The sequence below is a fragment of the Spinacia oleracea genome, chromosome 2 (assembly GCF_020520425.1).
Source record: "Spinacia oleracea cultivar Varoflay chromosome 2, BTI_SOV_V1, whole genome shotgun sequence".
NCBI classification, from domain to species: Eukaryota; Viridiplantae; Streptophyta; class Magnoliopsida; order Caryophyllales; family Amaranthaceae; genus Spinacia; species Spinacia oleracea.
The window spans coordinates 36,280,622-36,352,710 of NC_079488.1; the positions used below are offsets into that span (position 1 = coordinate 36,280,622).

The following is a 72,089-nucleotide window of genomic DNA, read 5'->3' on the forward strand; positions in this document are numbered from 1 at the left end:
ACATTTGAGTCTATATATGGCCCTAACCATTTTAGGGAATCTAGGTTTCGTCATAGCTTTCTTAGAAGTCACAAACTCATTAACCTACATGATAATAGTTTGACTGCAAGTTGTAGGTTTCTTCACTATCTAATAGAAGAATCTCATAGCTTCAGTGACCTGAACTCTATGCCTACATGGGTATATATAGCACATCAAACAATAGAATATCAATAGACACTTTGAAAGTCCTTTGAATATTCTATTCACCTTGAAGCACTTGTAAAGTCTTCTAAGAGATGTCTATTATTTAAAGCCCCTTCTAAAGTCCTTGAAGAATTTTCTCTGGACTTTGAAAGTCCTTTAACGGACATTCCACTTGTTCACCTCGAAGACCTTTCGAGGTATTTTTTCTCCCACTTGTAATTTTGGAAACGAAAAGGACATTATTTCGAGCAAACAAACATTATGTTCTCAAAATTCGTGGTAGAAAGATTACCCTTTTGTCTCATTTGAATAAATCACAATGAAACATATATCTATACCTGGGCCTTAGTTTGTTGGATAACAAACATTCAGCTCCCACTGAGTTTAGCAACTCTTAAGATATATATATATGATTGAAAAGATATTCTGAAATTATTTTTCAATAGCTTTGACGAATTTGGTTTAGTTTGGTGGTAGTTGAGCATTTTGTTTTAGAAATTATAGGAAAATTCTTTATGATTCACCATTGATCGAATCAAGTACCAATTGACTTTGATCATTCCAACTTAGACATGCCATATCTTATGGAGCTAGATCGTGAAATTACAACACACAATCATTGATGGTCATTTTTTGTCTAAGTAATCATTAACATGATCTAACCTAGATCTTTAAGATTTCTTGCCAAGTGGACGTTTTTATACTTTGAACTCTATTGTCTAGGTGTTCTAACAATAGTTCATATCTTTTGTTACTTTCAACAAGTAAGACTATCTTATCTTGAATTGATCTAGAAATCAATTTACTTTCAAAAGTCCTTCAAAATAGAGCTTTAGCACGTTAACTTGTGAATAAGGTCTAAGTAACAATGTCAAAGATTTGTGGAACTCAAATCAAGAGATTGATTTTGAACCTAGTAAAGTTCTTTATTGTTAAAAGAGTTGTTTGTTTTAATCAAGCATACCGACTCAACCCGTAAATGACCATTTCATTCAAATAAACAAACAAACATTGTTTTTGTTTTTCTTGAATGTGAGTCTTTCTGTGTTTGAAAACAGAAATTTAGGTATGATGATTATGGAACAAAATAGCCATTAAGTTCCAGCCTTGAGAGGACTTAAAACAAACTAGATGACCCTACAACTAATGTAGCATGCATTGCCATGCTTTATTTCCCACTTGTAGGTCATTAGTGTAGCCTAGCTTCCATTGTTTGAGTTATTACTGAACAAAGGAAGTTTGATTGCTAGGTCAATTCTCTTTAAACATTAACTTTTAGGTAGAAATGGAATTGTAAATTCCTTTCACTTGTTCCTTGTTTTCCTATTTCTTGTACCCTTTCTTATAGTCTTAAGAATTGACTTCTCTAGTGTTGACTTTTATACTTTGTTAGACATGTCTAATGTCACTCCAACAAAGTTCTTACCATTTAATTTATGTTGAATATTTTGCTTCAACTAGATGATCTTACCAGAAGCTTCTAAAGTTCTCTAAGCATCGATCTATTCGAATGTGTAGGGACTAGACTCCATCGAGAATTAAATGGACAACGATATTAGGTTGTTAACCATTGGTAAAGGTGAGTGTTAAAATAAATGAGTTATGATTTCAAAACTACATTGTATTTTGAATTCACAAACACCAATCGGTTCGCCATTCGACTTTGATACTCTAAAACAACCATAAAAGTCGCTATAAGAAACTTTCATTTAAATTGCTCATTTTCTCTCATTTTCGTGAATCGTTCTTGGATTCACTACCAATCGAGGAAATTTACTGTTACCTTTCTAAAAGGGTTTACTGCAGTGCAAGATATTTAATTATAAAAAATAATTAAAACATACATTGAAGCATGCAAAAAGTCTGAACATTTATCATGATTAATAACTTGAAAATTAAAGCAATCATGCAATTTAAACAAGTCATTGGCATTTTATTCGAAATGTTTTGTTCCGGCAGGTGTGAATAAAATGAATCCAAGACCCCAAAATCATTGAAAAATTAAGCACGATTCGACTTAATTCTAAAATATTTTAGGTAAGCAAATTTGTTTCTAATAGTCTAATCATTGAAAAATTAAGCACGATTCGACTAATCTTGGTTGATAGGAACGTCTAAGAACTTATTAGGAAAACCTATCCAATTTACCATGACATAAAAGGACTCCTTACTTATATCGTTGAGTTCAACCAAAATCAACTTGTACTCACAACTAATTGTGTACTAGGATCAGAAGTGACACCTCGCTATGGCGGAAAACTATCACTAATTGATCGACACATGTACTCACAATATTGTGTACCTTACCCCTTTAGAATCAATAAGTAACACCTATCTATGGCGGAAAACTATTACTAGATTGATGGAAAGGTTATCCAAGTAAGTGTTATTTTGGAATGGCACCTTTTAACTCGATTTTAAAGTTTGGAACTTATGGCTCTTACTATGTTGGTTAGATTTTAAGTGAACTCAAATCCTTAATCATGCAACATAATAAAGCCACAATCTCATACATAATATCAAGACATATTTAAAGCAATAAATATCTTAAAGCATGCATAAGATTTAAATGTGATCTAGTATGGCCCGACTTCATCTTGAAGCTTTAACTTCAAACTCCGTCTTGAAAATGGATTGGAAACTCCGTCTTGAATTTCACCATGGGAGGCGCAATTTTCTTCAAATAGGATATGCTATAATCAAACTAATTACAACACTTTGATGGTACGCAGAACATATTTAAATAAAACTTTGGTGAATCAAACCAATTATATATTCAAATTAATGGTATGCAGACCATATTTACTATCCTATTTGGGCCATACTAGTCACTTTCCACAACCTGCAAAACAGTACATTTACAATATACCATTCATCCATTCATTTATCAATGAATGGCCCACATAGCAAGTTAGTAGAAAAATATGCATCACATAAACATTTGCAACAACTAATCAAAGGTTCCAATAATCTACCAATTATTCAACCTTATTAGTTCTAATCGGGTTGTTTTAACCTTAAAGGAATAAAGACATAATCAAGAGTTTAATGATTAAAGCTCTCACTAAAACCAAGAATTTACGTGCTTTACTAATTTTAAACATAAAATTGTATTTCCTATTCCAACCGAAAACTTATAAATTTAATTAAAATTTAAAGCTCACATAAAATTAATTTTAAATCCCTTTATCATTTTCCAGTTGATTAAATTAATTAATTATAATTTTACCAAGGTTTTAGTTTTATTAAAATAATTAGTATAACATAAATTATAATAATTAAATTAATCAAAATTAAATTCCGAGAAAAATTAAAATTACGAAATTAAATTTAATTAAAACCGTTGTTCAACCGAAAATAAAAAAAAAACGAAACAAGTCATTTGGGCCAAGGCAAAGCTCATGGGTGCAAGGCCCATGCCTCGCCAAGGTTGCAGCGTCGCAAGGAGCAGACCACACGCATGGCCGAAGCCATCGCACAGCCCACCCCTCGCCAACGCATGCTGCTCGTGCTCGTTGGGTATGCTCGCATGGCACGAGTGCATCTGTCGATGCCTTATCGCCATTGCTAGCTGGGCGCAACACAAGGCCAGCGTATGTGCATGGCACAAAGCTCATCGTTCACTAGTAGAAAAAACCCCTGTTGCAGCCCCCTTGTTGCAGCGTACATGTATTAATACGCTTCAACAACCAGTCGGTCAACGCGGGTCAAACCCTTTAAAGGGTTGTTGCAGCGTAATTATTAATTGCCCCCTGCAAAAAAGCGTTTTGCAGTGTACAAAATAAAAGCCCCCTGCAATAGCCCATTTTTATTGCAGCGTACATGTTAAAGCCCCCTGCAATTGCCCGGATAAAAAGTTTATTCGCTGCAATATTGATTGAATAACTAATTCGAACAAATTAATCATCTCATGAATTTCGCTCCCCGCGCTCACCTTCTTCTTCCCTTAAGCTTTCCCTGCCTCGTCCCCTCAAAACAAAAAACCTTTCTCTGCATCGCTCGTAAAGCTTTCCCTACGTCGTCAATCTAGCTTCCTCGTCGGTGGTTCTGGCTTCCTCGTCAGTCGTCGGTGGCTCTTTTCTCGCCTCCTCTCTAGTCGCTACCTTTTAGCTTGCTCGGCTGGTGGGTCCAAGAAAGAACTTAGTTTTCTCGCGTCGGTGGTTCCAAGAAAGAAAGTTTCTCGCGTTCTTTTCTCCGTCAATCTCCTCGCTATGGCTAGTAATCCTCTCTGTCCCCTCTTCTAGGTTTGTTCAATTCGTTTATCTGATTTTTGTTTTAAGAATTAGGGTTTGGTCAATTCGTTTTTCGGGTTCTGTGCGTTTGTTCAATTCGTTTTTAGGGTTTGTTTAATTCGTTTGTTCAAATCGTTTTTATGGTTAATTCGTTTGTTCATTTCGTTTTTAGGGTTTGTTCAATTCGTTTTTAGGGTTTGTTCATTGGCCCAACTTGTGTTATTGTGTATTCTTAACCATCTTTTATAGTTTGAAGATGAACGAGATGTTGAAGATGCTGTGCAAGGTCGAAATGGTTATGATTTTGATGGACATCGTTTGCGGGGAGGTATTCTTGGAACCCTGTTTCTGCTGCCTGTCTACATGTGCTTTTTTTATCTGATAACTCTTGCATCATTTACATTGGTGTTATATACTTACAGGTGGAATTCGCTCATGGTGGACGAGGATCATCATCATCAGACCATCACAGCAGTTATAGTGCTAGTAGTTATAGAGGTGGATCACCTAAGCACACTGACTACAGAGGGGTAGTCTTGCTTCTCTATTTTCATATTTTTGGTAATTTCACTGCTATATGAAATTCTTGTATTGGTGTTTCTGCAGTTATGGTCACTGGACTGCCATCATCTGCTTCTTGGCAAGACCTGAAGGTCAGTGATAACAGTTTTTTAATCTAGAGAAAATTTGGGGATCATTGTGTTGTGCAGTTTGTGTCTCGCACGAGTTGGATGTTCCTATTCACATTATATGTCTTCTATCTATTATTGTGTTGTTCTTATTTGTATATGTATCAATATCAGGATCACATGCGACGAGCCGGAGAAGTTTGTTTCTCAGATGTATTCAAGGATCGTCGTTATGGTGGTTAGTTGGTGCTTTTGATGATCCTTGAGTTGCAGCTTTCCTAGTGTTTCTTGTATTAGTGGCACTCATCTGGAGCATATGAAAAGTTCTGTCAATTTTTATTCCCAAAAATTATCTGATGTTTCCTAGATCTTTCATGTGAAAACTTGTTGACAGGAACTGTTTGACCTCTTTTTATTAAGTCTTCATTGTTGCCTTCTATGAGTAGGTAATCTACATACACCAACACTGTCACAAATTTTCCATTGCAGCAATTGCCAATAAGGACCTTACAGTTGTCATTTTTGCCACTGGTGCAAATGTTGCCTGGTAGTCTATTCCAAACCTTTGTTTACGCCCTAGAATCACCAATCTAGCTGTGTGCCTTTCTATTGACCCATTAGGAATTTATGATTGTATTGTCTCATAGAGCCACGTGCAGCCTATTGCCCTTTTTCCTTAAGGCAGGTCAGCCAAGGTCCAACTATTGTTGCTTTCCAAGGCCTTCAATTCTTCATTCATGGCCTCAATCCAACATTCATGTTGAATTGCTTCACTGAAACTAGCTGGGTCTTGTACTTGGGTCATATTACTCGGAAATGCTGCAAAATTCTTCCTGTATTTCTGAGTAGAGGTTCTATGAGTAACCTCTGCATTGTGTTAAAATTCAGCAAGCCAACCAGGTGGTCGATGTGATCTGTTGATTGTTCTGAGAATTTGACCAACATGAACTGACTGTCTTTGGTGACTGCATTGTTTCTTCAGTATTGTCAGCATTATATCATCTGAGTCATTTTCTTGGTATATGACTTCAGAATCTAGCACTGGTGCAGGCATATCTATAGGCATAGGTGCCTTACTGTTAACAAATGCATTATGATTTATGAGTACATTGAGCTTAGTTTCAAGTCCATAACTTTTTTATTGGTAATTGTTTTGGACAGCTGTTGGAGTAATCCTGATAAGATAGACAATGTCGAGCATCTACAACAGATGGAAAACTCCTTGAAGGAATCACTTAACCAGATTCGCTTACACAAGGTATAAATATGTTGCCCCTGAATTTGCTGTCGAGTTACTTTACCTCATCATTTCTGAATCTACTACTTCTGTCTTAGAGCTAATTTTACATTTCTCTAGAGCATGGAGAATAAGGAGGGAGAAGAAGTAGAGAGAGAAAATTAGGGTGGGTGTGAGTTCCAACTTCCAAATTAAGAGATATAGTAGAGAGAACAAAGTGCCAAAAGTGGTATGTTAACTTAACAACGATGCATCCCAAACTGGTAAAGTGGTAACCTAACTCTAAGGCAAAGGTAGCATTATAATTGCTTTACATTTTTAATTGTTGGTGGAAGGTGGAGTGAAGTTATGATTGAAGGTATCCTATTCTTAGTATACATGGACACTGTGCTAGAAAATAGTTGCAGAACTCCCTTCTTACTGGTGGTAAAGAGATGATTAGAATGTTAAAAAGGAAAGGACCTAAATATGTTTTAAGATACCGACTTACTGCTAATTTCTTGGATTAGGCATAACAAATCCTATAACCTGACTGATGATATTCATTAGTAACTAATGCCTGGTATTCACCTAACATGATAATATCGGAAAACACCAAATTCTGTCTCTAGACTGCAGTAACCAGGTACATATACACGTTAGATGAGAATCACTCTTTTCCTTGCTGGCATACTTTCTTTTAAATTGAATGATTATATAACCAGTGCTCATAATCCAGTTCCAGAATGGGATGCATATGCCGTTAATGATGGGTGGTATACAAGAATGTCAGCAATTATCATGGCTTTCGAGTAATGAGAATCAACAAATGTTGTCGTCTGAAGAGCCAAACTTTTTGTCTCACAGGTAAAAACATCCTATTTCCCCAGTGCCTTGATATTATTATTATGCAAAACTATGTTGTAAAATAAATAACATGATTTATTCTTTTAACAGCAGCAGTATTCTCTTCTGCCTTTTTCTTTCAATAAACTCACGTCTGTGCTAATTTATTGATGTTTATTTAGAGACATGAAGTAGACAAATGGAAATTAAATCAATAAGGGTGTATTTGGTTCAGCATATTTTGGAATTAGTATGTGTTTAAAATTATCCAACCCCAGGCTAAATTGACATTTTCGCTCCCAACTTTGAACTTAAGAACATAATAACTCATTTTAAACTTATTATATGATAAATATGCTTAGTTTTAAGTTTCTAAGACTTATTCTAATCTATTTATGCACATTTAATGGTTGTTTTATCGTTATAGGTCATATTTAGGATAAAATAAGGCATTTTCGCTCCCAACTTTAAAATAAAGAACCTAAGGACTTATTTTAAACTTATTACATGTTTAATATGCTTAGTTTTAAGTTTCTAAGACTTATTCTAACTACTTATACACATTTAAGGCTTGTTTGGTCGTTATAGGACATATTTAGGCTAAAATGACATTTTCGCTCCCAACTATGAACCAAAGAACCTAAGGACTCATTTTAAACTTACTAAATGTTTTATATGCTTATTTTTAACTTTCTAGGACTCATTCCAATCCATTTATGCACATTTAAGGCTCATTGTGGCGTTATAGGTCATATTTAGGCTAAAATGACATTTTCGCTCCCAACTTTGAACTTAAGAACCTAATGACTCATTTTAAACTTATTATATGATAAATATGCTTAGTTTTAAGTTTCTAAGACTTATTCTAATCTATTTATGCACATTTAATGTTTGTTTTATCGGTATAGGTCTTTAGGCTAAAATGAGGCATTTGCGCTCCTAACTTTGAACTAAAGAACCTAAGGACTCATTTTAAACTTATTACATGATTAATATGCTTAGTTTTAAGTTTCTAAGACTTATTCTAACTACTTATACACATTTAAGGCTTGTTTGGTCGTTATAGGGCATATTTAGGCTAAAATGACATTTTCGCTCCAAACTATGAACTAAAGAACCTAAGGACTCATTTTAAACTTACTAAATGTTTTATATGCTTAGTTTTAACTTTCTAGAACTCATTCCAATCCATTTATGCATATTTAAGGCTCATTGTGTCGTTATAGGTCATATTTAAGCTAAAGTGCCATTTTCGCTCCCAACTTTGAACTTAAGAACCTAATGACTCATTTTAAACTTATTATATAATTAATATGCTTAGTTTTAAGTTTCTAAGAATTATTCTAATCTATTTATGCACATTTAATGCTTGTTTGATAGTTATAGGTCATATTTAGGCTAAAATGAGGCATTTTCGCTCCTAACTTTAAAATAAAGAACCTAAGCACTCATTTTAAACTTAATACATGTTTAATATACATAATTTTAACTTTATAAGACTCGTTCCAATCTATTTATGCACCTTTAAGGCTCATTGGGTCGTTGTAGGTCATATTTAGGCTAAAATGACATTTTCGCTCCCAACTATGAACTAAAGAACCTAAGGACTCATTTTAAACCTACTAAATGTTTTATATTCTAGTTTTAACTTTCTAGGACTCATTCCAATCCATTTATGCCCATTTAAGGCTCATTGTGTCGTTTTAGGTCATATTTAGGCTAAAATGACATTTTCGCCCCCAACTTTGAACTTAAGAACCTAAGGACTCATTTTTAAATTATTATATGATTAATATGCTTAGTTTTGAGTTTCTAGGACTTATTCTAATCTACTTATACCCATTTAATGCTTGTTTGATCGTTATAGGTCATATCTAGGCTAAAATAAGGCATTTTCGCTCCCAACTTTAAAATAAAGAACCTAAGGACTCATTTAAAACTTATTACATGTTTAATATGCATAATTTTAACGATCTAAGACTCGTTCCAATCTATTTATGCACCTTTAGGCTCATTGGGTCGTTATAGGTCATATTTAGGCTAAAATGACATTTTCGCTCCCAACTTTGAACTAAAGAACCTAAGGACTCATTTTAGACTATTAGGACATTGTCATTAGTTTCTTGAATGTTAAAATGTGATATTTAATTTGTATTTAATCTGATGTTTAATTTAAATTTCTGTTTTTGTAAAGGTCTACACTCCGAGGATTGCGCCTTATGCGAGGAATTTGATGTGGTTCGTGAGCAATGGGCTAAGTTTTTTACCAGCAAGTATTTATTATTGGCTTTAGCGCGCTTGATCGAGTTGGTTTAGTTGTTATAGAATAAATTTTATATTAAAATGTATGTTTATGTTGAAATTGGAACATATATTTAAATGTAATATGTGCACTTTGGTTTTGGGATATATAGTATACAAAACACTAGTTATTGATTTTATATTTGTTATACAGGTTGCGATATCCTATTATTGTTGTGACAGGTTTTTATATTTTGTGCAAGGCACTCTAGGTATCCCTAAACAAAAATAAAATTTTCCCGCCAAAAATGCTTTGTTGCAGCGTACATATATATGTGTACGCTGCAACAAATGTCAAAAATTTGGCCAAAATCTTGACTTGTTGCAGCGTACAAATAGATGTTCCCTGCAAAAGGTGGGGTCTTTTGCAGCGTACACGAATTTGTACGCTGCAACAAGTCAAGATTTTGTCCAAATTTTTGACACTTGTTGCAGCGTACATACATATGTACGCTGCAACAAGTTCATACTTGTTGCAGGCCCCCCAGTTGCAGCATACGTTGTACGCTGCAACAGGGGTCTAAAAGCCCGCTGCAATAAGGGTTTTTTCTACTAGTGGTTGCTGCCCCGTGTGTGCGTCCCACCCTTCGCCTTGCTCGTTCACTCGCACATGCACACACCGCAGAGGCCCATGCCCGCGCGCGCTTGCTCGCTGCCTGGTACCGCATGGGCGACGAGCTCCCTTGCTCGTCGTCGTATGCCCGCACTATGCAACACCCCTTAAGGGTAACACTTAGCTTCCATTGCTTTGTGCGTGCAAGATTGTGAACGATTCATAAAAATATAAAACTTTTATATTTAAATTTAACGACAAATTAATAACCAATATTAATTTCTTTAGGCGAAAAATCGAAAATTTATTAGTAAAATTAATTTCCGATTACATGATTTCTTAGGGATTAAAATCTAGGTCATAAAATTATAAAAAATTTCAACTTTAACAAATTTTATGGTGGTTTTTAATCATATGATCCTAATTAAATTATCAATTAATTATGAAAATCAAAACAAATTCTAAATTATTTGAAATTCAACAAATTAATTATAATTACAAATTAGGTTGTGTAATTAACAAAATTATACCTTAAAATTGTTAAACATATATTGTAGGTCAATCATAAATTCAAGATTTACATACAAGATTCGCAAATATTTAATTTAACATCATAAAAATTACTCCCTCCGTCCCAGATTAGTTGTTACACTTTCCTTTTTCGGCCGTCCCAGATTAGTTGTTACACTTCTAAATTAGGAATGATCCCACAATTATTATATTGTCTCTCTCTTTCCACTAAATTCTTTTTTTGTCCCCACACCCTATCTCATTCAATTAAAAAAAATACCCCACTAATTCCTATCATCTACTTTCAATAAAATAACAATTGATAACCAAATAACCACTTATCACCTAAAACTTTGTGCAAAGGTAAGTGTAACAACTAATCTAGGACGGAGGGAGTACAAATTTTGCATTCGAAAAACTAAAACCTCCGAAAAGTCATAGTTAAGCTTCGAATTTGGGAATTCTGGGTTAGGCATCAAATCTTTGATTTTTATCAAAATTTTAAAACGTTGTTTACATGCGAAATTCACTATAAAAACATAAGATTTCAACCATTATTGACAAAACTGCCGAAAATCCTGCGAACATATAATCAAATAATCACCCCTTTAATTCATTGCAAATTTATAAAATTTAATCCATGTTAACTATAATTGATTATGGAATTAATTAGAGGCTCGTGATACCACTGTAGGGTTATGAATAATACAAAGAATATAATTCATGCGGAAAAACCATAAAGCCAGGAATCCAAAGTAATTGCCACATAGTCAATTAGCATAATTTAGGTTACATGCAATGTGATGCGTGCCTTCCCTAGGTGCTCCCGAACCGAACAAGAACAAGTCTTTAGAGCTCCAAGTGTCGCCCCTCCGTAGAAAGTCGACAGCACGTTCGGATCCGCCTTAGGTTCAACCAACTAGGATATTACTTAAGGTTTTATGCACTCGGGTTAGGCTATAAACTATGCTCTCCCTTGAACACAATATATGTAAAGAATATGTTTTGATGTATGTAAATTATGAGGGCTAACCTCATATTTATAGGGTAGGAAATAAGGAATTTGAGTCTTACTAGAAAACAATTACCAATCCCATTGGGATTTAAATTCTTAACCAATTATAATTGTAGCAATAATTAAACACTTAATTAATTCAATTCTAGTAGGACTATGAAAACTAACACTTAAGGCCAAAGTTACTTCGTGAATAAGTAAACGGACTTTGCTTGAAGCTCAAGATGAAGCAACCAACGCAGCCACAAGGGCCACGCTGGCGTGCGTGCCAGGCTAGGCGCAAACACAGGCGTTGCTGGCCCAAGGCCCAACGCGCTGCAGTTTGGCCTTGGCGGGCTGCTTGCCTTGGCGTGCTTGCGGCCAACAGCGCTCCAGGCCCATCGCCTATGGCTGGGCGCTGGCGCTGGGCTTCGTGCTCAGTGGTGTGCGCTCGGCCTCGTGCTTGTCGAGCCATGGGCCGGCTCGCTTGGCGGCTTGTGCGCGCGCGGGCATGGGCCTAGAATTTATGATCGGCCTCGTGCTTGCCGGAAAACAATCTGAAGCGCGACGAGCGACAAGCCGGCAAGCGAGCCGACCCATCACTGGACGAGCAAAGGCCGCACGCACATCACCATTCACAAGGCCCAGCGCCAACGCCGAGCAAGAGGCCCAGCGCCCAACAATGGTTGCTAGCCTTTGTGCGATGGGCCTGCAGCGCGTAAGGCCTTGGGCCGAGCACAACATGCGCGCAGCGTGGCCTGCAAGGCTGCGTTGACGGCAAGCTGGCTTGTGCGCCAAGCCTTGTGTTTCTTAGGCCTTAAGAAATCGGTTTTCCTATTGCTACTAGGTTTAGACTTTTGGGATAGTTTGAAACATTTAGTGTTTGATTAATCCTAGAATTCTAATGATTTTAATTAACTAGAGTCCTAATAAGATTAGTTAATTGAATCCTAGTAGAAAACTAATTCCTTATTTCCCACCCTATAAATACGTGGATCATAGTCACAATTTATACATCAAGTATTAATTACAATTTCCTATCACAAGTATTGTGAGTTTTCCCTAGTGCACATAAAACCTTACAGAATTTTCTAGTCGGTTGAATCTAAGGCGGGTCCGGACGTGCTGTGGACTATCTACGGAGGGACGACATTTGGAGTCTTGTACTTGTTCTTGTTCGGTTCGGGAGCAGCTAAATTATGCTAATTGACTATGTGGCCATTAATTTGGATTCTTGGCTTTATGGTTTTTCCGCATGAATTATATTGTTTATATTGTTCATAACCCTACATGTGGGAGGTCAGATAGTGAAGGAAGTGGTGGTTGTGAGATGGGCCGGGAGATGGGGTTGGGGCGACGTTGAAGGTGGTGAAGTTGAGGTGAATGGCGGAAGTCGATCAGGGTGGTGGAGAATGTATCGAGGAGAGAGAAAAAGAGGATTCAGGCGGCAAAAGCCATGGAAGCAGTTGTTGGATTTCTTGGACTTCCTCTCACCGCCAACCTTTAACCTTCGTCGGGGACAATGGTAGATTCGCCGGACTTCCCACCAACTGCACCACCAAATCATTGGACGAAGAGGCTTGTATTTCTGGGTAATTTAAGGTGAATCAATGGCTATTGATGAATTGGGGTGAGATCGAAGATGGTTAGAAACAACAGAGTAGATGAGAGGAGAGTGAAGAAATGAGATTTTTTTTTTAAAAGTTATACTGTAAAATATTGGGTGAATAAGGGCATAAACGTAATTTTATGCTAACGAAGCAATAACGGCCGTTAAATCTAAGGGTATTTGGTGCATAATAAGTTTAAGTAGGGGTATATTATGTGATTTGAAACATGCATGGGTATTTGGTGAATTTCGTGAAACCTCATGGGCATTTCATGAAAAAACCGTATATTTAATTATTGATAAATAAAAATTGTATAAAAAAATGATATTCGTAAAATATATATTAAGACGGATCTAACAAGATACCACATGAATATGTTTTTCCTTAACTGTAGATCATAAAAAATAAACAAAGTAGAATAGATGAATAATTAAAAAACCAAAGTGTTGCAACTATAAGGAAACGGATGAAGTACTTCACTGGGGACTTCACCAAGACTCCACGAGTAATTGCACCACCAAATCCCAATACTATCCATGTTTACGTTGACGTTGCCACCGCCACCACCACTGCCACTACAACCACTAACATTGCTAGCAAAAGCTGCCATGGTCGAGAAAAGCCATCAACGCCACAACTTTTCGTGGAGGCCGGTTTGATGCTTGGACCTCTTGTTCAAGATATGAATACTCAACCATTATGCTACAATTTTTTTATATGCAAATATTGAACAACATATCCTATAACTAAAACTGATAAAAATAATGAATAGAAAACAATGGGGTTGTACTTCGACCCGCCCTTTAAAAGATCTCTGATGCCGACAAATGTTCAAGTAATATATAATCAATTACTCTGTAATTTTTGTTTTCCCGAAAATGCGATACCATCCAAAATTTTCGACATTGCATGCCTAGAAAGAACAACGAAGTATTTAGATTTTCGGTTGTGTGAAGGCGCTACATCATTAAATCTTGTTTAATTCACCTTTAAAAAACTTAGTCACAATAGTTCTAAGAAGTACACAAAAGGGTTAATCAGTAAAATTAAAACTAAAATACAATTTAAATCAAAAATTATTTCAGGTTAGTAAAAATCATGGATAAGACACCCGAGATTGAAGACTATTCGGCCACACTTAGAGTCGGACACGCGTCAGGCCCGTGTTACTCGTGCCCCAACGTGTTGTGCCTGGAACGGGACAAGGAAGAGTTGTGACGTGCAAGACTCGTGCGTGCCTCTCATAAATGAGGCCTGTGTGTGGCCGACCCCTAGACCGAGCCGATCCGAGTTGTGTCGTGCAAGCGGATCCTTGCTAATTTTTTATTTTTGATGATTGATAAAAATAAGTGTGCGTACGTGCTGCCCAGCCGTCGTATCTGTGTGGAGCTCTTGTGAAATTCCTAAAATGATGTCATGATATGAGGCCCATTAACGTGTCACTTGTGCCCTGCCTGACTTATAGAGGGCTCGTTCCGTGATGGACCAATTTTGTACGGGCTTGTATTAGCCCGTTGCCTACCGGCCAGCCCGACCATTCACAGCTCTAGTCACCATAATAGCTAACTGATGTACCCGGGTACAGCCAGCTCTGGCTATACCCCCCAAAAATAACGCGCTCATATTGTTTGTTCATTCTTGTTGATTGTTTGTTCATTCTTGTCGATTGTTTGTTCTTTCTTGTTGTACTGTTTGTTCTTTCTTGTTGTACTATTTGTTCTTTCATGTTGTTTTTTAAATTCATCATCAAATTTTCATACTTGTTGTATTTTTTGTTCTTTCTTCTGAATTTTATGTTCTTTTTTATATTGTTTATTCTTTCTTGTGTATTTGTTTGTTTATAATAATCATATGGTTAATGGTCATAATTAAACTCTTCATTAATATTTTATTCTTTCTTTTTGTATTGTTTGTTCTTTCTTGTTGTTTTTAAATTCATTCATCAAACTTATTGTTGTATTGTTTGTTCTTTCATGTTGGCTTTAAAATTCATCATAAAATTGTTCATAATTGTTGTATTGTTTGTTCTTTTTTCTGGAATTTTATGTTTTTTTTATATTGTTTGTTCTTTTTTGTTGAATTATTTGTTCTTTCTTGTTTATTTGTTTGTTCATAATAATTATCTGCTTTATTGTTTGTTCTTTCTTGTTGTATTGTTTGTTCTTTCATGTTGGCTTTAAAATTCATCATAAAATTGTTCATAATTGTTGTATTGTTTGTTCTTTTTTCTGGAACTTTATCTTCTTTTTTATATTGTTTGTTCTTTTTTGTTGAATTATTTGTTCTTTCTTGTTTATTTGTTTTTTCACAATAAATACATGGTTAATGTTCATAATGAAATTGTTCACTTAATCGGTCTTTTATGTTTTTACAAGCGCCTATATTGTTTATTTTCAAATAAATAAATAAATGTTCATTTCCAAAATAGTAAATGTTCATTCCAAATAAATAAATAAATGTTCATTTCCGAAATAGTAAAGGTTCATTTTTGTAGTTTATTTTCAAATAAATAAATAAATGTTCATTTCCAAAATAGTAAATGTTCGTTCCAAATAAATAAATAAATGTTCATTTTCGAAATAGTAAATGTTCATTTTTGTAGTTTATTTCTAAATAAATAAATAAATGTTCATTTCCAAAATAGTAAATGTTCATTCCAAATAAATAAATAAATGTTCATTTCCGAAATAGTAAATGTTCATTTTTGTACCAGTATATTAATGTTCATTTTAAAAAACACAAACCAACATCGTTTTGGATGGGGGTAAAGCCAGCTTTGGCTGTACCCGGATATAGCCAAAAATTTGCGGTAGTCACCCCATACCTACTTATCTTTTTTGGGTAAATATAAAGATTAAAAAAAAACAACAAAAGAAGTTGACACGTGAGATATGTAGAGAGAGACACGTGTTCCTTGAACATTCAAAGAGTTCAACCTGTCAACCGCCTAAACCCCTGCTCACAAAGTCCCCAGCACAAGAACACAAATCAGAGGAAAGAAGAAATAGGAATTCAAAGAGATAACAAAAAAACCAAACAAGGGAATTGAATAACCAAGAATTGATTAAAAGGGAGGGGAAGATGCAAAGGAAAAGGCCTTTGAATCGTATTAACAAGAACAAGAATATTAGAAAGAAGAACAGAATTAGTAGCATTAATTTGCGCAAAATAATCCCAGATATTGTTGATTATCTCAAGTCTGATTCTTATTTTTACTCCCACATCATCTCTTCTTCTTCGCCGTCTCATCATTCAGCTCCATACGATGTTTTTCTCTCCTCTACAGGTAATTAATTTCATTTTTTTTATAAATTTTCTTGCCTTTTTTTTTTTAGGTAAATTATGTTTTAGTAATTGATTTGATGTACAATTTTGTTAATTTAATCCTCTATTCTTTAGTGATAATATATGTGTGCCTGTTAAGGATGATTGTAAATTTTGGAACTTTGGGGATACTTTTAGGGCAAGTTCGACTTATTTTGTCCGAACTTATTCCGTAAAGTGGAGGCAAAGGGTATAATAAATTGGTAATTTGGTATTTTGTTATTGCGAAATTCATATGAAGAAGTGGAGGCTAAGTATACAATAAATTGGTCTTTTGGAATTTTGTAATTTCAAAATTCTATCGTGGGTCACTGTAAATGGCAAAGGCTTTCTACAAGTAAATTGGGTTAAGAGTTTGATTGAGTTGATTCTTTCACATGTTACCTAGGTACAAGTAGTTATGGTAGTAGCTAGGCTAAGTCGTGTCTCAAATAATTGTGATAGATGGTTGCGGGCTTAGGCAATTCTCTAGGTACAATCGGTGCTACTCTCTCCGTCCTTAATTGTTTGCCCTATGCATCAATAGTGCTTTATTAAGAATTGGTTGTGTAGAATTGAAAAGAGACAAAAGCAGTGGGCCAAACGTATTTTGTGTGAGAGTTAAGTTGAGGTCCCATGAGCTATTGTAATGGAGCAATATCTAAGGACCGTCTAAAATGGCAAATGAAGCGAACAAAAAGTGACAGAGGGAGTATGACACTACTTTTTTTTGCTCCATATGGCGCTTCCAAATGAGCAAATCTTAAAAAATAAGTCTTTTCACGGTCTAACCGGTTGTATGGTAAAGACTCTTCGAGAATAGGATTGTAGGATCGGAGTTGGGATGCGGAAGATACAAAGTTGTCAAACAATGCAATCCCTAGTAGAAAAACTTAGATGTGGTACGTTGTTACATGGTATTTTGGATGTATAGGTGTGGAATCTCATTGTTCTAATATGGACCTTTTACACCTTTTGGTGATACATAGTTGTGGTGGTATACTAGTATGTCTTACTCCGTATGATGTTACTTCAAATGACGTGTGGTTGTCTATGACATTATTGTGATGCGCAGAATTGGGTACCCCTCGAAAAGTAATTTGTCATTACTGGAAAGAACCTGTGGTTGTTTGTGGCAGTTCTTTATAGCAACTATTCTACGATTGGCCTAGTACGGGGAGACACAAAATTTAGAACTAACAATCATTTTAAACCTTTCGCTGTGTTAATTGCCTTACATTCAGAACGATGAATAAAATCAACAACGTATTATATTATGGAGTTGCTATTGCTGCTTCAGTTTGCTAGATTAGTGCCCGTTTGGTGTTTAACTAGCTTAGTGTAGGTAAACTGTATTGCTTGTGATATTTTCTCTTTGTACGTATGGACAAATTGTCCCTTGAGTAATGCACTGATAATTCCCCTAGAAAAATATGGAACTTCTGCTTATTTCATAGTAGAAGGAAGCAATGACGTACAACTTCGGTCATTGGTCATAGCGTGGGGTGAGATTAATAGAAAGGATTCTAGTCATGTCACTGGATTGTTCATCTGTTTCGTATAATGTCAATTTTGGTTGCTCTTAAGTATCGTACTGTCAATTACTGACTAGATGTGGTCATGTGGATCACTTTAGCTTGTCATGTCACCTTACATCCACCCCTATAGTGATGGGGGGAAAAAGTGAGTAATGGAATTAGTTAAATGTTAATTACGTTGTAACATTCTGCGATGCATCTGGAATTTCTGTTATCAATTTTGTACGAGCTTCCTATTGTATGAGATTGGTTTAAGATTTATGTTCGTTATGTGCGTTTAATCGTTATGTTCGTTTTAGATTACATGAATGCCGGTCTTGTTAAAACACTTCCTTTTTGCACGGGTGTAAATAGACACAGGTGAACCCATTTTGGCAAATAAGGAGCGAGCGGTGGAGAAGCTGGAGGAATACCTTAAATCTGATACCTACCTGTACACTCCTTTGGAAGGCACTCAACATCGTGATAGTTTTGCGGTGAAAACTGTCATTCCTCCTCCAAGAGGTACGGCACATATCCTTTTGTTTGAAAATGTGAGTTTTCAAACGTTATTTGCTGGAAAGTCATGCAGATTAAAGTGCTTCATAGTATTCCCAGAACTTTTAATATGACAGTCCGAATTACACTGGACCTTAAAGAATAATTCTTAAGGTGGGGCTTTCGTACACCGCCTTTCAACAAGGAAAAACAATATAATGGTAATTTCCATTGTGTGTTGTTCCTTAAATCTGAATGTTCTGTCCCACTTTTTATGTTTTACATTTGTGCTGATCCTTCTTATTGGTTCATGTTATAATTAAAGCCCCACCGATAGCTAAATTTTTTACACTCCACAAACATTAAGGAGTATAATTGAACCAATAAAATTTTGTGGGGTTGAATTGTTATCAAAAACAGATTTTAGATTTTCCTCAAAAAAAATAAAAAATAAAAAAAAGAAGTAGATTTTAGATTATGGAATTTTGCAGAAGCCTGAAAAGCCACCTCATTCAGAGCTATCTTAAAGAAAAGCTTGTGTAGGCCGTTTATTCCTTACGACAATTTAAGCCAGTTTAAATACTAAAAGATCATTTCACTACAAGAATTTGTATCTTTAACGACAACCTAATTACGACGGGTTAAAAATCCCGTCGCAAAAGCCTTTTTTGACGGGGCTAACAACCAAACAAAGACGGGAACAGCCGTCGCAAATGTGTTTTACGACGTGTTAACGACGGGATTTTCCATTAACGACGGCCCCTTTTTATGACGGGTTTGCGACAGGAAATCCCGTCATTAATCAATGATTATTGGTCTTTAGCGACGGATTTCCTGTTTTTAATGGTACAATTTTTTGTAGTGTTTACATTCATATATCTAGTGTCTGATTTATATATGTTCGGTTCATATTACTCCGTAATATTTCATTGTAGTGTGCAACTGTGTATTAATAAAACTTGGTACAGCAATGGGTCGCTTGGATATCGTTTGCGTAATGAAAACTTATGTTACCAGTTTTTAGAGCATATTAGATGCACCCTAGTGCAAGGTGCACCAAATTCTTATTTATAATGGGTGTACAATAAATATTGTACACCGGAGTAAAAGTTAACTCAAAATGCTTAAAAGTTACATTTATATATGTAAAAGTTATCTATTTTTTAATGATAAATTTTTTCATTTGAATCAAAATTATTTCTTCAAAATCACTAATAATGTATAAACTAATTATTTAACCCTTTAAAATGTTTATCTATCAACTCTTTATTTTTATAATATAAAAGTTACCGAAAAATAAGTTAAAGTTACAAAAAACTGCATAAAAGCCATCTTGGTGTACAATAAATTTATTGTACACCTTGTGCGCGCAAGACCTTTTGTTCTCACATTTTCTCCTTACACATGAGGAGAAAATGTTGTAGGAACCACCAATGGGCATAAAAATACCCTTGGGTGTACTGGTGCACCCGGGTTCACCTACTAATTTTCAACCAGTTTGTGACTTTGTTCTCCCGTTATTTGCAGAAGAGGAACTGCAATTTATGAGAGTAACTAGTACAGTCTCATCCGAAAAGATTGCCTGGCAGGCAAAAAAAGTAGCAGAAAAATCTGTGCTTAAGAAGCGTGGGGATCAAGTCTCAAATGGTTATCCTCATGATGCAAGTGTTGTATTTCCTAAAACTCCAGGACTTCAGGAAGTGAATAAGCAAGCAGCTCGCAGAAGCAGTCGGTTATCAACAATCTCAGGTTCTTTTCATTCAAATACATTATGCTTTGCTCCATAAAAATTATCATTATGTACTTCCAGATTCTGAATGTATAGAAAGATATACAAGTACCTAGTGGCAGTTGAGTAGTTTCCTAAGAGGAAATCTATACGTGGTTCTTAGGAAATAAGTGTGTGATCAGCTGTGGCAAAACCATGTACAAGGGCTAATTCCTTTAGTTTCTCGTCTGGTCCTATTAATTGGGACATTATGTGCACTCTTGATTGAGCTCTTGATTTTGTGTTGGGTTAACGATAAATGTTCGTTGTAGCATTGTACGTGTGGGTGGCGGTTTGGGGTGGGGTGACTAGGGAACTTAGGCCCTGTTCTTATGAGCTTTATTTGGCTTGACTTAGGCCGAGCCAAAATGAACTGAACTGAATGGAGCTAACTGAACTGCAATGGACAACTGCATGGAACTGAAATAAAGTCCAAAAGAACAAGACCTTAAACAAGTATTAATTTAAAGCCCTTCCATAATAGCCAACTGGCTCAATATTGGAGGATGCATGAAGCATTTAATACCATGTGGTATGAAATATGGATCCCCCTATTTGATTCCACGGCCTTAACAAATTATTAAAATTAGGGATGATATTGCGTGGTGGCATTTGAAAAGGGAGCAAATAAGATTTTGTGGTAAGAGAAGTTACAAGTCACTCTCAAAGTGGGAATACCAGAGAGCTTGAAAGTGTTAGCCGCAAGAAGTGATAAAAAAGAGTAATTTTGGTTCGGCATCCTATTGGAAGGTCAATAGGTCATAGATCCCTTATTGAGACCACAAACATAGATTAGCATTAGAGCTAGTAGGGAGAGTGTTAGCCTCCAACTTTTTGGTCCCGTATACTGTGTTACGGAGTATATTTTAGTAAGGCTGGTGAAATACATGATAGGCAAGGCTGATTGAATTGTTTTCCTTCGCATTTGAAAAGGTTTTCACCTCACATAAAAAAAAACTGGTGTCTTAATTGATTCACTAAAAGATCTTCCGGTGTATTGAGGCCTTGTTCCAAATACAGGTCAATATGATTTTGTGTAAATTGTGGGGCTTAAATCTTATGTAGTATGATCCAAGCTTAAACGAAATATTAGTATATGGTATTGTCCAAGATTAGTGTGTGTTCTATTCGACTTATTTTGACTTATTTTAGACAAAATAAGTCCAGATAAGAAAAAATAAGTTTTTTTCCATACATTTTCACGCATAAATAAGTTTATTTCAGACAAAATAAGTTTTTTTCAAATAAAAATTCAGATAAGTTAAGTTAAATTCAGATAAGTTAAGTTAAGTTCAGACAAAATAAATCGAATAAAACGGAGCCAGTTATCTCTAAATTGGTAGTTCTTGAATCAGTAAATACTTACCCAAATTCACCCCTCCCCCTCCGCTAACCAAATTATGGTCATCACAAGCATACCAAAAACCATTGTTGTGCCCTTATGTATAAACTATTGACCTCGAATGATGATGATGATGATGATGATGATGATGATGATGATGTTTTTCTTTCACTGATACTTCATACATTTCACTAATACTCCGTGCAAATAATGCAATGCTAAAATGTCGACGTTCCTTGTTCTATGTGATTTTCTTCTTCTGTGTTCCAGTGTTGACTTTTGAGGATAAAGATTCTTGTTTTATTGGTTCTTTGTGCAGGTTAATTGGTACGGGAATGGTACATAAACAAGTCTTCATGAATTACATCGCCATAACTAGCAGCAATTTCAGTATGTACATGTGCTTAGTATTCTCATACTGTATTCTCTGATGTATTATGTATTATCTACATGTAATTTATACTCTGTAGAATGTAAGATGCCGAATGTTCCACCATGTTATCTCGAATCATCGAATGGGACATTGAACGTAACTGATGTAAGATGATATTAGTACATAGCTTTGGTGTAGACTTTGTTGATTTACAACATTGAGCAGACTTTGTACATCGTATCTAAGATTGTTAACGGTACACTTCGTGTCTTCGTGTATATCGGTTCTCTCAAATCTAAGTCCCTAGTTGTGTAGTGGCAGGCACAAACTAGAAATCTATAGAGCATAGTTCATCATGTCACATCTGCCCAAGTACATTTACTAAAATTGGTGTGAAGAAACCCCCTTATCTAAAAAAGGTCAAAGGGGCTGGCTACTAACCCGGTTATTTCGTGTCTGGTTCGTGTTTAGTTGTTATGTTCGGTTAACTTTGTTGAGTTCTACTTTATCGTGTCAAATCTACCACTAGAAGTTATCGGAAACAAGGTATTAAAAGGGTTAACTTTGTTGAGTTCTACTTTATTGTGTCAAATTTGCCACTAGAAGTCATCGGAAACAAGGTATTAAACATCACGAGAGTACTCTTAACTAAAAGAAAATGAATAAACCTGATCTCAATTCAATAATAACAAAAGTGACCGAAAAATGTTTTTGTTAAGCTTAGTTCTTTTCACCTTAATTATTTTTATTGTTTATCAGATCAGAGCATACATGAAAAGGCAAAAAATACTTAGAGATTCAGACCAAAACAAATTAGGCGAAGAGAACTAAGATTTTATTCATTTGATCAGTAGGGAAGCACTAACCATCTCACACATATCGAATGTAGATTCGATTTAACGACTCTATTTATTAGATAACGGCGTTGTAAATTATGCGTGATATTATTGTCTATTAATTTGGAAATGAATGAAGATGTTAAGCAGTCTTAATCAACATAAAACGAGTGGTTAGTAGTAGTCTTACTTTTTTTTTTTTGGTTCTACTACGAGGAGTTCCCACCGCCTTCGGCGAGGTAATCTCCCGTGGGAGTTTGCATGGGTACCTCGATGGGCAGCATCCCTCCCAGTTGAGATTTTTTCCATTCCCAAGGCTCGAACCCGAGACCTTGGTTAAGGAGCAAGAGGCCCTTAACCACTCATGCCAACCTCAGTCTTACTAGATGGAGGGAGTGATGCTAAATTGGTAAATAGTTGGGCAAAAAAGAGAAGGTGTACTCACTTAGTTTGAAGTCAGATCAGAAGAGTTCAACAAAGGAAATTCCCCATGTGAAGACCATGTGGAACTTGGATTTCCTCTCATTGCAATTTGCCAAAGCCAACCCCAAATTTTAAAGAACATTTGCGCCTGCTCTTTTTTTTCTGCCTTTGAGGTCCCACTTTCTCCCTTTCTTTCATCTTGTTTCCTCAATCCCGCCAATTATCTATTGTGAGAAGATAAAAAAAAGCAAATGATGTAGACAGAATTCGATATTTTTCTTACATAGAAGATACGAAGTCAAATAATAAATATCATTCTTATATAATTTTAATCGACTTGATGTGTTATAAGAAGCATAGGACTTTTAATCGACTTGATGTGTTATAAGTTGAACCTTAAAGAGAACGTACCAAAGGGTTTTTTTCCCCTAAACTCGCGTAGCATACACATGGACTTTTATTGTTCATATAGTGACTATAATAAATTAAACACCAAATTTTTTAGATATAGTAACCATTTTTTGAATCAACCCTTTGTTTTCAGAAGTGAATTGTGACTAAAAATCACTGTAATAAGTGATTTACGTTTATTTTTTCTGAAATAAGTGAAAGGGGACACACCCTGTAATAAACCAAAATTTAAAAATTCGAAAATCTAAAAATAAATTATACTCCGTACATCTAATATCTAGCCTCTATACGCACTCACTAAAAGATGGGAGTGTATTTATCAATTGTCAATTGTCTAATTTGAAATTGCTTTTTGTATAGTACTTTACATGTATAAACTATATAGCAAAAAATAGCAAAAGAATAATAAAATAATAATAAATAATTGGTTTCTAAAAAGGGTAATTAAATGCTTGGTAGTGACCTTATGTGTGTCAATAATAAGACCAACAAGGTCTTTCACACTTGTGTTCTCTATCAGTCGTCAACTCGTCATACTATGAGTAGTTTGGGTCACTTGATTTTCCTATTTTTCTTCTCCCCTTAATCACTTCTCTAGATTTGCATTATTCATTGATTTGATCCAATTTGTATTGTCAATTATATGTATTTATAAATTCGGCTGTCTAATATTTTTTTTTTCTTAGTACTCACATGGCTTGAAAGACTTGGTTTAGCTGAGAGAATTGTACGGAAAGTTGAAAGTTTTGTTTCAATCATCCCTTTAATTACTTCCCTCTTAATCAATCGGTTAATCTCCTATTAGATCGTCTTATTATACTTATGTAAGTCAGGGCCGTTTCCGGCAATTTAGAGGCACTGTGCTAAATGACACGTATGACTCCTTACCAACTGGGACAAGAATCACATAATGCTTAACAAAGCAGTTGTTAAATATAATGTTGGTTCTTGGGGGTTTAACAAACAAAATTTCTTTTTGGGCCCTAAAATTTTGTGGCACGGTGCTGTAGATCCGGTTGGATCACCCTTTAGCTGGCCATGATGTAAGTACTATGTATGATCAGTGGTGGATTTTGAACAACTTTACAGGGGCCAGTAGAAGAATATATTGAGCAATATAATATGTAATTTATACAATTAAGTTAAAATAATAGGGAGCATAACTATAAATAAAATACTGAAATTTCCGCCGGGGGGGGGGGGGGTACCACCCTAGCCATCAAGAAGATCAGTCATTGGTGGGTAGAAAATGGGTGACATGACGTGTGATTTGGAAGTTAAATAAATGTCGGTCTTACAAGCTTTTGTATTATTCAATTACAATTCAGATATAGTCTCTTATTAAATCGTGCGTCACTAATTTAATTGTCTAATGTTAGCTAGGGAGGAAATGAGTGATGTGGCCATGTAGTTTGACAGTTTACTAACTATTACGTTATCTTTTACAATAATTTGTAATTTGAGATATGTATATATAATATATACAACGATCATTTTTTTTTTACTATTATGATGCATAGTACAATGTTTTTACATAAGATAGGTTTCTTAGATTTTTCTTAAAATTTTAATATCACATTAGTGGTGTTCAGAAAAATGCCATGTGAAAGAAAAGAGATATTTTAATAGTTAACCTATTCGTATGAAAGACCATAATCTTATTCTGATACATAGGTTTTATTATTTGAGGTCATCACGTTTAACTATTGCTATATTACTATCTTATGTTATTTTTTCACGCTTGATTCTCAAATGAATAGAAAGCACAAACAAACAGAAACATATTCTCAAATGAATAGAACGCATAAACAAACAGAAACATATACACCCGTACACACAATGTCTAAAATTAACCTACCGTCGATATTTTAAGTTGTCAAACATTAAGTTCTCTATAGACTCGAAATAACTAACACATCAAAGACTGCCAATCAATCAATCACTAAGACCTTTACCCACGAAATTTATCACATACCAAATGAACATTCCACTTTATGTCTAAATGTGTAAGGGTTTGACAAATCTGTCACAAAGCATATGGTTATCTACCAAAATCAAGAAAAGGTCATATTACATGACAAAAATAAATGAACCAAATATGTATTGGCCTATTAACATTGAACGCTTGTGTATGATGTATTATATTCAAATTTTCATTCCCTCTGTTTGTCCTCGTGACTTATTCACACAAAAAAAAGAAAACTAAACTTATATTAACATGTTTTTGCTGACATAGATTAAAACGAAAGGACGCTAGGTTGTAGTTTGTAAATTTTTTTTAAAGGAAAATGAATTCACTAAAAAAGAGTCAAGTACAAAAGAAATACAGATCAAACAAATACATGAAAAGTTGAATCAAATAAAGGTTTCCTTCATCAAAACTGTGGTTGTTGAATAAATCTTGCATTGTATAACGTCTTCCGTATATAACGCTGGAACATGCAGCCTTTTCTAAGAGAGGGTACAACGATCTATTGTAGACGCGAGGATGATTTCCACTTGATTCATCTGAATGTACTCGGAAAATTGATATATATTGCGATCCCGCATAAAACTTTACCAACGAACTAATTCTACATAAATTCATTACGAGTGAACGACAAACCAAACATATTAAAACTAACTCCACTATAGAAAGACTAACCCATAAAGACGAACTCCGCTAGTTTTTAGTTTGTACCAGTAAGAAGTAACAAAAGTTGGGTTTGCACAAGATTGGGGAAACCCCAAAATTATTATTGTTGGATGACTAAAATTTGAAATAATTTTGGCATGTCCTCCAGGGCTTGGGGTTGTGGGCCATAGCCCACCCATGTGCCTGCATGTGCTGTGTCTTTCTATTAAAGGCCCACCATTTTCTCTTTAACAAAATAAATGGTTGTGTTTTCAGCACTTTTCTTCTCCTTCTCATATTCCATCCTTTCTTCTTCATTGTTTATTTCAACCCCAACTCAACAATTTTTATTCTAAGGTATGAAATCATCACCCTTTTTTTCTTATATTCTTTGGTATTTTTCTATACAACATCGAAACAATAATTAATAACGCATGATTTTTTGTAGTATTATTTTGTATAACACAATATTATTATTCTTTAAGTTAATTTGTTTATAGATGTATCAAAAGTTTGTATACATATATAAGTATATGATGTATCACATTCACATATGTTTGTTCTTTGAAGTAAAAACATATGCACATTTTCAAAACTGGCCGAGACAGTTGGTTAACTATAGTATCTGAAGCGGTTGTATCTTGCATTGTACTGAAACCTTCAAGTGGAAAAACTATATATACAACAAAACTTCATTCACATGCATTATTTAATTATACTATGGTTTTCTTCTATATATTAACATGCATTTTGAATCTATTTACAGAATGCAAAATCATAACTCACTCAAGAAAGAGTTCTACAAGAAATGGATAACAAGTCTTCAAATATGCAACTTCGTCTCGAAACCGAAAATGAACTTGTTGGAAAGGAAGAAAGTGATAAAACTATCAGCTGACTTAGCCATGGCTTCCACGTCTCGAAAGCGAACGTGGAGCCGTGCCCTCATCACCAAGGCTACTAAAAACCGCGAAACCGGGACTTTGGCTAAGCAAATCTTGGGTGACATAACAACAACAACAACAACAACAACAACAACAACAACAACAACAACAACAACAACAACAACAACAACACCAACAACAACAACAACAACAACAACACCAACAACAACAACAACAACAACAACACCACCAACAACAACAACAAAAACAACAAGAATGCATAAATCACGAGCGATTTTCGTTCGAAGAAATAGTCATAATAATAATAATACTCCAAGGAAGAAGATATGCAAGTCATGGTCTAAGAGACATGGATGTAAAAATAAAAAGGTGAAAGCTAAAGCTAGGTCAATGGCAAAGAGAATGGTGGAGAAGAGAAGAGAAATACTAAAAGGGTTAATACCAGGAGGAGAATACATTATGGATGAATATTCTTTGGTTAAAGAAACACTTGACTATGTTGTCTCACTTCAAGCTCAAGTTCATGTAATGCAACATCTTGCAAATTATCCTCAACTCTTTTATTATTCTTAATTAATTAATTAATTAATTAGAATTATTTACCCATAAAATATTAATTATATATAGTGTTATTTATATATGTTTTTAGCCATTTAGGGATAATATTGAGTAATTTGGGGATTAATTTTGTAGCTTAATTAGTTATTGTTTAACCTACTATTTATATACTTCATCCGTTTTTAAATAGTTGCACTGTTTTGACTTTCACGTTTGCCAACGGATAACTTTGATCATCAATACTTATAATTATGTATTAGTAAAAATTATAAAAAGTTTGATATATTTAAAATATATATTAAAACAAACCTAATAATATTTTGTATAATAATTTTTAGTTTTATTTATTAGTTGAAAATTTAGGTCAAAGCAAGATAAGTGAATAGTGTCGAAAATCAAAATGGTGCAACTATTTAGGAAAGAAGGAAATATATATATGTAAATTTGCGACTAAATTAATATTAGTCATGTATAAAAGGGTGAAATTGTATGGAAGTCCACTAGGCAAAAATATAAGGCTAGCTTTATTAATTTACAACTTTTTCTTTTAGGATTTATTTTAATTATTTCTTTCATGGACTTCATAGGTTGTAGGCTTGTAGGCTTGTAGCCTTGTAGGAGTCGTTTTAATTTCATTCATGGTCTATCCTTGTTTCATTTTTGTAAAAGCATTTCCAATTTAATTTCCCGATCTTGGATTGTTTAGAACATTTTGGAGGCGATGTTCCAGGTTTACTTACAATTTCCCGATCTTGGATTGTTTAGAACATTTTGGAGACGTGTACACACTTGAGTAATTAAAAAAAGGTTAATCGAAACAACTATGCATCATTTACAAACAAGCAATTAGCATGTTATTTTGATGTGAACTGAACTTAATATTACTTAATTGAAATAAATGGAGTAATAATACAAGTAATTAATGCTCCATCTGTTTCATAATGATGTTCCAATTTCTACATTTTATATTTCTCACGACACATTTTGTATCATTATCTCTAACTATATGCTACATACTACATTATTACGTATTAGCAAATATTATAAAATTTTGATATTATAACAATACTCCGTATTACACATTTTGAATAAATTTACATCTCTAATTAAATATCACTAAAAAATATATAAAATTGATATTATTAAAGTACTCATTGATACGAATCAAACAAAACTTCACATGAATATGCTTTTTTTAAAGGAAATACTTCGTATGTTTTTTTCTTATGTATTGGAAATAATTTAGAAGATTCTTTTCAATTGCGAATAATGTCAAAATTCTATATTAGAACATCATGGAACCAGAGGGAGTATTAGCAAAAATTATAAAATTTTGATAATATTAAAGTATTCATTGAGACCAATCAAACAAGATCTCACATGAATATATTTTTCTTATGTATTTAAAATAATTTAGAAAAATACCTTCGATTATTAATAATGTCAAAATTGTAAATTGGAACGTCATCATGGACAGATGCAGTAATAAACAATAAAAAATAACAAATAACAAATAACAAATAATTGGTAATAAATAAAAAATAAAAAATAATAAAAAATAAATAATAATAAAAATAAATAATAACTAATAACTAATAAATTTATTATTTATTATTTATTATTTATTATTTATTATTTATTATTTATTATTTATTATTTATTATTTATTATTTATGATTTATGATTTATGATTTATTATTTATTATTTACGGATATTTCATGAGATACCCCCGAGGTTTAAGTTAATTCACCAGGTACCCTCGTTGTTTCAGTAATCTACCAGGTACCCCTCAGGTTTCATTTTCTCGCATGAGATACCCTTAATGACCCTAACTGACTAACGGCGTTAAGTAGACGTTACTGTGCTTTGACTCTTTTGCCCTTATTCTGGCGCAATTCTAAGAAACTGACATAGACACCCAGGTTTCCAAAATTTCAAAACCCCAACCTTTCTTCTTCCTTCTTCCTCTGTTCTTCTCTCGAAAAACCACGCAAACCTTAAAAAAATTTCACGATTCTGGAGGAGATTTTGGGGGAAATTGTGTGCAATCGATAAATTGGGGTCTCCATACTTCAATCCACACTCTCGGAAGCCGAAAGTCCAAGAATTTCGGGTTTTTCAAGTTCATCAGCAAAAATGTCGTTTCGAAGTAATCAATCAAAGGAAGGGTGATCTGAGTGTTTCTCTTCTTCAAAAGGTACTCTCTTTAGTTCGTTTTGTTTATTTGCATGTTTTGGTTGATTGAACTGCGAAAATTTTAGGGTTAGGGTTTACTTTTTGTGATTGGGTTTATATTGATAAATTTGATGTTGTTCAGTTGATTATGGGTTGATAAATTTGATGTTGTTCAGTTGATTAATGGGTTGTTAACTGGTATGATTTATGGGCTGTATAATTGGGTTTTATTTGTGCTTTAATTCTTGTGTTAATATTCTGTAATTGTTCGATTGTTTGTTTAGGAATGAGGAGAGCATTGTGGTTGTTGTGTCACTATAATGGGTCAGATTTTGATGTTAGGATAGAGGATGTTCGTGCCACTGATTTCATGGGGATGCTTAGGAGTATTTTTTTGGATTCAGTTAAGCAAGGTGTGTTCTTGTCTAGGAATTTTAGATTGTATTATAAGGATCCTAAATCGGGAAAGTCAATCGAGTTATATGAAGATGGTCATGTTCAGTTGATGTTTGATGAGTTTAGGGGAACAGATACTATAGAGGTATTCTGTGAGGAATCAACATTAGACCAAAGGGTTATGTTTAGGAAACTTGTCAAAATAATGGAGGATGAGAAGCGAGCCGAAGAAGAATCTCTTAGATGTAGGCAGGAGGAAATTCAGAGGGCTAGGGAGGAGGAGTTGAGGAGAGAGCAGGAAGAGTTATTGAGAAAACAAGAACAGGATGAGTTGTTGAGGTACACTGTGGCTGTTGAGGTCCCGATAATATCGTGCGATGACATGAGTGTTGAGTATTATAGGGTGTATAGTCAACCTGAGGAGATGGTAAGTGGGATGTCACAACCACCACCTGAATCACAACCACCTACCCATCCCTCATCTCCACCACAAACTGATCATTCCCACCCCTCTCCACCACACACATCACCTACCCATCCCTCTTCTCCACCACATACATCACCTACCCATCCCACATCTCCACAAAGGTCTCCTGTTCAGTTCCCCCTTTCACCCCCACAAACAGAGCCTCAAACAGAGCCACAAACAGAGCCTCAAACAGAGCCTTCTCCACCCCCTCAAACTGACCCTGCTCCACAACCTCAACCACAATCAACTGCTAAGAAGCATAAAACTCATCCACCTAGACAAACAGGGTTTAGGGTTCCTAGAAGTAGTGCTAAGAGGCTTGGAACATTTGTAGCAAAGGAGAGGAGTTCTAACAGAAGCAGTAGCAGGTTTAGGAGGGGTTGGCAATCTGAGGAGATTCCAGTCAGGGAGGGTGATGGTCCTATGTCAGAAGATGATGATGAGGAGAGTGAGGATGAGGACTTTTCTGTATTTGATGAGGGGGAAGATGATGATGTGACACATTTTGTGGATTCTGATGTGGAGGAGGAAGACCTTTTGGAAGTGGATGTGGGTGAAAAGACCTTTGAGGATTTATTAGACGGGGAATCACCTTTGGATAAGGTGTACAAGAATGGAAAACTTGTGGGGAGATGCTTTATGGGGAGATTAAACTGGAACCTTGGATGATTTTCTCAAGCAAAGAACACTTCCTAGGGGTGTTAAGGGATTTCTGTATCCAAGAAGGGTTTGCTTTGACTCCGAATAAGCATGATTCTAAGAGATTCACAGCAAGGTGTTATCAAGAACAATGCAACTGGAGGATTCATGCATCTATGCTCATGGATGGGGTTAGTTGGGCAATTAAGAGTTTGACAGGGGAGCACAAACTGTGTGGCAGATTAGATGCTAACCCCATGGTTAGTTCTGAGTGGTTGTGTAAGAAACTCATGGAGGATATTAAATCTAATCCTGACTATCCTGTTGAGGGCCTACAAGAAAGATGTAGGGTGATGTTTAGGATTGAAGTGAAGTTGAGGTTGTTGTATAAGGTAAGAAACATGGCTAAGGAGTTAATTCATGGGGGGTTTAGTGAGTCCTATGGTCTGCTGCCAGCTTATGCAGAGATGATCAAGAGGACAAATCCCGGAAGCTATGCTCTTGTGACATGGACTAAGGAGATTGTTGGTGCAACCCCTCACTTTAAGTCATGTTTCTTTTCTTTTGGTTGCATGATCAAGGGGTTTTTTGAAGGTTGTAGGCCAATTATTGGCATTGATGGTGCTCACCTCAGTGGAACCTACAAGGGACAAATGCTCACTGCAATTGCCATAGATGGGAACAATGAGATATTCCCAATTGCTTATGGGATTGTTGATGGAGAAACTAAAGACACTTGGGCATACTTCTTCAGATGCTTGAGAGAAATGTTCAGAAACTTTGGTGTGCACAGAGAGGACTGGACTTTCATAAGTGACAGAATGAGGGTAAGATTTATTGCTTTTTCATAGGGGTATCTGGTGAAAATCTCAGATACCTCAGGGGTATCTGGTGAAAATTTAAGATACCTCAGGGGTATCTGGTGAAAATCAAAGATACCTCAGGGGTATCTGGTGAATTATATTTTTTAAATTACTAATGAATTGTATATGTGTCTGATGTAGTGTTTATGTGTCTGATATAGGGTGTGGATTGTGCTGTTTATGAAGTGTTCCCCAGAGCAACAAGGAGAGTGTGTGCCCAACACTTGTACTCCAACTGTAAACAAGCTGGCTGGCATGGAACTGCCTTCCATAAGTCCTTCTGGGTTGCTGCAAATGCATACAACCCATATGTGTACAACAAGGCAATGGAGAAGATTGCCAAAATTGATCCAAAGGTTGTGGATTATCTGTCCCAAGTGCCAGAGCAGTGGTCAAGGCACAAGTTTGAACCACATGTGGTTTGTGATAACAACACCACCAATTTTGTTGAATCTTTCAACGCTTGTACCAAGCCTTTTAGAGACATGCCAGTGTACACTCTGATGGAAGGTAAATGTTCTGTCTTTACTTCTTTTTACACTGTGGATGCATATGTTTTACACCACCCCTGTCCTTTTTTTTAATACAATTTCTGTTTTGCTGCTTTATTTTGTTTGTGCTTGGATGCTTGGATCTAATAGAGGCTAGGAGTTGGTGTATGAAGAAGATTGGGTCTAGATTTGACAAGGTTGTAGAAATGGGACCAAACCAATTGACTGAATATGCTGCTGGGGTATTAGAAGAGAGGAGTCAACAGTCTAGGTTTTATTCTGTAACAGTTGCTGGGGGAGGGGAATATGAAGTGAAAGATGGGGCTGTCAAATACCCTATTAAGTTTGATGCAAGGACTTGTGGTTGTGGAGTATGGCAAATATCTGGTATACCTTGTAGACATGGCCTTAGGGTTATTTACCACCAAAGACTTGAGGCTACTGATTTTGTGTCTCACTACTTCAAAGGGAAAGCATACAAGTTAACTTACTCAGAGCACATACACCCCATGCCTGACCCAACCCAATGGCCTTCTTTTGACCTTCCTATTATCCTCCCACCACCCATGAAGAGAGCATCAGGTAGACCCCCTAAACTGAGAAAAAGAGGTAAACATGATCCAAAAAGGGGAAAGAGAAACAGCACTGTGAGGTGTGGTAAGTGCAAGGAGGTGGGACACAATGCAAGGACATGCAGAGGTGGGGCCACTGCAAAGCAAAAGAAGGCTGCTAGTGCTGCTGCTGCTGCTGCTGGTGGTGGTGGTGCTTCTGGTTCTGCTGGTGCAGCTGGTTCTGGTGCAGCTGGTTCACAGCAAGGGGGAGATCAAGGTGCTTCCAGTTCACAGCAACAACGTAATGCATCAAGTAAGGGAAAAAGGAAGCGTACTTGATTTTGTGATTTATGCATAACTTTTTGCTAAACTTATCATGTATATCTTTTGCCAATGGGAGCAAGTTTTTGTAAAGCTACACTTAAAGTTTTTGCGTGTCGGGGGCACACTTTTGTAAAGCTACTTAATTCGGAAATGAAATATCATATTATTGATGAAATGTCATCATTCACTTTCTCATTACAAATACTAGAATCAAAAACATTACAATGCCAATTTTGATAGTTCCATGCATTAATTTCTTTTGTTGCTTGAGTTTCTTCTTCATTTGGTGAATTTCTTCATTCAAGCTTCTGTTTTCTTCAATTTCTCCTTCCTTTGTGCCTCTGTTGTTTCTGATTGGCAGTGGTTGCTCAATGCTTCCCTTGCACCACTTAAAGTTGTCACATAAGTCACACTTGTAATATAGTCTTTGAGGATTTTTCATTGTTTCAGAACTTCTTATTGCAAATTTTTTCCCACATATGTTGCATGTTTTGTTTGGAACTACAACGTATGAGGATTCATACGTAGTAGAAGAAGATTGGGATTGAGAATATGAGCTCATTTGAAAGTGAGTTGGGAAATAGGGAAAATATGAGTTGGTTAATGAGAAGATCAGAAATTTGTAGTGAAGAGTTGCTGCTGCTCCCCCTTTAAATAGAGAAGGCTCACCAACGGCTAGTTTTTTTAAAAAAAACTAGCCGTTGGTGAGCAGGGGTATCTGGTGAAATTACCATAAAACACAAGGGCACCTGGTGAAAACCTAAACCACCTCAGGGGTACCTGGTGAAATAAATTACGAGGGTACCTAGTGAAAAAAAGTTTCTAACGGCCACTTAACGGCAGGGTTAAGTCATGCGAGTAAATGAAACCTGAGGGGTACCTGGTAGATTAGTGAAACAACGAGGGTACCTGGTGAATTAACTTAAACCTCGGGGGTATCTCATGAAATATCCGTATTATTTATTATTTATTATTTATTATTTATTATTTATTATTTATTATTTATTATTTATTATTTATTATTTATTATTTATTATTTATTATTTATTATTTATTATTTATTATTTATTATTTATTATTTATTATTTATTATTTTATTTATTATTTATTATTTATTATTTATTATTTATTATTTATTATTTATTATTTATTATTTATTATTTATTATTTATTATTTAATCTCTCCCTTTTGGAATATATTAGTAAATTGAATCCTAGTGGAAATCTAAGTCCGATATTTCCTCCCTATAAATAGGCGATACATAATCACAATTTATAGATCATAATAATCATAAGTATTCATATAGTTTTAAGTTTAAACTAACTTAATAATTTTCCAAAATAATTAAGTTTTCGAATAACTATAAAACCTTAGATAATATTCTAGTTAATTGAATCTACGGCGGATCCGAACGTGTTGTGGACTATCTACGGAGGGGCGACATTTGGAGTCCTAAACTTGTTCTTGTTCGATTCGGGAGCAGCTAGGGAAGGCACGTGTCACATGTATGTATCCTAAATTATGCTAATTGACTATGTGGCAATTAATTTGGATTCCTGGCTTTATGGTTTTTCCGCATGAAATATATGTTTTATATTTGTCATAACCTAACAGTGGTATCACGAGCCTCTAATTAATTTCATAATCAATTATAGTTAACATGGTTAAATTTTATAAATTTGCAATGAATTAAAGGAGTGATTAATTTCGTTGTATGTAATTAATTGCAAATTCATGCGATTATTTAATTATATGTTCGTAGGATTTTCGGCAGTTTAGTCAATAATGGTCGAAATCGTATAATTTTATAGTGAATTTCGCATGTAAACGACGTTTTAAAATTTTGACTAAAATCAAAGATTTGATGTCGAACCCAGAATTCCCAAATTCGAAGCCTAACTATGACTTTTCGGAGGTTTTAGTTTTTCGAACGCAAATTTTTTATGATGTTAAATTAAATATTTGCGAATCTTGTATGTAAATCTTGAATCTATGATTGACCTACGGTATTTGTTTAACAATTTTAAAGCCTAATCTTGTTAATTATACAACCTAATTTGTAATTGAAATTAATTTGTTGAAATTCGAATAATTTAGAATTTGATTTGATTTTCATAATTAATTAGCAATTTAATTAGGATCCTATGATTAAAAACCACCATAAAATTTGTTAAAATTGAAAAGTTTTAAAATTTTATGACCTAGATTTGAATCCATGAAAATAAAAGTAATCTGAAATTAATTTGAATAATAGATTTTCGATTTTTCGCCTAAATTTATGAAATTAATATGAGTTATTAATTTGGAAATAAATTTAAATTATAAAAGTTTTAATTTTTATGAAAATCGTTCACGAATCTTGCACGCACGAAGCAATGGACGCTAAGTGTTACCCTTAAGGGGTGTTGCATAGTGCGGGCATGCGACGACGAGCAAGGGAGCTCGTCGCCCATGCGGAATGATGCAGCGAGCAAGACATGGCACACACGCGCGCGGGGGGGGGGGGGGGGGCAGCCCTGCTGTGCGGTGTGTGCTGTGTGCACGTGGGCGAAAGGCGAGACGAAGGCATCGACCACCAAGGCCGCGCAGCGCGGGCAGTGAGCGCTGGCTCGCCCATCGAGCATTGCCCCGCCCCAGCGAGGGAGCATGCTGCGCGTAGGCGTGTCTTGCTCGACTTGCTACGTGCTACGCGTGGCTGCTCGTGCTTGTGCTACGACCAATGCGAGTGGCAGGCCATGGGCGCTGCATTCGTGCACGCGGCCCATGGGCGCTACTACTACAAGGCCTCAACGAGGCATGGGCGCAAGCCTATGGCTTTGTCTTGGCCCGTTGGTTCGTTTTAATTTTTCGGTTGAAAACGATTTTAATTAAATTTAAATTCGTAATTTAATTTTTTCTCAGAATTTAATTTTGAATAATTTAATTATTATAAATTTATTTATACTAATTATTTTACTAAAATTAAAACCTTGATAAAATTTAAATTAATTAATTTTAATCAACTGAAAATAAATATAAAGGAATTAAATAATATTTTATATGAGCTTTAAATTTTAATTAAATTTGTAAGTTTCCGGTCGGACATGGAAATACAATTTTATGTTTAAAATTAGTAAAGCATGTAAACTTCTTGGTTTTAGTGGGAGATTTTAGTCATTAAACTCTTGATTAGGTCTACATTCCTTTAAGGTTAAAACAACTCGATTAGAATTAATAAGGATTGAATAATTTGTAGATTATTGGAAACCTTGATTAATTGTTGCAAATATTTATGTGATGCATAATAGGTTCTACTTGCTATATGGGGCCATTCATTGATAAATGAATGGGTGAATGGTATATTGTAAATGTACTGTTTTGCAGGTTATGGAAAGTGACTAGTATGGCCCAAATATGATAGAAAATATGGTCTGCGTACCATTAATTTGAATGTAAAATTGGTCTAATGCACAAAAGTTTTTAACTTTAAATATGGTCTGCGTACCATCAAATAGTTGTAATTAGTTTCAATTCTAGCTTATCCTATTTGAAGAAAATGGCGCCTCCCATGGTGAAATTCAAGACGGAGTTTCCAATCCATTTTCAAGACGGAGTTTCCAATCCATTTTCAAGACGGAGTTTCCAATCCATTTTCAAGACGGAGTTTGAAGTTGAAGCTTCAAGATGAAGTCGGGCCATACCAGATCACGTTTATATCTTATGCATGCTTTAAGTTACTTATTGCTTTAAATATGTCTTAATTATGCATGAGATTGTAGCTTGATTATGTTGCATGATAAAGGATTTTAGTTTACTTAAAATCTAACCAACATAGTAAGAGCCTTAAGTTCCAAACTTTAAAAATTGAGTTAAAAGGTGCCATGCCAAAATAACACTTGCTTGGATAACCTTTACATCAATCTTAGTAATAGTTTTCCGCCATAGCGAGGTGTTACTCACTAGTAGAAAAAACGTCATTTGCAACTCCCTTTTTGCAACTCACACATTGTGTGAATGCTACGAGAAGTCATCGGTCAACGCGGGTCAAGAATTTAATGACTTAATTGCACCGATTTTGGGTCGTGAACGCTGCAATTTTTGGGGAAAAAAATTAAAAAACCTACTCGCAGCGAACCATGGGAGTGCACGTTAAGAAAAGGTTGCTTAATTGCAGCTTCCTACGGATCTCCGCGCAGAGTGAACCTTTTTCGAGATCTAAAAACATTGTGAAGTCTCCTCTCTCCCTAGAACTCTCCGTCCATTTCAAACCCTAGAATTCATTATCTCTCTGTTTCATCCAATTCGTTCAATGGCCAATTCGTTCAATGGGTTTATGAAAGAGCTTCAATATGGTTCCTTCCAGCTCTCATTACAATCTAGACGAGTGGATCGACTGCTGATGTAGCGCAAGCCTCCCCGGCCCTCCTGCAATAGGTTAATATTTCTATACCCAAATCTCACTAATGTTTTTGGTTTTCTTTCTCATTTTTTGGATAAGTTTGTCGATCATTTTGAAATATGTAATGGGTTCATCTCTTTCGATTTTTTGTTGAATTTTCAACCCCAATTTACAGAGAGATAAAGAGATGGCGGATGAGAGAGAGGACGTCGACCTTGTACTGCGCTTGAAGTTCTACCTTCACTTCGTCAATTGTGGTAGGGTTTCAATATAAGTTCTTAAACTCTTTGTTTTCTTCGATTTTAAATGATTTATGATGTTTGGTTGATTTGGTTTCTTAATTTTTGGGGATTTATTGTTATTCATTTTAGTTGTTAATTTGATGTAAATTTGTGGGGTTCTGTTAATTGAGAGATTGGATTTGGTAATTTAAGGGTTAGTTTTTTTAATGTTTCTGTCAAATTTGTTGATTTAGAGTCAAATTGGTTCAGGTTATTTGGAATTCACAGTATGTTTATTTGTTTGATTTTCCTATATTTGAATGCTGAATGTTGTGGTATTCTTTATTCATTAGTAGGTGGTAATTGTTTGTCAAATAAACACAGATAAATTACAAGCCAGAATGGCAGAGCCAGAGGTGAAGTACTTGAGTAGAAATTTGCCATGAAAGATTTCTGTTTTCAGAAATTATGATCTGTTGGATTCTTTCTTTGGCTCATGTTAAAGTTCTTAACATGGATTCTCCTTTAATTTAATTTGGAGTTCTGTAATATGTTCACGAGATTGAACTTAGTTTTATGTGTCTGAAGTTGTCTTTTTCTTCATTTTGTCAATTGAGCAGTAGCTAGCCGGGAAAATATGGCAGCCATTAGCAAGTATATGGGCTTGAGCAGTGTTAAATGTGAGATCTTAAACTCCTTGCAAGGGTATTGGAATAGTTGGATGATTGATATTTTCTTAGTCGGACAAGAGTGCCTGTCAAGATCCACATGTTTTTCCATTATTATATCATTAGGTGCAAACTTTGCTGGTTGAGGGAATGTTCATAATTCTCTTTGATTTGCATGGCTTTCCATAGCTGTATGGATTTGAGATTTTGAGTATTTTAGGTTTATGTGGAAATTTTTGGAAGCAGGTCATTCTTCTATAGAGTTGAAGGGCTTGTGATATAATTTGTTTCACGACTTTCACTTCTATTCCCTTTTGCTCAATACATAATACAATAGCCTTTAATTTGTTTGTTTCAACATATACGAAAAATAGCCTTTAAATTTCACTTTGGCCACCTTGTCGAAGTTAATCCCTGGATGTTTGTTCGATGTTTGTTTGTCTGAGGTCATTAGTAATGCCAATAGGCGGTTGAATCTATTCTACCCGACCCATATTTTAAGCTCGGCTTTTTCCCCATCTCCTTAATCTGTGTTAGTTCCTTATTCTCCCCGACCCATATTTTAGGTGTTTATTTAATAGAAAATCAACTAGTATTCATGAATCATGATTACATTTCTTTCCTGTGGACAAGTTTCTTGGGATCCAAATGGGAGATACCCAGATTTTCTCTTCTGCGTGATTCTCCGGGTTTGCTAGGTTCCCTATGAAGCTTTTTGCCATTCTCAGCAGATGATGATGATGATGATTTTATCTCTGCCAGTTTCTTCTGGATTTCTGTTCTAGCCTTCTGTATCAACAAGCTTCTGATATCAATCAGTGGAGGAACAGGTCGCCTAGCAGAGGATTTGTTAGGGTTAGAAAACTGGGTACAGTGCATCTGTTTCCCTTGGGCATTGCTTCGGTAACAACCTTACCACCAAACTCACTACCATTTACAGATAAATTACCTCCACTCTCAACCTTTCTTTTCTTATACGACCTCGTAACCTTTGCTGTGCCGACAGATTGATTATAGCCAACTGAACCATTGGTACTTGAATCAGCTTTCATCTTTTTCCTAGGTTTATTTGGATGTCCGTTGGTCTGGTAAAATGTATCAAATCCATTAGGTCTAACATTCCCATTTCCACATCCATTAATGCAAACTGTCCAATGGGAGTTGTTCCCATTTCCACATCCATTAGTGTAAACTGTCCAAAATGTAGGAGGAAGAGAAGACTTTAACAATTATCCACTGTAGAAGACAGTTGACCTTTCCTCTTGAGATCATATGTAGCTCTTTTAGCACTATCTGATAAATGAGTTCTAAAAAGTAGTGCTTATAATTTGCTTCTTTTGGTTACTGTAAGTCTGTTCTATAATTCAAATGTTTAAATACGAAAAGTGAAAGCATAATCATTTTGTTTTAAAAATAAAAGTATAAACAATCACGCAAAGTATATAGGTTAAGGTTTACTTAAAAAGATTATCCAAAAAAAAGTTATTAAAAAGACACTTAACTTCAATATGAGATATTTCATGCATCAGATAGACTAAAGCTAGAAGTTCTGTTTTTCACATAAATCACATGGGATGGGAGACAAGATCCAGCTTATGTGATGCAAAAAAAAAAACAGGGTTAAAAATTTAAACTTTGATTCGTATAATTAGTACTTGTATTAAACTTCTAATTCTAATAACCTCAATAGAAAAGGGAAAAAAAAGGGATAGATAACTTGGGTGTGAAGACAATTAGGTTGTCAGACAGAAAAATCTCAAGTCCCGTACGTAATCAAGATAGATTGTGAATTTTTCAAAAACTTAGTTCATGGAATGTTGTCAGCTACACTAGTCTTGAATGTGAATCTTTTGAGTTCAGATATACAGTTTCTTATATTAGACACAAATTAGGACCACCCCATAGAAAATGGCAAAACATATTGAGTTTTTGGAATTTACTCGATTTCATTTGTTTGATTTTTGTGTAATTGAATCCCGTGCCACCCATATCTGATTATCGCTTCGTTCTCAATGTTTGTTTTTGGTCCGCCGCCACCAGCGGGTCCTAATCATGCCCGTGGGTTGTGTTTATAATTATGGCCCCTCAGACGGATTCCTGGACCTGCCTGAGGGAGATGATCAGACCACTGATCAGGAAGCGGATGAGAATGAAGCTGCTTCATGGTTGCTACTTAACCCAGGTAAGAACAGCAACAACCTAAATACAAATGGGTTTTTAACTGGAGGAGGAGAGGTTGATGAGTACCTGGACCTATTTGAACATAATTCAGATGCAGCCGTTCAGGTAATCAGTTCTTCGAGCCATTGTATAACCAGCAGCAGGAATTCAGTGTGGAGATGACAGTTAAGTGTAGGGAACCAAAATATCACCAAATACAGTACCAGAACTTGCTAAATGCTGTGAAGGATTCGATTGTTCAGGGGTAAACTTGTTGGGCAGTATGTTGCAGCTGATGACGCTGGACCTCTGATGTCAACAATGCAGGTTAGTGCTCATATTCACAGCTCAATGCATACAATGTTAGTGCTCTGGCACATTCAGAAACTGACATTGTTAGATATGCAGGTTGTATTGCTTCTTGTGTTATCTGGTGCATTTCTTAGAGCCAATCAAATTTGTTTCTCCTGCGATGCCACCCGATACTGTGAGAACTGTGGTTGTTCTGTGTGGACATGCAATTGCTCAGAGTTCTTCAGCAATCCTCGGCCATAGTTATTTGAGTGGTAACTTTTATTGTTTGTCTTTGCTTTGTTTCCAATCTATGATTAGTTTTATACTTCTAACTGACCTCAAGGTGCAAAGAAGAGGGTGGCGGGATGATTAGGTTTGGTCTGATGGTGATTGCTGCCTGGCAATGGTGGCTTGGTGGGGTTGTCGATATAATTGCGGTAGTGTAAGGTAGTAGAATTACGGCTATTTTGCATAGATATAAAAGGTGTCATTAAGTTGTATGGAGTAAATGAGATACTCCATTAAAAAGTAAGAGTAATGAGATACTCCATTAAAAAGGTAAGCGGCGGTTAGATACTTAGATATAGGTAGTGGAGGGAGTGGGTGAAATAATTATATTCATTTTAACATTTTATTTTTTCCGGAAATCATAATATACCGTTCTGCTAAAAATATGGTGTCTTTGTTTTTATTTGAATAAATGAATATCTGAGAGACAAATATCTAACTGACCTCAAGGTGCAAAGAAGAGGGTGGCGGGATGATTAGGTTTGGTCTGATGGTGATTGCTGCCTGGCAATGGTGGCTTGGTGGGGTTGTCGATATAATTGCGGTAGTGTAAGGTAGTAGAATTACGGCTATTTTGCATAGATATAAAAGGTGTCATTAAGTTGTATGGAGTAAATGAGATACTCCATTAAAAAGTAAGAGTAATGAGATACTCCATTAAAAAGGTAAGCGGCGGTTAGATACTTAGATATAGGTAGTGGAGGGAGTGGGTGAAATAATTATATTCATTTTAACATTTTATTTTTTCCGGAAATCATAATATACCGTTCTGCTAAAAATATGGTGTCTTTGTTTTTATTTGAATAAATGAATATCTGAGAGACCAAATTTCTTTGTCGCCTGATTTTAAATTGATTTTCTAAGAAACTATATTTCTTAGTTGTATGGTTTCTTTATCTAAGTTACCAATTAAGTGACATATATGGTTTCTTAGACCATTTTTGTAGTAGTGCTTCCTTATATAGTAGTAGTTGTCCCTCTAAATTATATGTAGCTAATAACAAAAATTATCTCCATCAACCGTTGCTTTGAGATTATAGTGTAGCTAGATTATTTAGACTTATGTATATTGATGATCTGGAGCTTATTGTCTATAATTGCAACATACCGCTACATGCTTAGTAATCAATGTCGACCTGATATCTTATTTATTTATTTGTTTGTTTATTTGGGGGAGGGGGATAGATAATGGTTCAGAATATATAAACAGCCTGGAAAAGACTTGTGTGTCCGTCCACCTTGGAAAATTTTCACTATCTGACTTGCCACCTGTCTCTTACGAGAGTCTGAAATTATGTTGATTGTTGAGTTTCTTTATGAGAACCAAAGCCCAAGTTTCGAATGGCAAATCGTTTTGGACTTGGATCTTCTTTGGAAAATTATATTCTTTGTCATGACTGTGTTTTAGTTCACATAGACAAAGTAGTTGATGGACATAATAATTTAACTTTTGAAGTAGTAATGCAAACGACATAGAAATACAACCAGTAACAAAGAATAAAGTCATAAAATACTATATTTACTTATTGTGTTTAATGGGGTAATGCAAAACATACATTCGTTTTTTAAAGTTATTCAATGTTGGTTTATTTGTCGGGGAAGTAAATTTTCATATGTTCATTTTTTAAATTCATTATCCGGGAAGTACTAATCCCCCGACCTCTCATCTTGATTTATTTGTTTAATTTCTTTGCAGGGCTCGGTACGAGGAGGATGACACTCATTCAAAGAGAGGTGTTCTCCTGCTATATAGAGCAAGGTGGGCAACGGATAGGAGAATGAGTTTGTTGTCTAGTAATGTTATGTTTTATGTTTTTGTTATGTGTTGGATATGACGTTGGATGCTACTTGGAGCATATATATGGTTGTTGGAACATATATGTATGTTATGTCTTATATACAGGTCTTTGTAAATTCCCGTTTTGTCCGGTTTCGCAAATTACAAGGGAAATTATGGCAAATTTTTTGCAACCTATTAAACTATTTATAATGTTTTTATTATAATTTTTTGTAAAAATAATAGGATTGTCCAGGGATAAATATGCATCTGATTGGAGCTATTATATTTAGTTTTTTTTTTTAAAAAAAATTATTTGCAGCGCGTGTGCTAGCACTAAGCTGCAAAATGACAACTAATTGCAACGCGTATTTCTCAACAAGGCGCTACAACTACTTTTTATTTGCAGCTTATAGGGGTCGATCCGCGCTGCAACTAATACACTATTTACAACTTATACAGGTCTACCCGCGCTGCAATTAACCTATTATTTGCAGCGTCTATGATCGCTGCAAAAAAATTTACGGCATTTGCAACCATCACAATTGCAGCGTGCAAAAACGCTGCAAAAAGCCTGTTTTACCCGCGCTGCAAATGTGATTTTTTCTACTAGTGACTTATTGATCCTAAAGGGGTAAGGTACACAAATAATTGTGAGTACATGTTAGTTTTGGTGAAACTCAACGATATAAGCAAGGAGTCCTTTTATGTCGTGGCAAAACAGAAAGGTTTACCTAATAAGACCTTAGACGTACCTATCAACCAAGAGTAGTTTCTAGACTATTAGCAAAGGATTTGCTTACCTAAAATATTTTAGAATTGAGTCTAAATACATAATGTGCTGAATTCTTCAATGATTTAAGGGTCTTGGAATCATTTTATTCACACCTGCCGGAACACATAACTTGAATAAAATGCTTAATAAATATTGAATTATGCATGAATGCTAGAATTTAAGTTTATTAAGAGAAACTATGAATGGTTATTTATTTGTTTATTCTTTTCAATTGTAGTTTTAACTATGGCAAACAACAATTCATTCAACATCCGATCAATTCTCGAAAAGGAGAAGTTGAGCAGGAAAAACTTCCTTGACTGGCAAAGGAACTTGCAAATAGTTCTTATGCAGGAAGAAAAGGAGTATGTTCTAGAAGAGGCGATGCCTGAAGCCGCAGGCGACGGGGTCACTCAGGCAGCCCTCAATCGTTGGATTGATGCTAACAAGAATGTAAAATTTCTAATGCTTGCAACCATGAGTACAGATCTACAGAAAACGTTCATCAACTCAGATGCTTTCACGATCATCAGTGAGTTAAAGAACATGTTCCAAGATTTAGCTCGAGTCGAAAGATTCGAGACTCATAGGCAAATTCTTGAGACCAAGCTTAAGAAAGGCGAGCCCGTAAGTCCACATGTTCTCAAAATGATTGGACTCATTGAGAATATGAGTCGGATGGATCAACAGTTCTCTCAGGAAATGGCTGTAAACACCATCCTCCATTCTCTTCATAGCGGGTATGATCAGTTCAAGCTGAACTACAGTATGAATAGTCTGGACAAAACACTCACTGAGCTTCATGGTATGCTGAAAACCGCTGAAAAGACGCTCAAAAGTGATAAGCAAGATGTGCTTATGGTGCGTGGGGGCAAGTTCAAGAAATCTGGTAAGAAGAGGAATGCTAAGAAAGGTGGCAAGAAGGCCAGCCCAACTAAGCAAGCTGGCGGCACCAAGTCTGAAAAGAAGAAGGTGAGCCAACCCACTTCTGAATCTGAATGCTTCTACTGCAAGAAGAAGGGGCATTGGAAGAGAGATTGCTTGAAGCTTAAGGAAGATCAGAAGAACGAAACCGTTGTTCCATCTTCAGGTATTTTCGTTATAGACTGTATACTTGCAAATTCAATTTCTTGGGTATTAGATACAGGTTGTAGCTCACACTTATGTTCCAATTCACAGGGACTAAAAAGAAGTAGAAGATTAAGCAAGGGTGAAGTCGACCTACGAGTGGGAAATGGAGCACGGATTGCTGCATTAGCTGTAGGAACTTATTATTTGTCGTTTCCCTCTGGGCTAGTTTTGGAACTGGAAGAATGTTTCCATGTTCCAAGTCTTACTAAAAACATCATTTCAGTTTCTTGCTTAGATGCTAAGGGATTTTCCTTTTTAATAAAAGACAATAGTTGTTCATTTTATTTTAAAGAGATGTTTTATGGATCTGCTAGATTAGTCAATGGACTTTATTTACTAGATCACGACAAACAAGTTTATAACATAAATACCAAAAAGGCCAAAAAGAATGATTCAGATCTCACCTATCTGTGGCATTGTCGATTAGGCCATATTAACATGAAGCGCATATAAAGACTTCAAAAGGAAGGAATTCTAGAACCATTTGACTTAGAGGATTATGGTAAGTGCGAATCATATTTACTTGGCAAAATGACAAAGCAACCTTTCTCTAAAGTTGGAGAAAGAGCAACTGAACTATTGGGTTTAATCCATACAGATGTATGTGGACCAATGAGTACAAATGCTAGAGGTGTTTTCAGCTACTTTATCACTTTCACTGATGACTTCAATAGATATGGTTATGTCTACCTAATGAAGCATAAGTCTGAATCCTTTGACAAATTCAAGGAATTTCAGAGTGAAGTGGAGAATGTTAGGTTATGATACATATGACAATTCATAAATCATGTGGAAACAACCATTAAGCCAGGAATACATATTATTTACACATAATCATATAGCATAGTTTAGAAGCATACTCTTTGTTGCGTGCCTTCCCTAGCTGCGCCCGAACCGAACAAGAACAAGTCTTTAGGACTCCAAGTGTTGTCCCTCCGTAGATAGTCCACTGCACGTCCGGATCCGCCTTAAGATTGACCAACTAGAATCGCCCTTAAGGTACTAATAATTTCGGCAATTTTAGGCAAGGTATGTGACTGAATTTTTCTCTCAAAAACTCACTTTGAATACTTGAAAACTCGTTATAAATTGTGAACCCAGGCCACATATTTATAGGGGTATGGAAAGAGAATTGGAATCCTACTAGGATACGAATTAATTAAATTAGAATCCTAGTGGAACTCTTATTTAATTAATTTATCTTTTAGGATTAGGAATTTAATCATTAAACGAATTCTATACGCTTTAGGATTCGAGTAACACACTTCGAGTAATACGCTAGCACCGCACGCAGGCCTTGCGGCCCACGCACAGCGCCAGCCCACTCGTCGCAGCCCCGCGCGCGCGCCCAAGCTTCGGCTGGGCCTGGCTTTTGCGCTGGGCCTGGTCGCATGCTTGGCGTGTGGTTGTTGCGCTTGGCTTGCAGGGCGATGGCCCCGGCTTTGTGCTGGGCCTTCTTCTGGTAGGCCTCGTCCGATGCTAATTCGTACGATGCGCTTCCGATTAAATTCTCGATTCCGGAATTCATTTTCGATACGAACAATATTTAATATTTCCGATTCCGGAATTAATTTCCGTTTCGAACAAATATTTAATATTTCCGTTTCCGGAATTATTTTCCGATTCCGATAATATTTCCGATTCAGACAATATTTCCGTTTCCGGCAATATTTCCAATTCCGGCAATATTTCTATTTCTGATAATATTTTCCGATACGTACCATGTTTCCGTTTCCGGCAACATCTACGACTTGGATAATATTTATATTTCCGATACGATCCATATTTCCGTTTCCGGCAATATCATCGTTTCCGGAGTATTCATTTGCTTGCCTTTGACGATCTCAGCTCCCACTGGAACCAAGATCCGTCGATTCCGAATATCCATAGATGGAGTATTTAATGCCATTAAATACTTGATCCGTTTACGTACTATTTGTGTGACCCTACGGGTTCAGTCAAGAGTAAGCTGTGGATTAATATCATTAATTCCACTTGAACTGAAGCGGCCTCTAGCCAGGCATTCAGCTCACTTGATCTCACTGAATTATTAACTTGTTAATTAATACTGAACCGCATTTATTAGACTTAACAGTGAATGCATACTTGGACCAAGGGCATTATTTCCTTAAGTCTCCCACTTGTCCTTAGGGACAAGTGTGCATTTCCTAATTCCTTTGTCGCTCGATGCTTGCTCTTGAACATAAGGTAAGAGTTGTCATCCTTATTTTGTCCAGAGGTGTTCCTCGGTTTCAGAGTTCAACTGATCAAATAAACAGATAATCATAGCCTATGATTCATCCGAGCACGGCCATGCATTTCACAGTTTCTAGCTCTCCGAGTGGCCTTGTACAACTTTTAAGCATCTCATCCCGATTTATGGGAGGACAATCCCAATCTTGCGATCTTGAGATTAGACTTCGTTTGATAGGTGATTACCTCAGCGTCGCCTTTATAGCCTCCTTTTACGGTGCGACGGTTGGTCAACGTCAAAGCAACCAGTTCTCAAACAAGTAATCTCAAATCACTCAGGTATTGAGGATTTAGTGTCTAATAATTTTAATGAAATTTACTTATGACAGATTTTCATCTCTTACAGTAAAGTTTCATAGGTCTAGTCCGATACTAGTCTTCCCAAAGTAAGTATCTATGCAAATGATTATGACATTGCCATGTCCACATAGTTCAAGAAACAAAACTACTAGTCATCTTGCATTCTAGTCGTCTAACATTTTCTATGCGTCCAATTTTATAGAAAACTCCGACTAGGGACCATTTTCAACCTTTGACATTCAAGTTCACTTGATAGACATTTCTTAGTCACAGGACTGGTCCTGACAGTCTATCTTGAATATATCGTCAAATTGAAGGGACTCATCATTTAATAAACCACAAATTAAATGGAAAAATGAATTCCTCTCATTTATTGTGAATGATTAACCAATAATGTTTTACAAAGATTTAAACTCTAAAACTTTAAAACATTAAACAGAGACGTCAAAGCCATTCTCCAATATGCTTGATTCCCATTGCTGCAGTGTGCGAGTTGTGCTTCGCCTGCGGCAGAGGTTTAGTCAATGGATCTGATATGTTGTCATCAGTTCCAATTTTGCTTATCTCGACTTCTTTTCTTTCAACGAACTCTCGTAGAAGGTGAAATCTACGAAGTACATGCTTGACTCTCTGGTGGTGTCTAGGCTCCTTTGCCTGTGCAATAGCTCCGTTATTATCACAATACAGGGCTATTGGACCTTTAATGGAGGGGACTACACCAAGTTCACCTATGAACTTCCTTAGCCATATAGCTTCCTTTGCTGCTTCATGTGCAACAATGTACTCCGCTTCAGTTGTAGAATCCGCAATGGTGCTTTGCTTAGCACTTTTCCAGCTTACTGCTCCTCCGTTGAGGCAGAAGACAAACCCAGACTGTGATCTGAAATCATCTTTGTCGGTTTGGAAACTTGCGTCCGTATAGCCTTTAACAATTAATTCATCATCTCCACCATAGACCAGGAAGTCATCTTTATGCCTTTTCAGGTACTTCAGAATATTCTTGGCAGCAGTCCAATGCGCCTCTCCTGGGTCTGACTGGTATCTGCTCGTAGCACTGAGTGCGTACGCTACATCCGGGCGTGTACATATCATAGCATACATTATTGAACCAATCAATGATACATATGGAATCCCATTCATTCGTCTACGCTCATCAAGTGTTTTTGGGCACTGAGTCTTGCTTAGAGTCATTCCATGAGACATGGGTAGGTAGCCTCGCTTGGAGTCCGCCATCTTGAACCTATCAAGCACCTTATTGATATAAGTGCTTTGACTAAGTCCAATCATCCTTTTAGATCTATCTCTGTAAATCTTGATGCCCAATATGTACTGTGCTTCTCCTAGATCTTTCATCGAAAAACATTTCCCAAGCCAAATCTTGACAGAGTTCAACATAGGAATGTCATTTCCGATAAGTAATATGTCGTCGACATATAATACTAGGAAAGCAATTTTGCTCCCACTGACCTTCTTGTATACACAAGATTCGTCTGCGTTCTTGATGAAACCAAAGTCACTGACTGCTTCATCAAAACGTATATTCCAGCTCCTGGATGCCTGCTTCAATCCGTAGATTGACTTCTTTAGCTTGCATACCTTTTTAGCATTCTTTGGATCCTCAAAACCTTCAGGCTGTGTCATAAACACAGTTTCTGTTAAAACGCCATTTAAGAAAGCAGTTTTGACATCCATCTGCCATATTTCGTAATCGTAATATGCAGCGATTGCTAACATTATCCGAATAGACTTTAGCATTGCAACTGGTGAAAAGGTTTCATCGTAATCCACACCGTGGACTTGCCTGTAACCTTTTGCAACCAATCTAGCTTTGAAAACTTCAAGTTTCCCATCCTTGTCCTTTTTCAGTTTGAAAACCCATTTGCTTCCAATGGCTTGGTAGCCATCTGGCAAATCGACCAAATCCCATACTTGGTTTCCAGACATGGAGTCTAATTCAGATTGCATGGCTTCTTGCCATTGCTTGGAGCTAGGGCTCGTCATAGCTTGTTTGTAAGTCGCAGGTTCATCACTTTCAAGTAATAGAACGTCATAGCTCTCGTTCGTCAAAATACCTAAGTACCTTTCCGGTTGAGATCTATATCTTTGCGATCTACGCGGGGTAACATTTCTAGATTGACCATGATTCTCACCAGATTCTTCTAAAGATCTCTGAGTTTCATCCTGAATGTCATCTTGAGCATTCTCTAGAGTTTTTTGTTCGACTCGAATTTCTTCGAGGTCTACTTTTCTCCCACTTGTCATTTTGGAAATGTGATCTTTCTCCAAAAAGACACCATCTCGAGCAACAAACACTTTGTACTCAGATGTATTGTAGAAGTAATACCCCTTTGTTTCCTTTGGATAGCCCACAAGGATACATTTGTCAGATTTTGGATGAAGTTTGTCTGAAATCAATCGTTTGACGTATGCTTCACATCCCCAAATCTTCAGAAAAGACACATTTGGAGGCTTTCCAAACCATAATTCGTATGGAGTCTTTTCGACAGCTTTAGACGGAGCTCTATTTATAGTGAGTGCAGCTGTATTTAGTGCATGTCCCCAAAATTCCAATGGAAGTTTGGCCTGACCCATCATTGACCTGACCATGTCTAGCAAGGTTCTGTTCCTCCGTTCCGACACACCGTTCCATTGTGGTGTTCCAGGAGGAGTCAATTCTGATAGAATTCCACATTCTTTCAGATGGTCATCAAATTCATAGCTCAGATATTCACCGCCTCTATCAGACCGCAGTGCCTTAATCTTCTTGCCTAATTGATTCTCTACTTCACTCTGAAATTCCTTGAATTTGTCAAAGGATTCAGACTTATGCTTCATTAGGTAGACATAACCATACCTACTGAAGTCATCAGTGAAAGTGATAAAGTAGCTGAAACCACCTCTAGCATTTGTACTCATTGGTCCACATACATCTGTATGGATTAAACCCAATAGTTCATTTGCTCTTTCTCCAACTTTAGAGAAAGGTTGCTTTGTCATTTTGCCAAGTAAACATGATTCGCATTTACCATAATCCTCTAAGTCAAATGGTTCTAGAATTCCTTCCTTTTGAAGTCTTTCTAAGCGTTTCAAGTTTATATGGCCTAATCGACAATGCCACAGATAGGTGAGATCTGAATCATCCTTTTTGGCCTTTTTGGTATTTATGTTATATACTTGTTTGTCGTGATCTAATAAATAAAGTCCATTGACTAATCTAGCAGATCCATAAAACATCTCTTTAAAATAAAATGAACAACTATTGTCTTTTATTAAAAAGGAAAATCCCTTAGCATCTAAGCAAGAAACTGAAATGATGTTTTTAGTAAGACTTGGAACATGGAAACATTCTTCCAGTTCCAAAACTAGCCCGGAGGGCAACGACAAATAGTAAGTTCCTACAGCTAATGCAGCAATCCGTGCTCCATTTCCCACACGTAGGTCGACTTCACCCTTGCTTAACTTTCTACTTCTTCTTAGTCCCTGTGGATTGGAACATAAGTGTGAGCCACAACCTGTATCTAATACCAAAGAAGTTGAATTAGCAAGTATACAGTCTATAACGAAAATACCTGAAGATGGAACGACTGTTCCGTTCTTCTGATCTTCCTTTAGCTTCAAGCAATCTCTCTTCCAATGCCCCTTCTTCTTGCAGTAGAAGCATTCGGATTCAGAAGTGGGTTGACTGACCTTCCTCTTTACAGATTTGGCGCCAGTTTGCTTAGTTGGGCTGGCCTTGTTGCCACCTTTCTTAGCATTCCTCTTCTTTCCAGATTTCTTGAACTTGCCTCCACGCACCATAAGCACATCCTGCTTATCACTTTTGAGCGTCTTTTCAGCGGTCTTCAGCATACCGTGAAGCTCAGTGAGCGTTTTGTCCAGACTATTCATACTGTAGTTCAGTTTGAACTGATCATACCCGCTATGAAGAGAATGGAGGATGGTGTCTATAGCCATTTCCTGAGAAAATTGCTGATCCAGCCGACTCATATTCTCAATGAGTCCAATCATTTTGAGAACATGTGGACTTACGGGCTCGCCTTTCTTAAGCTTGGTCTCAAGAATTTGCCTATGAGTCTCGAATCTTTCGACTCGAGCCAGATCTTGGAACATGTTCTTCAACTCACTGATGATTGTGAAAGCATCTAAGCTGATGAACGTTTTCTGCAGATCCGCACTCATGGTGGCGAGCATTAGACATTTCACATCCTTGTTGGCATCAATCCAACGATTGAGGGCTGCCTGAGTGACCCCGTCGCCTGCGGCTTCGGGCATCGCCTCTTCTAGGACATACTCCTTTTCTTCCTGCATAAGAACTATTTGCAAGTTCCTTTGCCAGTCAAGGAAGTTTTTCCCGTTCAACTTCTCCTTTTCGAGAATTGATCGAATGTTGAATGAATTGTTGTTTGCCATATTAAAAACTACAATTGAAAAGAATAAACAAATAAATAACCATTCACAGTTTCTCTTAATAAACTTAAATTCTAGCATACATGCATAATTCAATGTTTATTAAGCATTTTATTCAAGTTATGTGTTCCGGCAGGTGTGAATAAAATGATTCCAAGATCCTAAAATCATTGAATAACTAAGCACAGTTTGTCGACTTAATCCTAAAACATCTTAGGTAAGCAAAAGCCTTTTGCTAATAGTCTAGAAACTTTTCTTGGTTGATAGGTACGTCTAAGAACTTATTAGGTAAACCTATCGATTTTGCCACGACATAAAAGGACTCCTTACTTATATCGTTGAGTTTCACCAAAACTAACATGTACTCACAATTATTTGTGTACCTTGCCCCTTTAGGACCAATAAGTAACACCTCGCTGAGCGAAAACTATTACTTGATTGATGTAAAGGATATCCAAGCAAGTGTATATTTTGGCATGGCACCTTATAACTCAATTTTTAAGTTTGGAACTTTAAGGTTTTACTATGTTGGTTAGATTTTAAGTGAACTAAAATCCTTAATCATGCAACATAATCAAGCCATGATCTCATGCATAATTAAGACATATTTAAAGCAATAAATAACTTAAAGCATGCATAAGATAAATGTGATCTAGTATGGCCCGACTTCATCTTGAAGCTTCAACTTCAAAGTCCGTCTCGAAAATCTCCGTGGGAGGCACCATTTTCTTCAAATAGGATAAGCTATAATTAAAACTAATTACAACAATTTGATGGCACACATACCATATTTGAATTGAAAAACGACTTTGGTACTTTAGACCAATTACATTCAAATTAATGGTACGCAGACCATATTTTCTATCCTATTTGGGCCATACTAGTCACTTCATAACCTGCAAAACAGTACATATACAATATATACCATTCACCCATTCATTATCATGAATGGCCCACATAGTTGGTTAGTAAAACACATTATGCATCACGTAAACATTTGCAGCAATTAATCAAGGGCACCAATAATCTACCAATTATTCAGTCCTTATTAATTCTAATCAAGAGTTTATGACTAAAAGGTCTCCCACTTAAACCAATAAATTCATATGCTTTACTAATTTTAAACATAAAAATGTATTTCTAGTCTAACCGGAAACATACAAATTTAATTAAAATTTAAAGCTCATATAAATTTATAATTGAATCCAAAAAGTTTAATTTAATTTCAGTCGTATTTAAATTAATTCATGATTTTAATTTTAGTAAAATAATTAGAATAAATAAAATTTATTATAATTATAATATTCAAAATTAAAATCCAAGAAAATAATTTAAATTATTAATTTTAAAATTAATTAAAATTACGTAAACTGAAAATTTCAAATTAAAATTTTAAAACGATCTAATCGCAACGCAAACACCTCACGCATCACACGCCCATGGGCCACACGCACACAGCCATCGCTGGCCATGTGCGCGCAGCCCATGCGCTGCGTCGCATAGCTGCTGCTTCTACCCTTTGCAAGCCATTGCGCGAGCTGGTGCTCGCTGCGCGCGCGCCAGCGCTCAATGCACGCGAGCATGTGCTCGCTGCGCGCGCGCCAGCGCTCGATGCACGCGAGCCATCGCTCGCTGCGTTCGCTCGCTAGCGCTCGCTACACGCTCGCCAGCGCATGCTGTGCGCGCTCGCTAGCGCTCGCTTGGTGCGAGCCAGCGCTCGCTGCGCGCGGCATCGACGCTGGGCGCAGCACTCGTGGCACGCGAGCTTGCGCTCGCTGCGCGCGAGGCTGCGCCCGCTTGCGCGAGGCAGTGCGCGTTGTGGCGCAGCTCGCTTGCTGCCCACACGCGACTGCTGTGCCTTGCCTTCGCCCATGCCCATTCGTCCATTGCTCATAGCCCACGACACAAGGCAGGGCTGCTGCCTTGTGCTCGTGCACCATGGCCTTGCTCATTGCATTCGTGCCGCATGGGCGACGAGCTCCCTTGCTCGTCGTCACATGCCCGCACTATACAACACCCCTTAAGGGTAACACGTAGCGTCCATTGCTTTGTGCGTGCAAGTTATATGAACGAATCGCATAAAATTTAAAAAATTTATACTTAAAATTAATGACAAATTAATAAATAATATTAATTTCATAATTTTAGGGCGAAAAAATCGAAAATTTATTATTCAATTGATTTCCGATTAACATGGATTCAAGTCTAGGTCATAAAAATTTAAAATTTATCATAAATTTACAATTTTTATGGTGGTTTTTAATCATAGGTATCTAATTAAATTATAATTAATTATGAAAATCAAATTAATTCTAAATTATTCTAATTTTCAACAAATTAATCATAATTACAAATTAGATTGCATAATTAACAAGGCTAGGCATTCAAACTTGTTAAACATATACAGTAGGTCAATCAAAAATTCAAGATTTACCAACAAGAATTGCAAATATTTAATTTAACATCTTAAATTTACGAAATTTTGCATTCGAAAAACTAAAACCTTCGAAAAGTCATAGTTAGGCTTCGAATTTGAGAATTCTGGGTTCGGTCGAAAAATACTAATTTTGTCAAAATTTTAGAATGCCTTTTACATGCGGAATTGACACAAAAATCACTCATTTTGGATGAGTAACGAAGAAACTGCCGAAAAACTGCGTACGTATAATTAAATAAACGCAATTTGCAATTAATTAACAATTACGAAAATTAATCACCCCTTTTAATTCTTGCAAATTTGTAATATTTAATCATGTTTATGCAATTTAGATTATGAAAATAATAAGAGGCTCGTGATACCACTCTTAGGTTATGATACATATGACAATTCATAAATCATGTGGAAACAACCATTAAGCCAGGAATACATATTATTTACACATAATCATATAGCATAGTTTAGAAGCATACTCTTTGTTGCGTGCCTTCCCTAGCTGCGCCCGAACCGAACAAGAACAAGTCTTTAGGACTCCAAGTGTTGTCCCTCCGTAGATAGTCCACAGCACGTCCGGATCCGCCTTAAGATTGACCAACTAGAATCGCCCTTAAGGTACTAATAATTTCGGCACTTTTAGGCAAGGTATGTGACTGGATTTTTCTCTCAAAAACTCACTTTGAATACTTGAAAACTCGTTATAAATTGTGAACCCAGGCCACATATTTATAGGGGTATGGAAAGAGAATTGGAATCCTACTAGGATACGAATTAATTAAATTAGAATCCTAGTGGAACTCTTATTTAATTAATTTATCTTTTAGGATTAGGAATTTAATCATTAAACGAATTCTATACGCTTTAGGATTCGAGTAACACACTTCGAGTAATACGCTAGAACCGCACGCAGGCCTTGCGGCCCACGCACAGCGCCAGCCCACTCGTCGTAGCCCCGCGCGCGCGCCCAAGCTTCGGCTGGACCTGGCTTTTGCGCTGGGCCTGGTCGCATGCTTGGCGTGTGGTTGTTGCGCTTGGCTTGCTGGGCGATGGCCCCGGCTTTGTGCTGGGCCTTCGTCTGGCAGGCCTCGTCCGATGCTAATTCGTACGATGCGCTTCCGATTAAATTCTCGATTCCGGAATTCATTTCCGATACGAACAATATTTAATATTTCCGATTCCGGAATTAATTTCCGTTTCGAACAAATATTTAATATTTCCGTTTCCGGAATTATTTTCCGATTCCGATAATATTTCCGATTCAGACAATATTTCCGTTTCCGGCAATATTTCCAATTCCGGCAATATTTCTATTTCCGATAATATTTTCCGATACGTACCATGTTTCCGTTTCCGGCAACATCTACGACTTGGATAATATTTATATTTCCGATACGATCCATATTTCCGTTTCCGGCAATATCATCGTTTCCGGAGTTTTCATTTGCTTGCCTTTGACGATCTCAGCTCCCACTGGAACCAAGATCCGTCGATTCCGAATATCCATAGATGGAGTATTTAATGCCATTAAATACTTGATCCGTTTACGTACTATTTGTGTGACCCTACGGGTTCAGTCAAGAGTAAGCTGTGGATTAATATCATTAATTCCACTTGAACTGAAGCGGCCTCTAGCCAGGCATTCAGCTCACTTGATCTCACTGAATTATTAACTTGTTAATTAATACTGAACCGCATTTATTAGACTTAACATTGAATGCATACTTGGACCAAGGGCATTATTTCCTTCAGAGAATCAGTTAGGCAAGAAGATTAAAACACTGTTGTCTGATAGAAGCGGTGAATATCGGAGCTATGAATTTGATGACCATCTGAAAGAATGTGGAATTCTATCAGAATTGACTCCTCCCGGAACACCTCAATGGAACAGTGTGTCAGAACAGAGGAACAGAACCTTGCTAGACATGGTTAGATCAATGATGGGTCAGGCCGAATTTCCAATAGAATTTTGGGGACATGCACTAAACACAATTGCACTCACACTAAATAGAGCTCCGTCTAAAGCTGTCGAAAAGACTCAATATGAGTTATGGTTTGGAAAGCCTCCAAATGTGTCTTTTCTTAAGATTTGGGGTTGTGAAGTATACGTCAAACAATTAATTTTAGATAAACTTCAACCAAAATCTGACAAATGTATCCTTGTGGGCTATCCAAATGAAACAAAGGGGTATTACTTCTACAATACATCTGAGAACAAGGTGTTTGTTTCTCGAGATGGTTTCTTTTTGGAAAGAGATCACATTTCCAAAATGACAAGTGGGAGAAAAGTAGACCTCGAAGAAATTCGAGTCGAACAACAAACTCTAGAGAATGCTCAAGATGACATTCAGGTTGAAACTCAGAGATCTTTAGAAGTATCTGGTCAGAATCAAGAACCATCTAGAAATGTAACCCCGCGTAGATCGCAGAGATATAGGTCTCAACCGGAAAGATACTTAGGTATTTGACGAATGAGAGCCATAAAGTTCTATTACTTGAAAGTGATGAACCTGCGACTTACAAGCAAGCAATGACGAGCCCTACCTCCAAGCAATGGCAAGAAGCCATGCATCTGAATTAGACTCCATGTCTGAAAACCAAGTTTGGGATTTGGTCGATTTTCCAGATGGCTACCAAGCCATAGGAAGCAAATGGGTTTTCAAACTGAAAAAGGACAAGGACGGGAAACTAGAAGTTTTCAAAGCTAGATTGGTTGCGAAAGGTTACAGGGAAGTACAACTGAAGCGGAGTACATTGCTGCACATGAAGCAGCAAAGGAAGCTATATGGCTAAGGAAGTTCATAGGTGAACTAGGTGTAGTCCCCTTAATTAAAGGACCAATAGCCCTGTATTGTGATAATAACGGAGCTATTGCACAGGCAAAGGAGCCTAGACACCACCAAAGAGTCAAGCATGTACTTCGTAGATTTCACCTTCTACGAGAGTTCGTTGAAAGAAAAGAAGTCGAGATAAGCAAGATTGGAACTGATGACAACATATCAGATCCATTGACTAAACCTCTGCCGCAGGCGAAGCACAACTCGCACACTGTAGCCATGGGAATCAAGCATATTGGAGAATGGCTTTGATGTCCTTATTTAATATTTTAAATTTTTAGAGTTTAAATCTTTGTAAAACATTATTGGTTAATCATTCACAATAAATGAATAGAATTCATTTTTCCATTTAATTTGTGGTTTATTAAATGATGAGTCCCTTCAATTTGACGATATATTCAAGATAGACTGTCAGGACCAGTCCTGTGACTAAGAAATGTCTATCAAGTGAACTTGAATGTCAAAAGTTGAAAAGGTCCCTGGTCGGAGTTTTCTATAAAATTGGACGCATAGAAAACGTCAGACGACTAGAATGCAAGATCACTAGTAGTTCTGTTTCTTGAACTATGTGGACATGGCAATGTCATAATCATTTGCATAGATACTTACTTTGGGAAGACTAGTATCGGACAGACCTATGAAACTTTACTGTAAGAGATGAAAATCTGTCATAAGTAAATTTCATTAAAATTATTAGACACTAAATCCTCAATACCTGAGTGATTTGAGATTACTTGTTTGAGAACTGGTTGCTTTGACGTTGACCAACCGTCGCACCGTAAAAGGAGGCTATAAAGGCAACGCTCAGGTAATCACCAATCAAACGAAGTCTAATCTCAAAGATCGCAAGATTGGGATTGTCCTCCCATAAATCGGGATGAGATGCTTAAAAGTTGTACAAGGCCACTCGGAGAGCTAGAAACTGTGAAATGCATGGCCGTGCTCAGATGAATCATAGGCTATGATTATCTGCTTATTTGATCAGTTGAACTCTGAAACCGAGAAACACCTCTGGACATAATAAGGATGACAACTCTTACCTTATGTTCAAGAGCAAGCATCGAGCGACAAAGGAATTAGGAAATGCACACTTGTCCCTAAGGACAAGTGGGAGACAGAAGGAAATAATGTCCTTGGTCCAAGTATGCATTCAATGTTAAGTCTAATAAATGCGGTTCAGTATTAATTAACAAGTTAATAATTCAGTGAGATCAAGTGAGCTGAATGCCTAGCTAGAGGCCGCTTCAGTTCAAGTGGAATTAATGATATTAATCCACAGCTTACTCTTGACTGAACCATTAGGGTCACACAAATAGTACGTAAACGGATCAAGTATTTAATGGCATTAAATACTCTATCTATGGATATTCGGAATCGACGGATCTTGGTTTCAGTGGGAGCTGAGATCGTCACAAGCAAGAAATGAATACTCCGAAAACGATGATATTGCCGGAAACGGAAATATGGATCGTATCGGAAATATAAATATTATCCAAGCCGTAGATGTTGCCGGAAACGGAAACATGGTACGTATCGGAAAATATTATCGGAAATGGAAATATTGCCGGAATCGGAAATATTGCCGGAAACGGAAATATTGTCAGAATCGGAAATATTATCGGAATCGGAAAATATTACCGGAAACGGAAATATTAAATATTTTTTCGAAACGGAAATTAATTCCGGAATCGGAAATATTAAATATTGTTCGTATCGGAAATGAATTCCGGAACCGGGAATTTAATCGGAAGCGTATCGTACAAATAAGCATCGGACGAGGCCTGCCGGACGAAGGCCAGCACGAAGCCAGGCCATCGCCCAGCAAGCAAGGACGCGCGCACGCCCAGCCCAAGGCAGCGCCAGGCCCACCGCAAGGCAGGCCCAGCGCGCCAAGGCAAAGCTGCCCAGCGTGGGCTGCGTGGGCCGAACGCACGCGTGCGGGCGCCCTCGTGGCTCCGTGCGTGTGTGTGTTTGTGTCCATCCACAATTCCTAAATCTATTAGGTTTTGGTGTGTGATTAAAATTCCTATTCCTGTTAGGATTACTTAATTAATTAGAGTCCTTGTAGGATTCTATGTTTAATTAAATCGTATCCTACTAGGATTCCAATTCACTTTCCAAACCTCTATAAATAAGGGCCTAGGGTCATAATTTATACGGACGATTGAAGTATTCAAAGGGTAAGTTTGGAAAGAAAATTCAGCCACACTCTTGCACAATAATAGCCGAAAATTCCTAGCACCTTAAGGGCGATTCTAGTTGGTCAATCTTGAGGCGGATCCGGACGTACTGTGGACTATCTACGGAGGGACGAAACTTGGAGTCCTAAAGACTTGTTCTTGTTCGGTTCGGGCGCAGCTAGGGAAGGCACGCTACAAAGTGTATGCATCTATACTATGCTAAATGATTATGTGTAAATAATATGCTTTCCTGGCTTTATGGTTTTTCCGCATGATTTAAGTATTGTCATATGTATCATAACCTAACAGTGGTATCACGAGCCTCTTATTATTTTCATAATCTAAATTGCATTAACATGGTTAAATATTAGAAATTTGCAAGAATTAAAAGGGGTGATTAATTTTCGTAATTGTTAATTAATTAAAAATTGCGTTTATTTAATTATACGTACGCAGTTTTTCGGCAGTTTCTTCGTTACTCATCCAAATCGAGTGATTTTTGTGTCAATTCCGCATGTAAAAGGCATTCTAAAATTTTGACAAAACTAGTTTTTTTCGGCCGAACCCAGAATTCTCAAATTCGAAGCCTAACTATGACTTTTCGGAGGTTTTAGTTTTTCGAACGCAAAATTTCGTAAATTTAAGATGTTAAATTAAATATTTGCGATTCTTGTTGATAAATCTTGAATTTTTGATTGACCTACTGTATATGTTTAACAATTTTGAATGCCTAGCCTTGTTAATTATGCAATCTAATTTGTAATTATGATTAATTTGTTGAAAATTGGAATAATTTAGAATTAATTTGATTTTCATAATTAGTTAATAATTTAATTAGATACCTATGATTAAAAACCACCATAAAAATTGTAAATTTGTGTTAAATTTTAAATTTTTATGACCTAGACTTGAATCCATGTTAATCGGAAATAAATTAATTAATAAATTTTCGATTTTTCGCCCTAAAATTATGAAATTAATATGATTTATTAATTTGTCATTAATTTCGAAAATAAAATTTTTAATTTTTATGCAATCGCTCATAAAACTTGCACGCACAAAGCAACGGACGCTACGTGTTACCCTTAAGGGGTGTTGTATAGTGCAGGCGTGCGACGACGAGCAAGGGAGCTCGTCGCCCACGCGGTACGAATGCAGCGAGCAAGGCGATGGCGCGTAAATACAAGGCAGCAGCCCTGCCTTATGTCGAGCGCTGTGCGCGATGGGCGATGGGCGAAGCCATGGCACGCTGTGGGCGCGCGAGCGAGCGAGAGCTGGTCGCCCAGCGATCGCTGCTCTGGGCACCACAACGCGTGGCCTCGAGCGAGCGAGCGAGCGATCGAGCGAGCGAGCGAGAAGCATCGTAGTTGCTGCGATGCTATGGGCAGGCAGGCTGCGCGCAAGCGTGGCTTGTCTTGCTGCCTTGCGCGTGGCTGCTGCGACGTTGTGCCATGGACATCGATGGGTCGTGCACTCGACGGGGCTTGGGCGCAAGCCCAAGTGCTCGTCATGTCACGATTGTCGAGTTTTAAAATTTTAATTTGAAATTTTCATTTTACGTAATTTTAATTAATTTTAAAATTAATAATTTAAATTGTTTTCTTGGATTTTAATTTTGAATATTATAATTATAATAAATTTCATTTATTCTAATTATTTTACTAAAATTAAAATCATGAATTAATTTAAATACGACTGAAAAATAAATTAAATAAGCGGATTCAATTATAAATTTGTATGAGCTTTAAATTTTAATTAAATTTGTATGTTTCCGGTTAGACTAGAAATACATTTTTATGTTTAAAATTAGTAAAGCATATGATTTTATTGGTTTAAGTGGGAGCCCTTTTAGTCATAAACTCTTGATTAGGTCTACAAATCCTTAAGGTTAAAACAACTTGATTAGAATTAATAAGGACTGAATAATTTGTAGATTATTGGTGCCCATGATTAATTGCTGCAAATGTTTATGTGATGCATAATGTGTTTTACTAACCAGCTATGTGGGCCATTCATGATAATGAATGGGTGAATGGTATATATTGTATATGTACTGTTTTGCAGGTTATGAAGTGACTAGTATGGCCCAAATAGGATAGAAAATATGGTCTGCATACCATTAATTTGAATGTAATTGGTCTAAAGTACCAAAATTGTTTTTCAATTGAAATATGGTCTGCGTACCATCAAATAGTTGTAATTAGTTTAATTATAGCTTATCCTATTTGAAGAAAATGGTGCCTCCAACGGAGATTTTCGAGCCGGACTTTGAAGTTGAAGCTTCAAGATGAAGTCGGGCCATACTAGATCACATTTATCTTATGCATGATTTAAGTTATTTATTGCTTTAAATATGTCTTAATTATGCATGAGATTGTGGCTTGATTATGTTGCATGATTAAGGATTTTAGTTCACTTAAAATCTAACCAACATAGTAAGAGCCTTAAGTTCCAAACTTAAAAATTGAGTTAAAAGGTGCCATGCCAAAATATACACTTGCGAGGTGTTATTTATTGGTCCTAAAGGGGCAAGGTACACAAATAATTGTGAGTACATGTTAGTTTTGGTGAAACTCAACGATATAAGTAAGGAGTCCTTTTATGTCGTGGCAAAATCGATAAGTTTACCTAATAAGTTCTTAGACGTGCCTATCAACCAAGAATAGTTTCTAGACTATTAGCAAAAGGCTTTTGCTTACCTAAAATGTTTTAGAATTGAGTCGACAAACTGTGCTTAATTCTTCAATGGATTTTAGGATCTTGGAATCATTTTATTCACACCTACCGGAACACATAACTTGAATAAAATGCTTAATGAACATTGAATTATGCATGTATGCTAGAATTTAAGTTTACTAAGAGAAACTGTAAATGGTTGTTTATTTGTTTATTCTTTTCAATTGTAGTTTTAATTATGGCAAACAACAATTCATTCAACATTCGATCAATTCTCGAAAAGGAGAAGTTGAGCGGGAAAAACTTCCTTGACTGGCAAAGGACTTTGCAAATAGTTCTTATGCAGGAAGAAAAGGAGTATGTCGTGGAAGAGGCGATGCCCGAAACCGCAGGCGACGGGGTCACTCAGGCAGCCCTCAATCGTTGGATTGATGCCAACAAGGATGTGAAATGTCTAATGCTCGCCACCATGAGTGCAAATCTGCAGAAAACGTTAATCAACTCAGATGCTTTCACGATCATCAGTGAGTTAAAGAACATGTTCCAAGATCTGGCTCGAGTCGAAAGATTCGAGACTCATAGGCAAATTCAAGAGACCAAGCTTAAGAAAGGCGAGCCCGTAAGTCCACATGTTCTCAAAATGATTGGACTCATTGAGAATATGAGTCGGCTGGATCAGCAATTCTCTCAGGAAATGGCTGTAGACACCATCCTACATTCTCTTCATAACGGGTATGATCAGTTCAAACTGAACTACAGTATGAATATGAAGGAAATAATGCCCTTGGTCCAAGTATGCATTCTATGTTAAGTCTAATAAATGCGGTTCAGTATTAATTTAACAAGTTAATAATTCAGTGAGATCAAGTGAGCCGAATGCCTAGCTAGAGGCCGCTTCAGTTCAAGTGGAATTAATGATATTAATCCACAGCTTACTCTTGACTGAACCCGTAGGGTCACACAAATAGTACGTAAACGGATCAAGTATTTAATGGCATTAAATACTCCATCTATGGATATTCGGAATCGACGGATCTTGGTTTCAGTGGGAGCTGAGATCGTCACAGGCAAGAAATGAATATTCCGGAAACGATGATATTGCCGGAAACGGAAATATGGATCGTATCGGAAATATAAATAATATCCAAGTCGTAGATGTTGCCGGAAACGGAAACATGGTACGTATCGGAAAATATTATCGGAAATGGAAATATTGCCGGAATCGGAAATATTGCCGGAAACGGAAATATTGTAAGAATCGGAAATATTATCGGAATCGGAAAATAATTCAGGAAACGGAAATATTAAATATTTGTTCGAAACGGAAATTAATTCCGGAATCGGAAATATTAAATATTGTTCGTATCGAAAATGAATTCCGGAATCGGGAAATTAATCGGAAGCGTATCGTACGAATTAGCATCGGACGAGGCCTGCCAGACGAAGGCCCAGCACGAAGCCGGGCCATCGCCCAGCAAGCCAGCGCGCCACAACGCACCAGCCAAGGCTGCGCCAGGCCCACCGCAAGGCAGGCCCAGCGCGCGCCAAGGCTGCGGCAGCGTGTGGGCCTCATGGCAATGGGCTGCGATCTCGCGGGCTGCGCGCGCGCGCATGGCGCCCCTCGTGGGCTGCTGTGCGTGCGTGTGTGTGTTTGTGTGCTATACGAATCCTAAAGCTATCAGGTTTCGACATATGATTAAATTCCTAAACCTAAAAGGATGAATTAATTAAATAAGAATTCTATTAGGATTCTAGTTTAATTAATTCGTATCCTAATAGGATTCCAGTTCCTTTTCCATACCTCTAGAAATAGGTGCCTAGGGTCATAATTTATAGACACAATAAAAGTATTCAAATATTCAAAGTGATTTTTGAGAGCAAAAATTCAGTCACATAATTGCCTACAATAGCCGAAAATTCTAAGTACCTTAAGGGCGATCCTAGTTGGTCAAGCTTAAGGCGGATCCGGACGTGCTGTGGACTATCTACGGAGGGACGACATTTGGAGTCCTAAAGACTTGTTCTTGTTCGGTTCGGGCGCAGCTAGAGAAGGCACGCAACAAAGTGTATGCATCTAAACTATGCTAAATGATTATGTGTAAATAATATGCTATCCTGGCTTTATGGTTTTTCCGCATGATTTATGAATTGTCATATGTATCATAACCTAACAGTGGTATCACGAGCCTCTTATTATTTTCATAATATAAATTGCATGAACATGGTTAAATATTACAAATTTGCAAGAATTAAAAGGGGTGATTAATTTTCGTAATTGTTAATTAATTGCAAATTGCGTTTATTTAATTATACGTACGCAGTTTTTCGGCAGTTTCTTCGTTACTCATCCAAATCGAGTGATTTTTGTGTCAATTCCGCATGTAAAAGACATTCTCAAATTCGAAGCCTAACTATGACTTTTCGGAGGTTTTAGTTTTTCGAATGCAAAATTTCGTAAATTTAAGATGTTAAATTAAATATTTGCGATTCTTGTTGATAAATCTTGAATTTTTGATTGACCTACTGTATATGTTTAACAAGTTTGAATGCCTAGCCTTGCTAATTATGCAATCTAATTAGTAATTATGATTAATTTGTTGAAAATTGGAATAATTTAGAATTAATTTGATTTTCATAATTAGTTATAATTTAATTAGATACCTATGATTAAAAACCACCATAAAAATTGTAAATTTATGTTAAATTTTAAATTTTAATGACCTAGACTTGAATCCATGTTAATCGGAAATCAATTAAATAATAAATTTTCGATTTTTCGCCCTAAAATTATGAAATTAATATTATTTATTAATTTGTCATTAATTTTGAATATAAAATTTTAATTTTTTATGCGACTCGCTCATATAACTTGCACGCACAAAGCAATGGACGCTACGTGTTACCCTTAAGGGGTGTTGTATAGTGCGGGCATGCGACGGCGAGCAAGGGAGCTCGTCGCCCATGCGGTACGAATGCAGCGAGCAAGGGCATGGTGCACAAGCACAAGGCAATAGCCCTGCCTTGTGTCGTGGGCTGTGAGCAATTGGCGTGTGGGCAGGGGCGAGAGCAAGGCACGAGCAGGCGCGTGTGGGCAGCAAGCGTGCTGCGCCACACCGCGCACTGCCTCGCGCAAGCATGCGGAGCCTCGCGCGCAGCGAGCGCAAGCTCGCGTGCCACGAGCGCTACGCACAGCGTCGATGGCTCGCGCGCAGCGAGCGCCAGCTTGCATACTGCTGCCTCGTGCGATGAGCGCAAGCTCGCGTGCGGGAAAGGCAGGCGCGCAACGAGCGATTGCTCGCATGGATCGAGCGCTGGCAAGCGAGCGCAGCGATCGATGGCTCGCGTGCATCGAGCGCTGGCGCGCGCAGCGAGCACCAGCTCGCGCGATCCCTTGCGGTGGTGAGCAGCAGCGATGCGACGCAGCGCATGGGCTGCGCGCACATGGCCAGCGATGGCTGTGTGCGTGTGGCCCATGGGCGTGCGTTGCGTGGGATTATTGCGTTGCGATTAGATCGTTTTGAAATTTTAATTTGAAATTTTCAGTTTACGTAATTTTAATTAATAATTAAATTATTTTCTTGGATTTTAATTTTGAATATTGTAATTATAATAAATTTTATTTATTCTAATTATTTCACTAAAATTAAAATCATGAATTAATTTAAATACGACTGTAATTAAATTAAACTTTTTGGATTCAATTATAAATTTATATGAGCTTTAAATTTTAATTAAATTTGTATGTTTCCGGTTAGACTAGAAATACATTTTTATGTTTAAAATTAGTAAAGCATATGAATTTATTGGTTTAAGTGGTAGCCCTTTTAGTCATAAACTCTTGATTAGGTCTACAAATCCTTAAGGTTAAAACAACTTGATTAGAATTAATAAGGACTGAATAATTTGTAGATTATTGGTGCCCTTGATTAATTGCTGCAAATGTTTATGTGATGCATAATGTGTTTTACTAACCAGCTATGTGGGCCATTCATGATAATGAATGGGTGAATGGTATATATTGTATAGGTACTGTTTTGCAGGTTATGAAGTGACTAGTATGGCCCAAATAGGATAGAAAATATGGTCTGCGTACCATTAACTTGAATGTAATTGGTCTAAAGTACCAAAGTTGTTTTTCAATTCAAATATGGTCTGCGTACCATCAAATAGTTGTAATTAGTTTTAACTATAGCTTATCCTATTTGAAGAAAATGGTGCCTCCCACGGAGATTTTCAAGACGGACTTTGAAGTTAAAGCTTCAAGATGAAGTCGGGCCATACTAGATCACATTTATCTTATGCATGTTTTAAGTTATTTATTGCTTTTAAATATGTCTCAAAATGCATGAGATCAAAGCTTGATTATGTTGCATGATGAAGGATTTTAGTTCACTTAAAATCTAACCAACATAGTAAGAGCCTTAAGTTCCAAACTTAAAAATTGAGTTAAAAGGTGCCATGCCAAAATATACACTTGCTTGGATATCCTTTACATCAATCTAGTAATAGTTTTCGCTCAGCGAGGTGTTACTTATTGGTCCTAAAGGGGCAAGGTACACAAATAATTGTGAGTACATGTTAGTTTTGGTGAAACTCAACGATATAAGTAAGGAGTCCTTTTATGTCGTGGCAAAATCGATAGGTTTACCTAATAAGTTCTTAGACGTACCTATCAACCAAGAATAGTTTCTAGACTATTAGCAAAAGGTTTTTGCTTACCTAAGATGTTTTAGGATTAAGTCGACAAACTGTGCTTAATTCTTCAATGATTTTAGGATCTTGGAATCATTTTATTCGCACCTGCCGGAACAATAAATTCGAATAAAATGCTAATAACTTGTTTTAAGTGCATGATTGCTTTAATTTTCAAGTTATTATTCATGATAAATTTTTAGACTTTGCATGCTTCAATGTATGTTTTAATTATTGTTTATAATTAAATATCTTGCACTGCGGTAAATCCTTTTAGAAAGGTAACAGTAAATTTCTTCGATTGGTAGTGAATCCAAGAACGATTCACGGAAATGAGAGAAAATGAGCAATTTAAAATGTACGTTTCTTTTAGCGACTTTTATGGTTGTTTTCGAATATCAAAATCGAATGGCAAACCAATTGGTGCTTGTGAATTCAAAATACACTGTAGTTTTGAGATCATAAAGCATTGAGCTTAAACGCTCAGCTTTACCAATGGTTAACAACCTAATATCTTTGTCCATTTAATTCTCGAATGAGTCTAGTCCCTAGACATTCGAATAGATCGATGCTTAGAGAACTTTAGAAGCTTCTGGTAAGATCATCTAGTTGAAACAGAATATTCAACATAAATTAAATGGAAAGAACCTTCTTGGAGTGACATTGGACATGTCTAACAAAATATCAAAGTCAACACTAGAGAATTCAATTCTTAAGGCTATAAGAAAGGGTACAAGAAATAGGAAAACAAAGGAACAGATGAAAGGAATTTACAATTCCGTTTCTACCTGTAAGTTTATGTTTAAAGAAAAGTGACCTAGCAATCAAACTTCCTTGGTATCATATACCGCTTGAGGTTCTTACTTCGGTAATAACTCAAACAATGGAAGCTAGGCTACATTAATGGCCTACAAGTGGGAAATGAAGCATGGCAATGCTACATTAGTTGTAGGGTCATCTAGTTTGTTTTAAGTCCTTTCAAAGGCTTGAACTTAATGGCTATTTTGTTCCATAATCAGCATACCTAAATTTCTGTTTTTTCAAACACAGAAAGACTCACATTCAAGAAAAACAAAAACAATGTTTGTTTGTTTATTTGAGTGAAATGGTCAATTACGGGTTGAGTCAATATGCTTGATTAAAACAAACAACTCTTTAACAATAAAAACTTTACTAGGTTCAAATCAACCCCTTGATTTGAGTTCCACTAATCTTTGGCATTGTTGCTTAGACCATATCAACAAGTTAACATTCAAAAGCTCTATTTTAATGGACTTTTGAAAGTTGGTTGATTTCTAGATCAATTTAAGACAAGATAGTCTTACTTGTTGAAAGTAACAAAGAATATGAACTATTGTTAGAACGCCTAGACAATAGAGTTCAAAGCTAAAGAACGATTTTATGACTTTATTATTTCACACAGATTTGAGTGAATATAGGTTTATTTACTCAATGTGATATAAGTTTGAATCTGTTTGGCTAGTTCAAAGATTCAGAAGTATAAAATCCACTTGGCAAGAAATCATAAAGATCTAGGTTAGATCATGTTGATGATTACTTAAGACCAAATATGATCATCAATGATTGTGTGTTGTAATTTCACAATCTAGGTCCATAATATATGGCATATCTTAGTTGGAATAATCGAAGTCAATTAGTACTTGATTCGATTAATGATGAATCATAAAGACTTTTCCTATAATTTCTAAAACAAAATGCTCAACTACCACCAAACTAAACCAAATTCGTCAAAGCTATTGAAAAGTAATTTCAGAATATCTTTTCATAATATATCTAAAGAGTTCCTAAACTCAGTGGGAGCTTAGTGTTTGTTATTCGACAAACTAAGGCCCAAGTATAGATATATGTTTCATTGTGATTTATTCAAATGAGACACAAGGGTATTGTTTCTACCACGAATTTTTGAGAACATAATGTTTGTTTGCTCGAAATGATGTCCTTTTGGAGATTCGTTTGCAAAATGACAAGTGGGAGAAAATAGACCTCGAAAGTCTTCGAGGCGAACAACAAACTCATTACGGACATTCCGAAGGCTTTTCGAAGTGCTTCAGAAAATCTGAACTTATTCTTTAAGGACTTTAGAAGTGGCTTTAAAGAATAGACATCTCTTAGAAGACTTTACAAGTGCTTCAAGGAGAACAAAATATTCAAAGGACTTTCAAGTGTCTGTTGATATTCTATTGTTTGATGTTCTATACCCAAGTAGGCATGGAGTTCAAGTCACTGAAACTATGAGATTCTTCTATTAGATAGTGAAGAAACATAGAGTTCAGGTCAATGAAACTATGAAATTCTTCTATTAGATAGTGAAGAAACCTACAACTTGCAGTCAAAACTATTGTCATTAATGAGTTTGTGACTTGCAAGAAAGCTATGACGAAATATAGATTCCCTAAAATGGTTAGAGGCCATATATAGACTCAAATGTTTTAAATGGTTAGAGGCCATAAAACATACTCAATGTTTTGATGACAAAATTGAAATTTTGTTGATTTGCAAGAATAGTTTCACACCTATTGGTTGCAAGTTTGTTTTAAGGATAAAAACCATCAAACATGGAATTGTGTTCACACACAAAGCTAGATCAGTTGCTAAAGGTTACAAGCAAATTGATGGCATGGATTGTGTTGAAACCTCATGCATAATCGTAATGCTCAAGTCTATAATTCAAGCAATGATTGCATATTGGTAAATATGGCAATTGGATGACAAAGCGTAATCCTCAATCAAATGTTGGAGTAAACTATGTACATAACATGTCATAGGATTTGTGGATCCAAGTAATGCTTAAAAGGAAAGCTAGCTTATGAAATCTAAGTACAGATTTAAGCAAGCAATTGGGAATTAGAAATGTATTTTAGTGAAGCTAAAAAGTATTTTAGTTTCATAAAATGTACATGATTCTTATAGATATATAAGAAATTTAGTGGGAGTACATAAAACTTAATTGGTCCTATGTGTATCACACATATCTCTCTATTGTGAAATAACATTCAAATGCTAATGACTTAGGTTTGAAATTATTCATCAATGATGGACCAAGGCGGAACTTAGTACATACTGGGTATTAAGATCTGTTTTAGATTAAGTAATGGCATTTACTAAATCAAACACGAAAGACTCCATAGGAGATATTCGCCCCATATGAATAAATCTAAGTAATGAATGTTTGAACTATGTATAAGCAGTTACTAAGTTAAACATCAAAGGATCTAAATGAGATTCCTAACCTATATTATATATCAAAGAATTTAGCTGGATTCAGTATCTACTGAAATTAAATGAGCTAAAGTTACATGAATAGAATTCAATTGGGAATTATTCTGCAAAAGAATTTATCATGTATGATATAATATGAGGATCGCCAAAAACGTAACGTATGACTTTGGGCATGACGAACATATACCAATCTCTATTGATCTAAGTGAAGATCAACTAGATTGAGATCAAGAAAAACTTATGGTACTTGAAAAGATACATAAGATTAGTTCTTGACTCAAGGAAATAAAGATATGCTAAACTTTGATGCTACACGCATAAACACTGGAAAAGGATCAAGCAAGATCCCTTTGGAGTTAACCATTGGCAAGGACGAGCTATAGAGCATCGTGTTTTGAAAATGGCAACATGGATTGGGGACCATGACTTGTTGCGTGGGAAATTAGATATTAATTTCTATGTTCTAAGATACAGCTGGAAAGACTTCCACATATCTGTGAACTGCTTGGATAAGTAAATCTAAACAAAGCATCACTAGCAACCTAAATAGTTGAAGTAAAAGTACTTGTTGCCTAAGAAACAATAAAACAGGGTTGTTTATGTTAATAAGTTCTTCATTGAACTTGGGTAGATCACATGTCTGCTGACTTGATAGTTCTTCATTGCAAAATGCGTAGAACCACTCTTGTAGCTAGAAAGAATAGATCACAAACTAAACACACCCAAAAGATCTTATCATCATATCTCGAAGAATATTTGATGAAAAGGATATTAAGATTCGCAAAGCATGATAACTAAACCTATGCAACAAGTAAGAAACAACACTCACATGGTAGCACTGGAAATCAAGCATAGCTTTGAATTCCATGAACTGTTTTACAGATGGGTTTGAGGCCCATGGTTGTAAAACACTGGGGTTGAAACATTTATCATATATGAAAAGTATTTTCATATTCCATTTAATCTTGGTTTAGTATTAAATGACGAGTCCCTTCAATTTGACGATATATTCAAGATAGACTGTCAGGACCAGTCCTGTGACTAAGAAATGTCTATCAAGTGAACTTGAATGTCAAAGGTTGAAAATGGTCCCTAGTCGGAGTTTTCTATAAAATTGGACGCATAGAAAACGTTAGACGACTAGAATGCAAGATGACTAGTAGTTCTGTTTCTTGAACTATGTGGACATGGCAATGTCATAATCATTTGCATAGATACTTACTTTGGGAAGACTAGTATCGGACAGACCTATGAAACTTTACTGTAAGAGATGAAAATCTGTCATAAGTAAATTTCATTAAAATTATTAGACACTAAATCCTCGATACCTGAGTGTTTTGAGATTACTTGTTTGAGAACTGGTTACTTTGACGTTGACCAACCGTCGCACCATAAAAGGAGGCTATAAAGGCAACGCTCAGGTAATCACCTATCAAACGAAGTCTAATCTCAAGATCGCAAGATTGGGATTGTCCTCCCATAAATCGGGATGAGATGCTTAAAAGTTGTACAAGACCACTCGGAGAGCTAGAAACTGTGAAATGCATGGCCGTGCTCGGATGAATCATAGGCTATGATTATCTTTTTATTTGATCAGTTGTACTCTGAAACCGAGAAACACCTCTGGACATAATAAGGATGACAACTCTTACCTTATGTTCAAGAGCAAGCATCGAGCGACAAAGGAATTAGGAAATGCACACTTGTCCCTAAGGACAAGTGGGAGACTGAAGGAAATAATGTCCTTGGTCCAAGTATGCATTCTATGTTAAGTCTAATAAATGCGGTTCAGTATTAATTAAACAAGTTAATAATTCAGTGAGATCAAGTGAGCTGAATGCCTAGC

General features: G+C 36.4%; 3 protein-coding genes and 2 long non-coding RNA genes across 5 annotated transcripts; all 5 read left to right on the forward strand.

Annotated features, from left to right (window-relative positions):
* The first annotated feature begins 16,017 nt into the window (after positions 1 to 16,017).
* LOC110789813 (uncharacterized) lies at positions 16,018 to 22,118 on the forward strand. Its single transcript, XM_021994516.2, has 4 exons — positions 16,018 to 16,363; positions 18,273 to 18,422; positions 19,923 to 20,144; positions 21,825 to 22,118. Exons 1-4 carry the CDS (start codon positions 16,159 to 16,161, stop codon positions 21,827 to 21,829), a joined length of 582 nt encoding a protein of 193 aa, XP_021850208.1. The 5' UTR covers positions 16,018 to 16,158; the 3' UTR covers positions 21,830 to 22,118.
* Positions 22,119 to 26,355: 4,237 nt separating this feature from the next.
* On the forward strand, positions 26,356 to 27,705 carry LOC110789815 (uncharacterized). The gene is made up of 2 exons (XM_056835445.1): positions 26,356 to 26,519; positions 26,929 to 27,705. Exons 1-2 carry the CDS (start codon positions 26,371 to 26,373, stop codon positions 27,638 to 27,640), a joined length of 861 nt encoding a protein of 286 aa, XP_056691423.1. The 5' UTR covers positions 26,356 to 26,370; the 3' UTR covers positions 27,641 to 27,705.
* Positions 27,706 to 31,331: 3,626 nt separating this feature from the next.
* Positions 31,332 to 33,549, forward strand: LOC110774868 (uncharacterized). The gene is made up of 3 exons (XM_056835838.1): positions 31,332 to 32,132; positions 32,330 to 32,678; positions 32,810 to 33,549. Exons 1-3 carry the CDS (start codon positions 31,332 to 31,334, stop codon positions 33,547 to 33,549), a joined length of 1,890 nt encoding a protein of 629 aa, XP_056691816.1.
* Positions 33,550 to 37,765: 4,216 nt separating this feature from the next.
* On the forward strand, positions 37,766 to 39,210 carry LOC130466879 (uncharacterized). The gene is made up of 3 exons (XR_008927026.1): positions 37,766 to 37,948; positions 38,089 to 38,170; positions 38,755 to 39,210. It is a non-coding gene; the product is annotated as an uncharacterized lncRNA (long non-coding RNA).
* Positions 39,211 to 41,092: 1,882 nt separating this feature from the next.
* On the forward strand, positions 41,093 to 43,468 carry LOC130466878 (uncharacterized). The gene is made up of 3 exons (XR_008927025.1): positions 41,093 to 41,289; positions 41,371 to 41,528; positions 43,241 to 43,468. It is a non-coding gene; the product is annotated as an uncharacterized lncRNA (long non-coding RNA).
* Positions 43,469 to 72,089: the final 28,621 nt, after the last annotated feature.

Coding starts and splice junctions, on each gene's coding strand:
- LOC110789815 (XM_056835445.1), top strand. CDS start 26,371: ATGTGCTGTGTCTTTCTATTAAAGGCCCACCATTTTCTCTTTAACAAA. Junction 26,520..26,928: donor TCAACAATTTTTATTCTAAG/GTATGAAATCAT, acceptor ATCTATTTACAG/AATGCAAAATCATAACTCAC.
- LOC110774868 (XM_056835838.1), top strand. CDS start 31,332: ATGATTTTCTCAAGCAAAGAACACTTCCTAGGGGTGTTAAGGGATTTC. Junction 32,133..32,329: donor TCATAAGTGACAGAATGAGG/GTAAGATTTATT, acceptor TGTCTGATATAG/GGTGTGGATTGTGCTGTTTA. Junction 32,679..32,809: donor AGTGTACACTCTGATGGAAG/GTAAATGTTCTG, acceptor TGGATCTAATAG/AGGCTAGGAGTTGGTGTATG.
- LOC110789813 (XM_021994516.2), top strand. CDS start 16,159: ATGCAAAGGAAAAGGCCTTTGAATCGTATTAACAAGAACAAGAATATT. Junction 16,364..18,272: donor TGTTTTTCTCTCCTCTACAG/GTAATTAATTTC, acceptor GGGTGTAAATAG/ACACAGGTGAACCCATTTTG. Junction 18,423..19,922: donor TGTCATTCCTCCTCCAAGAG/GTACGGCACATA, acceptor CGTTATTTGCAG/AAGAGGAACTGCAATTTATG.